General features: G+C 39.7%; 4 protein-coding genes across 4 annotated transcripts; 2 read left to right on the plus strand and 2 right to left on the minus strand.

Moving 5' to 3' along the window:
• The first annotated feature begins 15,113 nt into the window (after positions 1–15,113).
• LOC133764519 (olfactory receptor 52P1-like) lies at positions 15,114–16,058 on the plus strand. The gene has a single exon (XM_062198194.1). It carries the CDS (start codon positions 15,114–15,116, stop codon positions 16,056–16,058), a length of 945 nt encoding a protein of 314 aa, XP_062054178.1.
• Positions 16,059–23,076: 7,018 nt separating this feature from the next.
• On the minus strand, positions 23,077–24,036 carry LOC133764520 (olfactory receptor 51L1-like). Its single transcript, XM_062198195.1, has one exon. The coding sequence runs from the start codon at positions 24,034–24,036 to the stop codon at positions 23,077–23,079; it is 960 nt and encodes a 319-aa protein (XP_062054179.1).
• A 7,896-nt stretch (positions 24,037–31,932) lies between these two features.
• On the plus strand, positions 31,933–35,571 carry LOC133763809 (olfactory receptor 52M1-like). The gene is made up of 3 exons (XM_062197546.1): positions 31,933–32,024; positions 34,076–34,951; positions 35,469–35,571. The coding sequence occupies exons 1-3, from the start codon at positions 31,933–31,935 to the stop codon at positions 35,569–35,571; spliced, it is 1,071 nt and encodes a 356-aa protein (XP_062053530.1).
• A 5,151-nt stretch (positions 35,572–40,722) lies between these two features.
• LOC133763810 (olfactory receptor 52A1-like) lies at positions 40,723–41,712 on the minus strand. The gene has a single exon (XM_062197547.1). It carries the CDS (start codon positions 41,710–41,712, stop codon positions 40,723–40,725), a length of 990 nt encoding a protein of 329 aa, XP_062053531.1.
• Positions 41,713–55,126: the final 13,414 nt, after the last annotated feature.

A 55,126-nucleotide genomic window follows, 5' to 3' on the forward strand; every position in this document is an offset into this window, starting at 1 on the left:
CCACCTGCCACATTATATATTCAGATATTCAGAGCTTGGTTCTCTTTCATAGTGTCTACTGGAGTTCATTTGTGTATACCTACTGTGCAACACATCCAGAGATTTTCTTAGTGAATTGTTAACATTTGTCTCATGGATATAATTGAGTCATATTAGCTTTGGTAATCCTGAATCTTTCTTTTGTTGCCACTAGAACTCACAATTGATTTCCTAAAGACACCATCTTTTAATACGGTCTGGGCTATCTCTGGCTGATGCAGGGAAAGTGTCAGCAATCACAATTCCAGCATTCCTAGTATATTAGAAAAAAGTCACCCCACCTCCCAACTTTTACCTAGAGCCCCATTCTGATTAAATCACTGTGGTGCCATTCTTTTGTTTTTCTTGTTCTTCCTCCTTTGCTTCTTAAGTTTCAGTGTTTTAAGCCCCATTTCACAGTATTGTTGAGATAATTCAACTAAATCATGTAAGGAAATGCATACCCCAATCCAGTCTCAGTTTGAATCTTGAGCATTTTAATTATTATATGTATATATACCCTCTAAATGGTGTATATATATATATATATATATATATATAGAGAGAGAGAGAGAGAGAGAGAGAGAGCGAGAGAGAGAGAGCGAGAGAGAGAGAGCGAGAGAGAGAGAGAGAGAGAGAGAAAGATTGAGTCTTAGAATATTTCAATCCCAGGGCTCTGCTCATGGAGGTGGAGCTTTCCCAATCTACACCTGTTTTGCCAATCGGGTGGCTGCAACCATGTGGTTACCTTGGTAATTCCCTAAAGCTACAGCAGTAAGCTGCCTTCATTTACACTCCCTGATATCACAGAATATTAAAGCAAACAAATGAGTTCCTTCAGTCACTTAACAACATTATTTTTTTCTTAGCTATTGTTTTACTACTACACTTCCCCATTGTCACACAGCCACAAAATTCCGTAGTCTGCAACTAAGTCCCCTAAAATTTAATAACATATGACTTATCTATCAAGACTCAATAATTCTTTCTTGAGAGAAACTAAACTTTTAAAGAATGTCTGTACAGATCCTACTGCCCAATTTTTTAGCTTCATTCATGAATTACAATCATGCTTTAGTATTTGACTATTTTTAGACTTTTAAAAATCATTAATATGTTTATTATTGTTTGAACCATATAATATTTATATGAAATCAATAGAGGTCATATTACTAATGAGTACTCTGAGGTTCAGAAATGTCACTGAACAAACTAAAGAAAAGATATAATAAGTGTCCAAGTTCCTATTGCTAAACCTTGAGCATTTCCAGTGAAACATTCTAATTGCATGCCAAGAAATTGGCCTCTTGTTTGTACTGTAGTGACCCTTGCCCACACACAAGGCTTTATAGTGGTAATGTGATTCCTGGAAGCCCCTCCTTTGTGGGCTACACAGCATTTTGACTGGCTTCCCAGAGTAATATATTTTACTTCTGTAGCCAATTTCTTGAAGCTTTAATTGAACCATGACTGTCTTCTCACTGTCACATTGTATTTCATAAAAAAGGCTAGAGGAAAACAAGGGAGAGGAGAAGGTCTCCCGAAAGAAAAGAGTAAAGAGGAAGTGTTGTAAGAATCTCTTCAGTCAGAATGCTGCTGTAAGCAGTTGTTGGGTCTCAAAAAATATTAGAGGAGAGAAAGAAGAAAACTAATTGCATTTTGTTTATTTATTTTTAAATCATGGGATGGTCTTGTAAGTGTATGGTGGCTATTCAATATATTGCTAGATTCAGATATTCCTGCAAAAAGAAAATGAGCTCCACATTGTGGAAAGGTGGACAGCAGGACGTTTTCAAGCTATATACTTAGATGAATGCCTTAGAAAACAGTGAAACACAAGTGGCACATCCTCTGATGAGAACAGAGAGCCTAGAATTTGGAACTAGGGATCTGGACATATTTCTGGTGATGGGGCCAGAAAGTTGCTGAGTAAGCAATGCCTATTTTCTGCTAAACCACCCTGCATGCACCGTTCTCCTCTGTGCTCAGAAGTCCGGTTAGTACTTCGACAGGACAATGATGCCATCCCTTTATGATTATGGGTCAACTGAGATTATCTAAAACGGTATGAAAAAAGACTCTGAGACCACAAGAGGGTGTGTAATCATCTTTTCCTCACTTTACCTAATCTGTTTTTGTTTTAGATTCATACACAAAACCCAGATGAAACTGAAATAGTTCTAATCAAGCAAATCAATGATCTCTGGTCATCACATCCCCAAGTCTCCTGTATTCATCCTACTAAGACTCATAGCCTCATGTGGCCCTGTTAATGATCTCATTTAAAACGCTTTTCCAAAAATAATTGTGTGTATGTGTGTGTGTGTGTATTGGGGGGAGAATGTTAAGTTTAGGCTTCACTTGACTTTTTCCTCTTACTTGATTAGAAGGTTTTTTAAAAATCTGTATTCAGGCCTCTCTCATACGTTTCTAAATATTGTCACAGGAACCACTGATCTTATTTCTGATTTTATTTTCCTAAGAGATAATATCTAGTAATGTGGCTTTTAAAATTGTCCATGTATTTGTAACTTCTGTCTCCATCTTTGACCTCTATAGAGATCTGTAGCACAATACATTCAGCAGTCTACTAGGCATCCATGGATTTTTTTTTTTTTTTTTTTTTTTTTTTTTGGCCAGGCAGAGTTAGACAGTGAGAGAGAGAGCAACAGAGAGAGTTATTGACAGTGAGAGAGAGACAGAGAGAAAGGTCTTCCTTCCGTTGGTTCACTCCCCTAACGGCCGCTACAGCCGGCTCGGCACCGATCCAAAGCCAGGAGCCGGGTACTTCCTCCCAGTCTCCTATGCGGGTGCAGGGACCCAAGCACTTGTGCCATCCTCCACTGCCCTCCTGGGCCAGAGCAGAGAGCTGGACCGGAAGAGGGGCAACCGGGACTAGTACCTGGCACCCCAACTGGGACTAGAACCTGGGGTGCCAGCGCCGCAGGTGGAGGATTAGCCAAGAGAGCCACAGTGCCAGCCACCCATAGATGGGTTTCTAAAAGGCACAACGAATATCACTTGGCTAGGACAGAATCTTTGATAACTGCTTTAATAGTTCCATCTGGATAGATGCAATACTGGCTTTGAAGTTCAACTGTAAAAACTAGGCATTGTCCTCAGCTATTCAAACCATTGTTCCCTATCTAATCCACACACAAGTTCTCTTTCTTCTCTGTTCAAAACACTTAATTTCATTTATTTCTGCTGTTTACCTCTGTCATGATTTCTTTTCTGCGATATTTTATTAGCCTTCTAAATCATATCATCCTTTCTACTCTTGTGCTACTCTCCCCACATCAATTTTTCCATATAGCAGATACTGAATTCTTAGAAACAAAGATGAGTCAAGTCATTCCTGTGACTGTTCTTAGAATGTATCAATTTTTTCCTGTTGCCCCCAGAACAAAAGGAAAGCTTTAGTCATAGTTGTAAGATCCTGCTTTCTTGTGGCTGGAAACAGGAAATCTGGTATCCCACTACTTGATTTCTTCCCCACCTTCACGTTCCCATGCTCTAATCATCTGGTTTTTAATCCCTGAAAGTTTTTCTATTTCTGATCCTAAAACTGATTTTTGCCACCTTTGTTCACCAAACTACAGAAATTTTCAGTCTTCCTATTTGTACAACAGTACAAATTTCTTTCTCAGCACTCTGTCAAACACTCTCTGTCCACTAAAGCAACCAATAATATCCCACCTCATTACCACATCACCTCACCTGTTTCCACCTCATCCAAATCCTCTATCTCTAGTTGCATAAACCGATTTCTTGGTATCACCTCTCTGTGGTCTTTTTCTTTGCAAATGACTGTTGTGTTACCTTCTAGCTTTTCCCTTGTCCCCTTTATGATTCATTCAGAGGTGCAGGCTACTTTTTTTCTGTTAAATTTAAAATTTTTTATTGATATAAATAGAACAGAGTTCATGTATTTCATATGTATATTTCTAAGAAGACAACCGTACTCCCCTCCTAACCTCCATCAATCTCCCTCCTTCATTTCTTTTTTTTAATTTTTGCAAAAATATAATTCGATTCACTCTATAACCACAGGCTTAGTGCATTGGTAATCATAATATTCAATAAGTAAAAATCAGAAAGACAACAATTCCACAGGAGTTTAAGTAAGGGCTAAAAGCGACAATCAAATCACAGGGTATTTATTACCTATCACTTCATGAGTTTTCACAGCTTTACTTTCTTACTCCTGATAGAAGTGCTCAAAATGGAGACAGTTTTCTAAGGGATCTAGAAAGTTATTAGTTTATATACCTATACTAAAAGAAGCTTCTTATTTCTCTTGGTTATATAGAACCCCTGAAAGCCTAAGGGATCAGAGTCACACTACTTAAAAAAATTAGAAATATGGGAAACTAAGGGTTACAAAATGCTCAGGTTGAGACATGGGGAATTTCCATAGGGAGGAAGAATCCCTAAGGGAGGCCCAGCTTTGGTGTGTATGGTGCTGTGGTTCAAACATCATTGTCCATCCAAACTTCATGTTGAAACTTCACCCTCAATGCAACAATATTAACATGTGGGACAATGAGGAAGTGAAAAGGCCACAAAGACTCCACCCTTACAAACAGGATGAGTGACTTTCAAAAAGGATTTGAAAGGGTGAGCTTGTTCCTTCCATCTTGTGAGAGCACCTCAAGAAGGCACCACCTTTTTAAAAATGTACTTTTGGATTTTGAATTAAGGTCTAATACTTGCATATTTTTAATTGGTAAAATTCAACCTTTTAACATACATACATAGTTTCAATTGACCATACAAGACCACCAGGTTTTGCATTTCCTTATATTTTCTTTACCGAAAACACCATCTTAGAATCGGAGTGATCCCTTTCCAGACACCAAATCTTACAATAAAATGAATGCTCTGCTAGACTCATTGCAGATATTTTTCTGTTTTGCATCCTCCCAGCACAGAGTTGGAGCTGTGTATGCTGTGGTTTGAGTAGGGACTTAAGTAATATAATACTTCGAATGAATAAAAAAATGGAAAAAGACTTCAGAGAATTATCAACCTCTATGGCAGTACATGATTCATGTTCCTGAAGGGATCAGGCTCTGAGCTATATACAGGGCACAATGCAGACACTGTGACCCACAAACACCCATAATCTGGATACTGTTTTCACAAGGGCCAGCAGGAATATTTAGTCCTGTTGACATGTGTTAATTCTGTCTGGATGTCTACAACTTGATGACAAAAATCCCATGACCCAAACCATTGGGCGCCAGAGATGTGGCATGATTGTGGCCTCCAGGGGCTTAGGGATCACTTGGCTGCTGCAGAGTGTCTTGACTGCATCAAGCAGGAATTGGGCCTTTCCACTGTGACGTTTTCTTCTCTTAGTAGCTGTGGCATGGAGAAGTCCCTCTGGGAGCCTGGCCCAGAAAGGGTCCTTCAGCCCCCAAGTATCCAAGGGGTGTTCAGCAATGGGCCAGAAGTCCTAAGGGTTATGAAGGAGTATATATGGTGGAAGACAGCAGCTTGAGGGGCTAGAAGGCTGGCAGGAAGTGGGGCTTTCCTAAGGCAAGTTTCCACCAGTTGCCTGGTGAGGCAGTTGTATGTGAGGTAGTGAACTTGTAGTTTAGAGAACTCAGCAGTAGCTTCCTCAGGGGAATCCTAGGAGCCTAAGAAATATCCGGGAATTCCCCTGGCCCTCATGGGTGGCCCAACTACACTGTGTGCACTCTGTTTAGCATTCAGTGACCACTAGTGGTCATTGCCAGGGATGGTTACAGAGCCTGAACAGACAAGTAGCTGTCCTTCATCTGGACAACAGGGCTAGAAGAAGCAAAAAGCTGGCAGGGGATGGGGTAGGAGGCTTGTTGCTCCCTCTCTTTCCACCAGTGTGGATTTTCTTTATTCCCAGAAGCTTGGTGTATGGGTACCCAGTGTTACTAACCTTCAAATACATGCCTTGCTCTATCCCATTCATGGCACATCCTAGTTCCTCCTTTAACTCAGGAGCCTCCTTCACTTGTCTCCCTGCAGATGCTTTCAACCTGTATTTGCCTTTCCTTCTATATACATTGAGCTGTCCAATTTGCTGCAAATATGATGCAACCTCCAGATCTTGTAACACACTATTTCTCTCTGGGAATTCACAGGCTAGGCATGTGGCCAAGCTGTCCTGGGCTCCCCAAGATGTATCAGACATAGGGTCCAGCAGGGGATGTGAGAGAGACTTAAATATCTACAGAACAGAGTCACCTGTTCACAGGTACCAAGAAAGAACACACAAAACACTGCCTATGTCCCATGCCCCCGTTGCAGTAGCTGTCAGGGGCAGCTTCAGAATGAGGTAGGTTTAATGGGCTCCTGTGGGTTGTGACCTTTGGAAGTGGAGAGGATGCATGTCAGATAGTGGGGGACTCAAGTGACAGGAGCACTCAGGCTAGAGGTAGAGACCCAACTCCTTGGTTCCCAGAACAAACACCATATGTGTCATTGGCTCTGGGTCCTAACCTGCAATATCCCACAGTGCAGCTGGACAGCACTAGTTCATGAACTTCCCTGAAGTCCTCTAGCTTCTCCTACCCTCTCTCCCCATCCCACCTGGATCACAGCTCTGTCCCTAACTCGGTCACTCCTTTGTCTCCTAAAACCTGCCCCTCCAAGGTATCTCTGTCCAGGTGTCCCTGAGCTTGTAAAGATCGGCAAATTGCAAACTGAGCCCAGTACTTTCCCTGGGATTGAATCTTCCTGAGTTCCATCTCAATCAATGAAGTGACCTGTGGCCAAATCTGGGGGCCAGAAGGCACATGCATCCCCCTACTCCACCTCTGATGAGTGCCACTCCAAGATTCCACCCTTGCAGGTTCCCTTCTTCTTGTCCCTTCCCTGTTTAGTCATTAGCTGCACACTCATCTGCCCCTTTGTGTAATGCCCCAGGAGACAGTACCATAACATTTGGGACAGCAGGCTACACAGGCAGAATCTCTGAAAGACTAAAAGTAGTATCTCATAGCAGAGTGCAGACGAGGGCCTGCCTGCTGAGCAGCCAGAACACAGGCTATCGGGGAAGCAGTGAACCACAAAGAGGGTGAGATAGGCCCAGGACCATCATTTCTACCAACTTGGAGAGGAAAATGAGTTAAACAAATTGCTCAGCTCCAAGCAGGTCCCAGGTGCTGAGATGCAGCTCTGAACAAGGAGCTGCCAAGACCCCTGTGAGTAATGTCTTCCGTTTCCTTTATAGAAGATGCATGAGTAGCAGGAAAGGGCTGGGGTTGGGCAATTCCAGGCACAGATTCTCAGATCTGGAAAGAAGCACAGATGGGCAGTGTCTCCAAGGAACTCTGAGTCTCTCCTTGTCTCTTGTCTTTTAATACTGACCCTAATCACTGCCCTTCTCCCACTTCCTCAAGCTCACTATATTCAGGCAGTGTGGTGACCCTATTGTGGCCAAGATTCCTGATCCACACTGGTAGCTACAGCATCCCACAGTGAGCAAGGTCCAGCAGCTGCTCAACACCTACCTACAGTGTCAGTTCATGCAGCCTAGTGTTGCTATGAGGTGGCCTTTGCCAGATCATTTCCAGAAGGAAACAAAGGCTCCAAAGAATTAAAGGACTTGCCCAAGGTTCCTCCGAGGCATTAGAACCCGACTGCTGGCCTGTGAAGCCATCCCAGAGAAGCACAGCATCTCTCCAGGAGATAGGTCCATCCCAGGTCATTCCAATGTGTTCAGGTCATCTAGAGTCAGCTGCAGGGGTCAGGGTGTGGACAGCACAGTGGACAAGCAGGAAGAGCAAAGTCTGCAAGGAGAGGGGGTAGCTGCCAGCCTATAAGGAGAGAAGAGGGTGTTCCTGGTGGAGGACCTTTTACTTTCCATTCCTTGCCCCCTTCTGCCCCACCTCCACTGTGTGAAAGTCTAGAAGTGTGATGTAGCCCAGAACATATGGCTCCATGGAGAGGCAGAAATAGAAGGAGATGACTGTGATGAGACTGGAAGCCCCATACGTCCATTGTGGTGGAATGAGAAGGCCATGCAAAGACGGCTGCTGGCAAGCGAGCGTCAGTTACTCAGGAATGGCTTTGGCTGTAGCCACTTGGGGTGTGAACCAGAGAATGGAAGATTTTTCTCTGTCTCTCCCTCTCTCTTTCTCCCTCTCTGTAACTGTGATTTCAAATAAATAAATAAACAAATATTTCTTTATTTATTATTTAGAGATAATATATTTTGTTATTTGTGTACCAAAAGCTCACCATTTAAAGTGCATAAATCAAGGGTATTTAGTATGTTTATAGAGTTGTTTAAGCATCATTAAAATTTAATTTTAATTTTTTCCAGTTTTTCATTTTTATTTGAAAATAAATTTCATCAGATCTAATATTTTTGTTAGCAGTTTCAAAGCATGATGCACTGTAATTTTTTTTTCTTTTTTTTTACCTAGAAATCTTTTATTTAAGATATACAAACTCCATGCACTTTATTTACACAGATTTAGGAACACAGTGATTCTTCCCAACCCGCCCTCCCTCCTTCCTGCACTTCCACCATTCTTGCTCCTCCCTCTACTATTCCCATTATTATTTTTTAGTAAGATCTATTTTCAATTAACTTTATACATGTAAGAATAACCATACACTAAGTAAAGAGTTCAACAAATAGTATTTTTTAAAAAAACTATTCTTGAACAATTGAGACAAGGGCTGTTCGAAGTCATTGCATCTCAAAACGTCAATTTCACTTCCATAGATTACCTTTTAGGTAACTTAATTTTTAAACATTTTCAACATGCCCCCCAGTGAATCCTTGTCCTAGCCTCTCCTTCCTTCTACCACCTACTGCTCAGCCTTAGGCAAGCACTACTTTTTTCACTAAGATTTTGGATATGCTAACATTTCTTATAAGTGGAATCATAAAATAAGTGGCCTGCAGGGCCTGGCTTCTCTTTAAAACATTGGATGTCTTCTAGGTTTATCTGTAGTGTAGTCTGAATCAGTACCTCACTACTTTTTAGTGCTAAACAGCATCCCATTGTATGAATAGACCACATTCTCTTTTTTCAGTTTTCATCTGATGGACATTGGGCTTACACAGTACACCCAGATTGAAAACAGTCATTTAATACAGCTTGTACATTATGGGACTTAAACTACACTCACCCTTTTTGGAGGAAGGCTCCCATAGTTACGGGGTGCAGAGGATCCACTCAGTTGTATGAGTTTCCTCCATATGCAGACTATTATGATACAATTGTTTCCTCCCTGGAAATAAGGAAATATTTCAGTCTCTTTGAATTTGGTCAGACTTGGGTTATGGCCTAGCATGTGGTCTAGCCTAGAGAAAGTTCCACGCACTGATGACAAGAATGTGTAGTCTTCAACTGTGGGATGAAATGTTCTGTAGACATCAGTTAGGCCTATTTGCTTCATAGTGTAATTAGCTATGATGTTCCTTGTTGATATTCTATGTAGTGGATCCATTACTGAAAGCAGGGTGTTGAAGTCCCCTATTACTATTGTATTGAAGTCTAAGTCTCCCTGGCATTGGGTGCATATACATGTATTATAGTCACATCGTCCTGTTGAGTTGGATCTTAATCATTAGAAAATGCCCTTCTTTGTTTGTTCTAACAGTTTTTGTGTTAAAGGGGAGAGGATATGATAATGGCTGTTGGCATGATCACAGCCTTACCTCCTTTCTTTCAAGGTGATCAATGACTGGGTTTACAGTGGGTACAACTGCCATCAGTGGTAGCACGTGAACCACACAAAGGATCTGTGAAGTCCTCAATGTGCACATAGAACCCTCTGCAATGAGCCACTTCAGGCCATCAGGGAGCTCTGAGACTCTGTTGCCAGGCACAGGAATTACCCAGAGACCCAGCAACACCCCAGGCCCTATCATGTAGTCACAGAATTCCTACAGCCACAATGTACAAGGTTCCCACAGTTACAGGGTGTAGTGGATCCACTCAGTTGTACGAGTTTCCTCCATACACAGAAAGAACAGAGATGTTCCCAGGACCAGCCGCCTGTGGATGCTCCATTTTGGCAGTTTGGACCCCAGAGAGCCTAGAATATGCTGAGAGGCTGGGGGCACCTCATAGCCCTATGTGGATGCCTAACCCACTGTCAACCCTTCCAGCCAAACTTAAAGTCAGTGGTGAACACAGATTTTTCCCTCTGGTAAAAATCCCCTGGTCAAATGCACGCACCAGAGCTGCCCACAATCTCTACTGGTGTCAAAATGTTGCCTTCTCCCCACCGATTGCTGGGTTCCAGTGTGGGGGAATGAGGAGAAAGAAATGTGCCTTTCCTTCGCTGGATTTTGTGGGTACCCTGGCACCCACTGGGGCCCCAGGCCAGACTCAATGTCTGTAATCCTCAATTCTCTCTCTGACAATATCACCAGCGGCACTGGCTGCCGCAGTCTGCTTACCCCAATCACCTCCGACCCCAGTTATGGGAGTCCTGGGTGTGGTGTCCCCATTGGCTGCAGTGCTCCCACGGCCTCCACGCTGCTCCACAGCATCCCTCTTCCTTCTGTAGAGTTGCCACAGCGAACTTCTCCCCAGCTCTCTGCTGGGAACACAACTTTCTCCATTCTTCTTTTGCTATTTTCCCCTGGTCAGAAGCAGCACTTTCAGTTCCCCGTTCAGCCATCTTAGAATCCTAAAAAAAATGTTTCTAAATGACAGATAGCTTTGAGATTGTATTTATGAAAGTTATGGCATTAGGGCAACGATATTTATTACTTTACATTGTCTTATGGCATATATGAATTATGTATTTTCTGTCAAGTAAAAAATTATTAGAAGAAGCCAATAGAATCATAAATTAAAAATAATTTAGTATAAGAGGCACACTTGTGAAGAAACTACACTTTTTTTAAAGATTTATTTATTTATTTGAAAAGCAGAGTTACAGAGAGGCAGAGGCAGAGAGAGAGAGGTCTTCCATCTGCTGGTTCACTCCCCAAATGGCCACAATAGCTGGAGCTAGGGCCAATCTGAAGCCAGGAGCCATCAGCTTCCTCTGGGTTTCCCATGCAGATGCAGGGGCCCAAGGACTTGGGCCATCTTCTACCACTTTCCCAGGTCAGAGCAGAGAGTTGGATCAGAAGCAGAACAGCCGGGACTCGAACCGGGACCCATATGGGATGCTGGCACTGCAGGCGGAGGCTTTTGACCCGTATGCCACAGCGCTGGCCCGAATGAATTACTTTTGACTAGCTAGTATGTTCCCAATGAAAATGGTTCATAGTGAGACAGAATCAGGTGAATATATTATCTGTTTTCTTCCTCCTCCTCTTGAAATTTTGAGGAAAAAAAAGTCGGCCTGTGGCTAACTTTCAAAACTTTGTTCTGTCTCTTGCTCAAGTCTCTCTGGCATATGTCAGGCTCCACAGGGAGTCCGTGCACACCTGGATCACTTTCTTGGCCCTTGGGAGACTAGATTTAAAACTGCTAACGTGGTTGATGTTAGCTGAAGAGGCAGTGTGTATTTTAATAAAGACAGAGCTGGGGCTTCCAGGGACACAAAGACAGGCATAGTCAAATAGAACACATCAATCTCAGTATCTCCCTTCATCATCACAGTCAAGAAAGGAGGTCTGGGGCACATCACCAGGACCAAAGGAGTCTGAAAATGAGTAACACTGGAGGAGTAAAGTGAATGTTATGGAATAGTAGAGGATGAGAAAATTATTAGAGTGATAATCATCCTCTAAAAGGAATTTTATTCAAATTCATACCATATAATATTCATTGTATTTTCCTTATTGTTGTCAATTCAGGGTCTGAATCAACTGTCTTATTTCTTGAGACATTAGCTCTTTTATTTAGAATTTTCTTTCCCTGCAACAGTTTGCACTTTCACATCTGATCATGTCCGTACGAAAGGCAGCTCATCCATTTGAGTTTTTCTAAGGAAAAGTAATGGCAGGAAAACAGGAGAGCTAAAAGTAAAAGCTCTCAAATCCACTTTCAGACACACCCTGGAGCAAAGCATGCATGTCTTTGGAATGCACAAAAACCTAGAGTATTAGCCGGGTTATTTAAGGTAGTCATCAAGGAGCTGAAAGCAAAGAATTCTAGGCTGTGATAAAGAAAGAATTCCAAGGAAGGAGAGGGAGAATGACTGCGTGAGTTATTTCATTTCTAATTCTGCACCCTAAGGAATGCTCTCTGCACCTTTCTTCTCTGAGGTACATACCATTGTTACTGAGGTGAGACTGCTGTTTTCTACCGAAGTAAGAGTTAGCTTCTGTAGTAGCAACAGAACAGGGGAAAGGATTCCAAGCAAGTATTGTGTTCATGTGATTTCCAGGGAAATAGACAAATCCAGTCCAGGGTACCTAACTGACTCACTCTATATCCTATTGCAAAATATTCTATCACCATCTGGTTTTCTTTCCTCTTTTAAAAATTAAAATGTATAGGATGAATAGAGTTTCTATTTGGTATCTGTGTGATTTTTTTTTTTTTTTTTACAAATATTTATTGGGCCAGCGCCATGGTTCACTTGGTTAATCCTCTGCCTGCGGCACTGGCATCCCATACGGGCACCGGGTGCTAGCCCCAGTTGCTCCTCTTCCAGTCCAGCTCTCTGCTCTGGCTCAGGAGGGCAGTGGAGGATGGCCCAAGTGCATGGCCCCTGCACCTGCATGGGGGACCAGGAAGAAGCACCTGGCTCCTAGCTACAGATCAGCGCAGCGCTGGCCATAGCGGCCATTTGGGGAGTGAACCAACGGAAGGAAGACCTTTCTCTCTGTCTCTCTCTCTCTCACTGTCTGTAACTCTACCTGTCAAATAAAAAATATATTTATTTGAGAGGTAGAGAAAGACAGAGAGAGAGAGAGAGAGAGAGACTTCTCCTCCATTGTTTCACTTTCCAAACATCCAGGACTCAGCTGGGACTGGGCCAAAGCCAAAGACAGAGTTAGGAATCAGGAATCAATCCTCAATCCAGGTCTCCCAAAAGACGGGCAGGGATCCAATGACTGGAGCCATCACCACTGTTTTTGTAGTGTCCACATTAGCAGGAAGTTGGCATCAGGATCTTGAGCAGGTTTAACCCCCTAACCAGCGTGTTCACTACCAAGTCCAATGCCTGCCCCTACCATCTGAATTTCTAATTCAGACCTTAGTCACTAAAGCTTTAGAAGAAAGTGAAGACTAAAACTGGGTAAGCCTAAGGGTTAACGAATACGGAAAGGAAATTTCTTTACGAACATCCTCTTGGCAGAAGAGTTTGGGGGCCTAGTGTATAGGACAGCAATTCTCTGACATGGAAAGTAATTTGACTTTCACAAGTAACTACATTGCTTGTGGCTTTGTTTTTCTAAATATATTTAATTTATCTTGGCAATTTTTCTACAACTTGGTAGAATTTTGTCGGGGTGAATCTTTTCCAGTGCACGCTCATTTCTATTATTGTGCTGAATTCCATGTTTTTTTTTTTTCTTTTCTCCTTTTTCTCAAAGAAATTATTGTTATATTCCTTTGAAAGTTCCTAATTAAAAGTTTTCTCCTTTTTTATTAATCATTTATTTATTTGAGAGGTAGGGTTACACACAGAGAGAAGGAGAGTCACAGAGAGAAGAGATGGCTTCTATCCACTGGTTCACTTCCCAGATGGCCACAAAGGTCAACCTGAAGCCAGAAGCCAGGAGCTTCTTCCAGGTCTCCCAAGTGGTTTCAGGGGTCCAAAGACTTGGACCATCCATCTTCCACTGCTTTTCCAGGCTATTAGCTGGGAGCAGGATCGAAAGTGGGGTAGCAGGTACTTGAACCAGTGTCCATATGGAATGCCAGTGTCACAGGTACAGCTATAGCACTAGCCTCTTTATTTTTCTTTCTAATTTTAACATAGAAAAACAAGGTAGCCTATATATTTACTATAGAATTCAGGACTGAAACTATGTCACATGCCTTCCTTGTATGGTTTTGTTCCCTTGAACTTCCTATACTCATTAATGAGAGAGCTGTCCTGAAGAGCAAATTTATTGCATAATCATAGATGTGCTTGACCTATACTTTCCCTACTAACATCTAGTATCTAAAGTTCTATTTATTTGCTGCAGTAAAGCCATTATTTTTTAAAAGGTGAACTGTAGATATTGAGCCTATTTCCCACTTCATTGTCAAATAATTTTGGAATATTAACATATTTTCTGTGTTGCTAAACAAATAAAATTCATCCATGCTCAGTAGTTGACAACTCCATAACTGAATGACATAACTTAGTTATATATTGTTAAATTCTGAACTGTCTACTGGAATCTGCAGAGCATTGAGATGCAAACTTTGTATTGGATAGAAAGGGTGGGGAAAAGAGCTTTTTACAGGAGTAAAGGGTATCAAATGAGAGGGAATGCTTATCACCTGGTACAAAAATAGCTCTCTGATATAAATAAATTCCTGATTTTATGATAAGTTCAAGGAGAAAATTGCTGAGAATTTTTTTTTTTTTAGTTAGAAACTTTTGCTATTACTTTCATTGCTCTCATTTCCTTGGAAAATTAGACTATGCAGAATTAAAATCATGTGTCAATACATGTTAATTCCATTCAAATGAACAAAATGCTGCACATTATATTATATATACATATACATACATAGTTTTATTTAACACTTATGAAAATTTTTAAAAGTAGATTTAAAAACAACTACTTTAACTGCAACCTGCCTAGAAATGCAAAGCAATTATTTAATATTCTCAGTGGTGCCTTTGATATCTTCTGGTTGTGATATTTCTTAATTTATACTTTTCTCTTTATTTTAAAGGTCCAGAATCCTTCAGACCCAAGATTAAGCATCTTATCCATGAATCCTTTGACCCTTACAAGTGGAATAAGTTCTCCTTCTGTTGTATTATATGCGGTGCTTGCTCACGTAATTTTCACTGCAATAATCGCATGAGAACTTAATCATCAATTTGTACGATTTTCTCTCCTATTACATTGTTAAAAATCTGAATTTAGAGGTTCGGTTCTATCAACTATTTGTCTCTACAATAAAAAAAATTACATTTTTTATTATGCAAGTAAGTGAAGGTGCCAGTGGACAGACAACCATGAAAGCATCTACACCACTACACAGCTGAACACAGCCTCAGTGTTTATCATGTCACTGCCAAATAATACCAATTTCTACCCCAGTACCTTTATTCTCCTTGGCATTCCAGGTATGGAAGCCATCCACATCTGGCTATCAATACCTTTCTGTCTCGTTTACTTGAGTGCCCTCCTAGGAAATTTCTCTATTCTCTTTATTATCAGAATGGATTCCAAACTTCATGAGCCCATGTACTTCTTCCTCTGTATGCTCTCTGTGGTTGATCTGATCATCGCCACTACTGCGACACCTAAAATCCTCAGTATTTTTCTGTCTCGTAACAGGAATATCCATTTTGAAGCCTACCTTGTACAAGTATTTCTCATCCATTCACTGTGTAGCATGGCCTCGGGGTTTATCTTGGCCATGGCCTTTGACCACTATGTGGCGATTCGCAAGCCTCTGAGACATTCCACTGTTTTGACACACAGAGTCATCAAGAGCGTGGGACTAGCCATTGTTTTACGAGGGGATTTGCTTTTCAGCCCTCAGCCATTCATGCTTCAGTGGCTTCCGTACTGCAGAAGTAATATCATCCCTCACACTTACTGTGAATTCATGGCTCTCATCGAGCTTGCTTGTGCAGAGACGAGGATCTGCAGAATATACAGCCTAAGTGCTGCCTTCTTGACAGGCGGTTTGGATTTCATATTAATCATATGGTCCTATGTTGTCATCCTTTACACTGTCTTCCATCTCCCATCCAAGGCTGCTCGGCTCAAGACCTCAGGCATTTGTGCATCTCACGTGTGCTTGATCCTCGTGGCCTATACTCCTGCCTTTTTCTCCTTCCTGACTCACAGATTTGGACACAGTGTGGCTCCTCATATTCACATCTTCGTGGCTAACATCTATCTCCTTGTTCCACCCATGGTGAACCCAATGATCTATGGCATAAGAACCAAGAGAATCAGAGAGCGATTTCTACAAGTTTTGACTTCTCACAAATCCTAAAATAATCAACAAGTTACATGATTTATGAAATCACCACAAAACATTAACAACAGAACACCTACAAAATAAGCCTATTTTGTAGAAGCCTGAATCCCTACATTTTCTATGTGCAATATTTGAAGAATTAAGTAGCAACGATGAGGTTTTGTTTTCCTCAGGAAACTTGGTTAGAGTCTCTAACTTAAGTGATTTTTTTCTTGATATATTTGCCTTATTAAAAAAATATTTCCACTGTTATGTGATCTTCTTTGCTGAAATGTGTTCATGTGAAGCTGTCCATGGTTCATTCTTACCAGCTTTATCAGAAGTATTGTTATTGACTCATGATCTCCATCTTTCACTATGATGCTATGCTTTTGCAGTTTTCATTTAGCAGGGCTATCTCCTATATGTAGGACTGTAAGATTTTAAGACTCATAACCTTGGAAATTGGGATGTGCTGATAAATATCTGCTGAACGGGCAGATGAAAAAAATCCGCATGATATAACCCCAGAAGCCTTCCTAAATGTTTTATGTTTACATATTTTATGTTTACATATTCTTATTTTGAACCATCGTGCTAAAGTTATTTTAAAGTCTCTGAATAGCATATAGCATCATAAAAAGTTCATAGAAGACTTAATGATACTCTCTGTAACTCTGGCTTTCAAATAAATCTTTAAAAAAAGACTTAATGATAATCAAAATTGTCCATAATTCTTCGTTTTTCTGTTTCCTCCATGTGTTTGAAGTTAATCTTTGAAAATATTTATGGCATACACTCTCAATTCTTTTATGATCTTGCATACTCTGATTTTATTTACTATCAATCTATGTTACAAAATAAAGATCTTCTTTTTGCTATTTCTTTATAATTCATTGTTATAGTTGTTCTCTACAGTTAAATTGCCACATTTCTTCCCTTTTTGAAACTCAACAACCCACATTTATATGGAATTTTGTAGAATAAGTCATTGTTAGTATTAACAACAATTTTAACTTCTATAATGTATACATTATTTTTAATGATAATCAAAATAGTTTTGTCAAGAGGTCATAGTAGCATGTTTTCCAATATTTTCTCAAACTAGAGTGATTCTCTCAATCTGTAGTTAGTCACAAACTGTCATGTCACTGTTTTCCCTAGAAAATTTCTTTTTTTCTGTCTATGGCTCCTGACTGGTTTGGCCCATCCTTGGCAATTGGTGGCCATTTGGAGAGTGAACCAGGGAATGGAAGATCTTTCTCTGTCTCTCCCTCTCTCTGTGTAACTCTTCCCTTCAAATAAATACATATCTTAAAAAAAAAAAAAAGAATTGTCTTGATTACCCTACCCTAACCTAAGGTAGGCAGTGAGAAATAAGACCTCATTCAGAAATAGGGCAGGAAAGTGAGCAAAGGACTCTGTCTTGAAACTCGGTTGTGGATATGTGAAATCTAATGCTATACAGGTTCTAATAGATTCCGTCCCCAAGCCAGAATCTTGCAGAGGATTGCCCAGAGCAGGGCAGAATCTTAGGGCCTAAACTACAGGTCAACTGATGACTCTGGACAGGTTGATTTGACCTATCTTGTCTCAAAGGTAGAGGATTGCAGAGCTGAATCACCTTTTTAGACACCTTCCCCCAACTTATTCTCTATAACATAATAGGAGCAGTTTCAGAGCATAGCTGGGTCACTAGCTCCCTCTAGTGTTGAAGAAGTGGCAAGCCACAAACAGTGGACTCATGAAACCTGGTAATGGGGTGTTACCTAGTGTTAAAATAGCAAAAGTGCCCACAGCTCGGAGAAAATTGGAGTGCATAGAATTTCTGAAAGAATAGTCACAGAGAAAGCCACATTATGAATACTTAAACATAACACTTCAATACACACATAACATAATAGACTAAATGCATCAAAAACATTAAAGGAAGCAAGACCTAGTTTAATGAACAAGATAACAACTGGTATCTGCAAACTCTCAGGGACTTCAAAACAGCTGCTTTAAGTAAACTCAACAAAACCTCAAGAAAATACAGGGAAATGGTTCAATTCCCATACAGAGAAATGTAATAGAGCTATTCAAATAATTGCTAAAAAGTTAAAACAAAAAAGCTTTTTACATAAGCTCAACATATACTAGGAGAAAGTAGAAAATAGAAAACACCAATAGAATGTACCGATAACAGAATAGTTCAAGCAGGAATATGTAATTAGTAAGCTGAATATAGCCTATTTGAAAATATATATTTGGAATAAGAAAATGAAAAAAAATAAAGAGGGATGAACAAAGCTTACAGGAACTTTTCGACAACATTAAAATAGCAATTGTGAGTTACTGGCATTCACGATGTATTCAAGATTGTAGAAAAAGAAAATTTAATTCAAAGGGACAATGAAAAAAATTTCACAAACTTAGAGAAAGGTTGAATTTTCCACGTAGATTAACATCAAAAGTTTTCAATCTGGTTAAACTCAACCCAGTCTTCCCCAAGACATATTAGAATCAAGCTCTTCAAGGTTAGAACTATAGAAATGATTTTCAAGGACTTGTAAGATCTTACTTGTCTTTAATTATTTTAATTGTAATGAAATAAATTCTATAATTGAAAGACATAAAGTAATTGAAGGAATTAAGAACAACAACATATCCCAACTATATGGTGATCAAAATAAACCGATTTTGTCTAAGGACCCATAACTGAAATATCAAAGGATTTAATAAGAAATTTTGTGCAAATTGATCCAAGTGTAAAGAGGCTTTTTGTACTTCTATCATAGAAAACAAACTTTAAACCAAAAATAGTAAAAAAAAAAAAAAAGACCTGGGAGACCATTATATAATGATACACAGGACAATTCAGCAAGATGAAACAAGTAGTGTAAATATATATGCACCCAAAACATATAAACAAAAATTAAATAGACCTAAAATGAGATATAGACTTTGGTACCATAACAGTAAGGAAAAACCTACATTTATCAATGGGCAGATTATCCAGGTACATAATAACAAAGAAACAGCAGGGTTAAACTGTGCTCCAAACTAATTGGACTTAAAAGACATCTATGGAACATTCTATCTTCTCAAAAATACACAAAATGTTTTGTAGGATAAATCAAGTGATAGATTAGAAAGAAAGTCTAACACATTTTTAAAAATTGAAATGCCAAATATAAATGCTGACAATAAATAAATAAATCGAGAAATCAATAAAAAGAAAAACATTGGAGACTAAAAATTTATGAAAATGAAGTAATGTAATTTTGATTAACCAACAGAGCAAAGAAGAAGATGAGAAGGGAATTTTTAATGCTCTGGAAATAAATGAAAATATGAACACAGCATACCAAAACCTGTGTTGTAGAATATAAGCAGTATTGGATTGGAAGTTTATAGCAAATTACATATCTGACAGGGGTTAATAACCAGAATATATAATAAAGCAAAACAACTCAATAGCATAAAGCTCAAATACCCCAATTAAAAAGTGGGCAATACATCTAAGAAGACATATTTCAAAGGGAAGCAAGGAGCTTTGCTCCACAGGTGACTGTTTAATTCTGACTGATTCTACCCTTGTTATTGATTCTTATCACCAATGGTTATTGTTTCAAAATAACTTAAGTAATCATTCTCACTTTGCCTTTAAAAATGTACCCTTGCTTGCTTCAAACTCTTGGACTATGTTCATGGTATAAACACCATTCATATTCTACACTGCAATACTTCCTGCTTATTCCTCTCTCTCTCTCTCTCACTATCACACACACACACACAATTTAATTTTCACTTAGTTTTTTGTTTTTTGTTTTTTTTTTTTTTTTTTTTTTATCTGCAGAGGAGAGAGAGAGAGTTCTAGCTACCTCCTATCCTCTGTCTCACTCCCCAAATGTCAAACTTCCGTAACAACTGGAGTTGATCAGGACAAAGCCAGGAGTCACGAACTCAATCCTGATTTCCCATAGGTGTGGCAGGGACCTACCTACTTGAGCCATCATCACTGCCCTGCAGGGTGTAAATTTGCAGGAGAGTACAACAAGAGCAGAGCCAGGACTCATATCCAGGCACTCTGATATGTGTGTGGGCTTCCTAAGTGGTGGCTTTGCTGCTATACCAAATGCTCCCTCCTTTTTCTGTTATATTTAGGTTGGCAATATCAAACAATCATGCTTAATATACAATAAAATAAGTGGTATGTCTACAAAATATTTTCATGATTGCAATGAAATAAACAGTTTAGAAGACAAACGGGGGCCAGCACCATGACTCACTTGGTTAATCCTCCACCTGTGGCACCAGCATTCCATATGGATGCCGAGTTCTAGTCCCAGTTGCTCCTCTTCCAGTGCAGCTCTCTGTTCTGGCCTGGGAAGGCAGTGGAGAATGGCCCAAGTGCTTGGGTCCCCCTGCACCTGCATGGGAGACCAGGAAGAAGCACCTGGCTCCTGGCTTTGGATCAGCATAGCGCCGGCCTTAGCGGCCGTTAGGGGAGTGAACCAATGGCAGGAAAACCTTTCTCTCTGTCTCTCTCTCCCTGTCTATAACTCTACCTGTTAAATAATAAAAAAAAAAAAAAAGACAAATGGATTAATGCAGTGGACATTTTAGGATGTTATAAAATTAACTGAGACAACATGATAACAGCTTGATCCAGTCTGGCAGCAGCAGTGAAAACAATTTTGAGTATTTTGAGTGAGACATGGTTCGGTGAAAACTTTGATATGCTCGCAGGATACATGAGTGCTACTCATCCTCGGCAGTATTTCTCTTCCCCTAGAGCCCAGAGTGAATGATGGATGAAAATCTGTGTGTGTGTGTATGTTTGCATGCACATGCATGCACAAGAAATAGAGAGTTTACAAACAGTACTTTATACTTTGCATGTCTGTGTGGGTGCTAACTGTTGAAATCTTTATTTAGTATATACTAAATTGATCTTCTGTATACAAAGATAATTGAAAATGAATCTTGATATAGAAAGGGATGGAAGAAGGAGTGGGAGATGGAATGGTTGCTGGTAGGACGGATGTTATGGGGAGAAAAAGCCACTATCATCCAAAAGATATACTTTGGAAATTTATTAAATAAATATAAATATTTATTAAATAAAAGTTTAAAAAAAGAAAGAAAGAGAGAGTTTATTCATAAAAAATATTTGAAGGCCTACAATTTGAAAGTCAAAGGGGGGAATAAAAGTAAACAACAATTATCATCTTCAGGATGTTTGCATTTCACCACTTTCTCTAACAAAAAATTCTCAATGTTTTCTCCTTGTTTCATACGTACTTACAAGTTCAGCTTCTTTCTACTGTCAAAAGTCTTTCTGAATCCTTCTCCCAAACCTTGTAGTGCACAATAATCTTTCTCTAGAGCCCCTTTCTTGCTCTTATTATCATTCCTTCTGTTTCTTTTTTATTTCTCTTATTCGATTAATGATGATCTTAATTTGTCAATTAATATTTTACTCCATGCATAAAATTTTCCATCATTCTGTGACTTCTAATACCTAAAGAATTGACTTAGAAGGAAGCTTTTTATAGCTACAAAACTTAAAAACAGTACTTTCCAAACAAGTTATACTTTATTCAATGATAGCTTTGATTCTTTATCATATACATATTCATTAATTGTTTAGTGCCTTTTTAAAACTGATCATCGTGCTAATTCCTTTAGTTCCTGCTCAATACTAGTTATAATAAGATATATGAAAACACATTACCCACTGCTAAGGCCTACATAAACATTGGGAGCTATAGAAGCATCTTTATCCTCTAAGTTAATCTTTTTCTTTAATAAGTATAGATATGGCAACTAAGACACTTACATTAAAATTTGCCAAGTGTTACACAACTCTGTGTGCATTCATATACTTCATAAATTAGAAAATGTAAACATTGTATACATTGAAAAGAGTTTAAGATAAATAAAAGTTAAAAGATTATATTAATGCTACTACAAACATGTAATTACAAATAAACAAGCCATATTTTTTAAAATGTAAATAATTTAAAACAATGGAATAATTACCCACTTTTACCCACTTCATATGAAAATATCTAGAGTTTTTAAAAAATTATTTCAAAAACTTTATACAACAAAATATTTATTAAAATTAACTAAAATAAAAAGTTATAGAGATTGCCATTTTCTACTGCTGAGGAAATTAAACAGTCTCAAATAGGGAAAAGAGCCTGCATATAAATGCTTAAAAAGTGATACTGATACACCATGAATATTACGTTCTGCTTTGAGCTATAGTAAATTTTTTTAAAAGATTTATTTATTTGAAAGTCAGAGTTACAGAGAGAAGGCAGAGAGAGAGGGAGAAGTCTTCCATCCACTGGTTCAATCCCCAGATGACCATAATGGTTGGAGCTGTGCCGATCCGAAGCCAAGAACCAGGAGCCTCCTCCGGGTCTCCCACATGAGTTCAAGGGCTCAAGGACTTGAGCCACCTTCTACTGATTTCCTAGGCCATAGCAGAGAGCTAGATGACAAGTGCAGGAGCCAGATCTTGAGCCAGCGCCCATATGAAATGCTGGCACTGCAGGTAGCAGCTTCACCTGCTAAGCCATAGTGTCAGCCCCTACAGAAAACTTTTATACCAAAAATAATTTTGCAACCTTTATAAAAGGATGAGCTTATTCACAAATACAACAAAATATAACATAAAAAGTAGTATAAGATTTCATGGAAATATTATAGAATATCAATAAGCAAAGAAATATGGGTTGGTATATTCAGCTAAACCTAATTGCAAATAAAACTGAAATTACAAATGGGAGAAAATAGAAATTATTTCTAACACACTCTTTTCTGACATGTTCACAGTTAATGGGGTTTTACAAAGCAAATATTAAGTCAGGCTGTACAAGTCCTTAGTCACAAATTCCTTCCTTTATAGTTTCATCATGATGTTCTGGTGGCTCTATTTCTGCTCTTCAAACAGTCCTTTGTTAAAAATTCCAGTTTAACATAGCTGGAGCAAGAAAATTACCATGTATTTACATTATTGGTTCCAATACCATCATTATCATTGTTGAGGACATTCCTACATCACTGTTGAACAAATTTTGGGAAAGAGAAGCAGGTGGAGGACCCCTTGGCGAATCTGCTTGGTCTTCACACTATAGATGATTGGATTGAGCACTGGTGGAACCAACAAGTAGATATGTGCCATGAAAATGTGTATGAGGGGTGAGGAATGTTTGGCAAAACGATGGACAAGAGATACTCCTATCATAGGCACATATAAAATGAGAACAGCACAGATGTGGCATGCACACGTGTTGAGGGCCTTGAGCCTCCCCTCACGGGATGCAATTCTTAACACTGAGTGAAGGATAAAAACATAAGACACAAAAATACCCAAAGAGTCCAAACCCCACAACATAATGATCACAACCAACCCGTATATAACATTAAACTTAATGTCAGCACAGGCAAGGTGGATAATGTCCTGGTGCAGACAGTAGGAATGGGAAAGGACATGAGAGTGACAAAATGGAAAGAAGGTCAAGCGGGCTAGAAGAGGAATTATTGGAATAGCACTCCTGAGCAGGGCTGCAATCCCAATCTTGATGATGAGTTTTGGAGTGAGAATGGTAGCATAGCGCAGAGGGTGACAGATAGCCACATACCGGTCAAGAGCCATGGCCAAGAGCACAGATGATTCCGTAAAGGAAAACGTGTGAATTACAAACATTTGAAACACACAGACACTGAACTGGATCTCCCTAGAAATGGACCACAGCACCCGGAAGAGTGATACCATTGTGGGCAGGGACATGCCCATGTCAGTGAGAGAAAGCATGGCCAGGAAATAGTACATGGGCTCATGGAGCCTGGGATCTGTCCGGATAACATGCAGGATGGTGCAGTTGCCCACTATCCCAACAAGGTAGAGGAGGCAGAATGGGATGGAAATCCAGTGGTGAAATTCCTCATAGCCAGGAACACCTGTGAGATAAAATGTGGAGGACAGGATATTGCTGGAGTTTGGGGTTGCCATAATGCTGACTGTTAAAATGCAATCCAATTCCACAGTCACATTCCAGAGCAGAAATTACAAGACCAGGATCTGTGTCAGGTGAAGAAAAAGCAAAACAAGCTTCAGTGTTTACCTTTAATCACTCCTTAACCCATCCCCACTTCTCTGCTTTGTCCACTCCATTTCATTGCTAGGTATTATCAGTAAAGTAAAATATTTAGTTTATAACCAACAGCACATTCCTTGCTGCCTCTGAGATGCAAAACCCCATTTGTGCCTCACTTGTCAAACACCTACATCCAACAGTATGATGGTAAGAACAATTACAATTCTTAGAAAGCCTACTTTCTATCCTAGTTAAATAGTGGCATTGTCCTGTCCTGCTGTCTACTCTGGACCTTTGAGAGACTAAATTCCTTTCCAGACTCTTTTTAGTCTCATGGATATAAGCTTTGATCGGGGTAGGGAACATCCAGCCTGTGGACCCTAGTTTTCAGTACAATCATGCCAAATGTTTATTTTCTTTGGTGACAGAGAAGGTGACTTTTTTGGGGAGGCATAAAAATGATTTTTTCAAAATTGAAAAGCAAGCCAATTGTGGAAAAAGAATATTGCCTAGGTTGCAGAATCAGAGAAATGAAATATTACCAAGGGAGGTGGTGGAGAGATTTCTGCTTAAACCTTCAAAGAAGAAGTTTTTGAGAAATGTTTCAGACTGGCCTCAGAACCAGATATCTTCCAGCTTTCCATTAAACTTTATGTTTATCTGAAAAATGCTTAGATCTGAATAAACAGTGAGACTAAATGGAAGGCAGATTTCCAAGTTCTCATTATGGCTAAGAAAATGGGAAGGGCTGTAGAACAAAAACTGACAAGAACAGAAGATCTTGGCATTGAAAATGATAATTGGCCAGAAGCATGAGATAGGCAAGTCCAATGTCAAAGAAGAGTGGGTGATTCGGGGGGTAGTTATGAGGGAGACAGTATGGGGAAATTAGCGAAGATTTAAGCATACAATTGCAAAATATGTGAGTATAATTTAATTGTGATAGAAGCAATAAGACAGACTGAATTTACTCTTGAATTTACTTGCTCGATTTCTTGCTTTTGAATCTTCTGTGTCTTAGAAAATTGCTGTTATCAAACATACAAAGAAAATACCTGTGCAGGGTTGGAGAACTTTTTTTCTGACAGGGACTATTTGGATATTTATAGTATCATTCACTGACCATAAAAACCATCAGTGAAAATCAGCCTCCTATGGATTTATTGAATTTAGAGTCCTGCCTGCAACTACCTTGGACAGGACCAAAAACAGTGACATAATAGTGACAATAATTCTTTTATATATATTGGTAGAGCAAAAAAAAAAAAAAAAGAAGAAATTCTGTGTTATCCTCTCAAAGAACCATCAGGAATGGTCATTTCAAAAAGAGATTCTGTTAGGTGCTGCATTGGAAATTTATGTCAGTTTCTTTTCCATTTCATGAGGTGAAGACTCTGCAAGACCAAAGATACAGATTGTTTTTTTTATCTTTTTCTGTCCTCTGAAACTCCTCTGATAACTATGAAAATCCTATCTGTGGATTATTCATTCTTTTCACCACTAATCTTGAAAAAGGAAAATAGTGCATGTTTGAATGGGAAGTTTGACCATGAAAAGGAATGAAACTGTTAGAATTTTAGAGAATTACAATTCTGAGTAGATGTATTAATATTCTGAACATATATATTCACTGTATTCCATACATTCACTAGTATTTGGTCATCCTATTATTCTACAATCCCTTAAGTTGTAGCACTGCTTCATTTTGACAGCCCAAGTTCTACTGTACCCAGCCCTACAATTTCATGTCCATCATTTGCCCCTGTGATGTTTTCCTTCCCGGAGGTGGAGGAGGAAGACACAGTTCAATTAAAAAACTTGGAGGTCTAAAGTACTTAAACATGGAGTTGAGGAAGATCTCTGATACACAGTTAAAATCATTCTAAAAATCACTGATATTTGGGATTGGAAGAAACCTTGATGGATATCTGATTAAATTCCAATTTTATTCTGAATTTCCTTCTTTGCTATGTTTAAAAATACACTTCCACCCTGTGTAACAACACATCCATGGATAATGTCTGCTGCTGTGACAGTCTAAGGCATCCTTAAAAAAGCCCTGTCTATCTGAAAAGGCTGAGTCTAACTTTTATGTTATAAGAATGAACATGAACAATAAATATATCTTGGTGACATTATATCCTGAATAAGGCTGCAAATCTCTCCTTCTTGAACCAAACTGTGTGTCCTCCTTCTCACCCTTTCAATGTTCTTCTTCTCTCTTTTGTTTCTGAAAGTTCCTTATGCATTTCTCTGTTACTTCTCACCTTTATTTTTGTCCAGGTCTCACATACATGGTAGAGTAGTTTCTCTTGCTGTGTATGATTGGACTCATTTTCAGAACAAGAATGAATTAATAAGCCTTCTGTCAGTCCCGGGAGATATGAGACTCTATGACAAGTGCAGGACAGTGGTTGTAACATTTTCAGTGCCAGCACTTCAGTTTATATCTCTTCCCCAAGTTCTCTTTTAGCACTTTCATATTGCAACAGAATATTGCAGCTTAGGAGTATGGAGAAAAGAATCCTGTGGAGATTCTTAAATATTCATTGCCTCAGTTCCTGGAACAAATAATGTAATGTGGGTTGAGATGAGATTTTGGTTTACATTTAAAGTTTGGTAAAACACCAAAGAATTTTAGACACAATGTAGTCAGTGAGAGGGACTTTTTATTTTTTTTATTTATTTTTTTTTTAGACAGGCAGAGTGGACAGTGAGAGAGAGAGAGAGACAGAGAGAAAGGTCTTCCTTTGCCATTGGTTCACCCTCCAATGGCCGCCGCGGTAGGCGCGCTGCGGCCAGCGCACCACGCTGATCCGATGGCAGGAGCCAGGTGCTTCTCCTGGTCTCCCATGGGGTGCAGGGCCCAAGTACTTGGGCCATCCTCCTCTGCACTCCCTGGCCACAGCAGAGAGCTGGCCTGGAAGAGGGGCAACCGGGACAGAATCCGGAGCCCCGACCGGGACTAGAACCCGGTGTGCCGGCGCCACAAGGCGGAGGATTAGCCTGTTGAGCCAAGGCGCCGGCGAGAGGGACTTTTTAAAGATTTAACTGTGGAGGGTCATTGAGCCCATGACCACATTGTTACCACTCAAATCTCTTTTGCTGTGCCATAGAGTTCTTTCAAATGAAACATATTAAGAAATTTTATCTGACTTATAGATAAGTTTTCAATCAATGAACAAAACCCCTATATATTTGTTAATAATATTGAATCCGATATGCCTGTTTTTTTTATTGAGCCATATAGCAGGGTTGTAATGTTAACTAATGATTGATTTTTTTTTAAATCTCTATTCAGTGATAAAAATAATAATTGTAATTTCAATTTCATTTAGTAGAGAAGTTAGTTTTTTAAAATAAAGTGTGTAAGATTGCTAGTCTTCAGACATCATTACTTTTTTTTTTTTTTTGACAGGCAGAGTGGACAGTGAGAGAGAGAGAGAGACAGAGAGAAAGCTCTTCCTTTTTGCCGTTGGTTCACCCTCCAATGGTAGCTGCGGCCAGTGCGCTGCGGCCGGCATACTGCACTGATCCGAAGCCAGGAGTCAGGTACTTCTCCTGGTCTCCCATGCGGGTGCAGGGCCCAAGAACCTGGGCCATCCTCCACTGCCCTCCCGGGCCACAGCAGAGAGCTGGCCTGGAAGAGGGGCAACCGGGACAGAATCCAGTGTGCTGGCACCACAGGTGGAGGATTAGCCTATTGAGCCACGGCGCCAGCCTCAGGCATCATTACTTTTTTTTTTTTTTTGACAGGCAGAGTGGATAGTGAGAGAGAGACAGAGAGAAAGGTCTTCCTTTTTGCCGTTGGTTCACCCTCCAATGGCCGCTGTGGCCGGCGCATTGTGCTGATCCAAAGCCAGGAGCCAGGCGCTTCTCCCGGTCTCCCATGCGGGTGCAGGGCCCAAGCACTTGGGCCATCCTCCACTGCCTTTCCGGGCCATAGCAGAGAGCTGGCCTGGAAGAGGGGCAACCGGGATAGAATCCAGCGCCCCAACGGGACTAGAATCCAGTGTGCCGGCGCCGCAAGGCGGAGGATCAGCCTGTTAAGCCATGGTGCCGGCCCAGGCATCATTACTTTTAATACATTCAATCAATAGCTGGATTTTTCAGGAACTGATAACTTCAATAAGAGGAATAGTTCTCATAATAAGATTTGGTTTATTACTAAGTAAACGTACCACACCATCTAGTCTAAGACAGTGAGAGTCTATGTATACCATATCACAAGGAAAACCCTTCCCTCTTCATTATTTTACCTCCCCTTATGAAACTAACTACCAGAAAAATGATTTGTCCTTTTTGCCTTCATTGGCACTGGATGTCTTCAGGATTCACCTTGTACCTCATTTCTTTAAAATTATTTTATTTTTATTTTAAGGGAAGAGACGGAGAGAGAGAAAACACACACACACACACACACGTACACACTCACACAGTATGAATACTCTGACCCACTGGTTTACTCCCTAAATGCCCTCAGTGGTTAGTACGAGGTTGGGACTGAAACCAGGAGCTAAGAGTTCAATTGACATGTTCCACAGAGGTGGCAAGAACCCAATTAGTGGATCCACAGAGCTACCTTCTAGGATCTTCTTTAGCAGGAAGCTGAAATCAAAAAGCTGGAGCTGAGCATTTCACACAGGTACTCTGACACAAGATTCGGAAATCTTAACTGTTGGCTCAATTTCCTACCCCAATACCAATTTAAATTAACTTGACATCATCTACATTTATACAATCAAGAATCCAAAACTTACATATTCATCAGTCAATGAAAATATATGCCACAGGGCCGGCGCTGTGGTGCAGTGGGTTAATCCTCCGCCCGTGGCGCCAACATCCCATATGGAAGCCAGATCTAGCCCCAGCGGCTCCTCTTCACTCCAGCTCTCTGTTATGGCCTGGGAAATCAGTAGAGGATGGCTCAAGTCCTTGGGCCCCTGCACATGTGTAGGGGACCAGAGGAAGCTCCTGGCTCCTGGCTTCAGATCGGTACAGCTCCCGCTGTTGCGGCCATTTGGGGGAGTGAACCAGCAGGTGGAGGACATTTCTCTCTGTCTCTCCCTCTCACTGTCTGTAACTCTAACTCTCAAATAAATAAATAAATTCTTTTTTAAAAAAAAGGAAAATATATGCCATACATTTATTTATTTCTGAGAAATAAAATTACATCCCCTACTACTAAATTCTTGGTTTTATTTGAGAAACAGAGCACCCCCTCCCCCACTAATTTTTAACAACTTTAGATTAGAAGCTCAATCCTGAATGATAAAATAAATAGGGAGAATGTGATGGGCCAATATCCCCCTTTATGGCTGTAGGTAGAGAATTACCTAGATCAATAAGTATGAGAGTGAGCATAAGGTAGTATCTGGAGAAAGTGCATGCTTAGTATACTTTCCAGACCTAATCTTTTCAGTATATGACTAAATTAGACTGCTTGACTAGGTTAAAGATGAGAACCAAAAGGAAACAGAAATACAGATGAATCATGGTTGGGGTATTTTATCCTATTGACTCCACATCCAATTCTCTACTTTGTCTTCCTCATGGTGGTATCATCTCTCTACACAAAAGGAAAGTATACACCAGTTTCGCTTTCTGAGTTATAGAGGTCTCTGTATTTTTCCTTCAAGAAATTTCACTTCATGACTAGGGACAGCAGCAAGTTCCTAGCTGCAATATCCCTTCTTGAATTTCCTAATTCTCAATTTTGTCTTTCCAGTGATTCCTTAATCAAGTTCTTTAAATTCTCTGGTTTAAGCATGGCATTTATTTTCTGACAGAACCTTAATTGCTACAAATGGGAAATGCCTGTCTTATAGGAGTATACCTACAGACATCTCTCTGTCGCATTCTACTTTCTGTCTGTTTATCAATACAACCATCTACAAGTTTATCAAGATTGAATTTTTTAAAGACTTATTTATTTATTTGAAAGCCAGAGTTACACACATAGAGAAGCAGAGGCGGAGAGAAAGATAAAGAAGTCTTCCAGCCGCTGGTTCACTCCCCAGTTGGCAGCAATGGCCAGAGCTATGCTGATTCGAAGCCAGGAGACAGAAGCTTCCTCCAGGCTCATATGCGGGTGCGAGGGCCCAAGGACGTGGGCCATCTTCTACTGCTTTCCCAGGCCATAGTAGAGAGCTGGTTCAGAAGTGGAGCAGCCAGGATTAAAACTGGCACCTGGGCTGGTGCCATGGCTCACTTGGTTAATCCTCTGCCTGCAGCACTGGCATCCCATATGGGTGCCGGTTCTAGTCCCGGTTGCTTCTCTTCCAGTCCAGCTCTCTGCTGTGGCCCAGGAGGGCAGTGGAAGATGGCCCAAGTGTTTGGGTCTCTGCACCCACATGGGAGACCAGGAAGAAGCACCTGGCTCCTGGCTTCGGATAGGTGCAGTGCCGGTTGTAGCAGCCATTGGGGAGTGAACCAACGGAAGGAAGACCTTTCTCTCCATCTCTCTCTCTCTCTCTCTCTCTCTCTCACGGTCTATGACTCTACCTGTCAAATAAATAAATAAATAAAAAGAACTGGCACCCATATGAGATGCTGGCACTGCGGGTGGTGGCTTTACCCCCTACGTCATAGCGCCGCTGGCCCCAAGGTTGAAATTTTGAGCTACATTTTTCTTTGTTGTTTTCTTTTTTGTTTCATTTTGTTTTTAAGGGTGTTTGGGCAACTGGAAAACCAAATTATTATTCTGGTCTTTCCTGCCTATTGTCATTGATATCATTAATCACACTTTATTGTTTATTTATTTGTTAGATATTTATTTACTTATTTATTTGAAAGGAAGAGTCACAGAGAGCAAGAAGGAGACAGAAAGAGAAAGAGATATCCTCCAGCCTTGGTTCACTCCCCAAATGGCCACAATGGCTGGACTGGGCCAGACTCAAACCAGGAGCCAGGAGGTTCTTTGGGGTCTCCCACATGGTTAGCAGTGTCCCAAACACTTGGGTCATCCTCTGCCATTTTCCCAGGCACATTAGCAGGGCGCTGGATCAGAAGTGAAGCAGCAGGACTCAAACCAGTCCCCACATGGGACACAGGCGTGGCAGGCCACAGCAGGTGCTCCCCATTATTTTCTTACAAAAACCTAAAGTCTTGCTTTTTTGTAATTTTTGCTCTTTTTTTTTTTAACTCCCAAAGCCAGGTGGATGACTTCAAAACAGAACAACAAAAAAGGGCAATCGCACAACTCTAAGAAAGTTTCAGATACTCATAAATCTTCACCTATTTAGTTCTTCTATACACAACAATGAGAAAAAGGCAGGACTAGAAAAAGGATGAGTGATGACAGAGATTAAACTAGCCTAAAGAGCAAGAAGATAAGAGGCCTCTCTGAAAGATGAAGGGAAAATAAATTCCTTAAGTGGCATTGTGCACCGAATGGAGTGGATGGGAATCAGCTAGCTTTTGCCCTAGAAAGTGGTCACCATTTGTGGAAAATACAATTATCAAATCAGAAATGCAGAAAGAACACCTTTGTCACATGTAACCCTACACTATTTGAAAAAGGAGGAGAGTTCATCAACCAGAAACTATGTTCCTTTAAATCTTATGATAGCAAGCTTTCTTTTTCTATTTGTGAAATTCTAAACCTAATTCCAAAATGTATCTTTTGTCCTAGAAGGAAAGATAGGCTTATTAGGGTAGATAGTACACTTAATACTCATAAAGAAAACAGGGAAGTAGAGCTGATAGTCATAAGTAACACATGGCTAAAAGTTTTCGAGTATTTTTAAATTTTTCATTTTTTAAATTTTCAATTAGAGAAAGTTTTTCAACATGCTACTTCATTCACCAAAATGCCCACAACAGTTGTAGCTGAGTCAGACAAAAACAGGAGCCCAGATCCCAAGACCCCAATTTGTCTCTTATATGGGTATCAGGAACACAAGTACTTGAGTCATCACCTGCTGTCTTCTGGTGCACATTATCAAGAAACTCTCTCAAAAGAGGAGGCAAGGGTCCGGCGCTGTGGCACAACGGGTTAACGCCCTGGCCTGGAGTGCCAGCATCCCAGTTGGATGCCAGTCTGTAGACCCGGCTGCTCCACTTTTTTTTTTTTTTTTTTTGACAGGCAGAGTGGACAGTCAGAGAGAGACAGACAGACAGAAAGGTCTTCCTTTACCGTTGGTTCACCCTCCAATGGCCACTGCGACTGGTGCACCACACTGATACGAAGCCAGGAGCCAGGTACTTCTCCTGGTCTCCCATGGGGTACAGGGCCCAAGCACTTGGGCCATCCTCCGCTGCACTCCCAGGCCACAGCAGAGCCGGCTGCTCCACTTTTGATCCAGCTCTCGGCTATGTCCTGGGAAAGCAGTAGAGGATGGCCCAAGTCCTTAGGCCCCTGCACCTGCGTGGGAGACCCGGAGGAAGCTCCTGTCTCCTGGTTCGGATCAGCATATCTCTGGCCGTTGCTACCAATGGGGGAGTGAACCATTGGATGGAAGACCTCTCTCTCTCTCTCTCTCTCTCTCTCTCTCTCTCCCTCTCCTCTCTCTGTGTAACTCTGACTTTCAAATAAAAATGATAAATAAATCTTAAAAAAAAAAAAAGAAGTAGAGGCGAGACTCAAACCAAGCACTCTGATATGGGTTGTAGATTATCAAGCATGATCCTAACTGCTTTGCTAAACATTTATCCTTAACTTAAAACACAGATAGATAAATAGATTGATAGATATAAAATACACCCATGGAAGTAAAAGCAAACAAAGCAGAGGTAGATATGTTTGTATTATAAAATGAGGAAAGAAGAGTATATTATTATGTATGAGGTGCATTTATTCAAAATTATCTTGAGACATCTAACTCAAAATATTATGCAAAATATTGGTTGGTATATAATGACTATATATTGCACATCTGTGTCAGTAGAATTAAGTTTTGCATAATGAGAACAGTATAAACTTTATGGTCATAAAATTTTGTTAGAATTCTTATGCTTCCATCACTATTTCTGTAATGCTATTGCGTTATCTCTAAACATCTAGGATTTTATTCCCCAATTAGTAACATTGGGCAAATGATATTGACCTTACATTGCTTTTCCAACTAAAACATAACATATTCAAAGACTCTAGGGTGATGTATTTTTTCATGTTAGGAACAACAAATTATCAGTTTTCTTCCTTGCTTCATATAAAAAGTGGTGGGAGCTGAGATGACACTAATAGCATATAAAATGAAGTAGCAGGTACATTTATCTCTATTGTGACTAATATATTTAGATGAAAATAATAGAAGTCATGAAGCACCGGGTACAATAAGGAACCTATAGCAGAGCTGAAGTAGAGAATTAAGATTTTTGAAAATTAGGTTTAAGGTAATTTGATTGGAAAATTCAAAATATTTCTCTTGAAACAGAAGTTGGTATAAACATGTCTGTCATCCTCACATTTTTGGAAGACACAATCAGTCTGTAACCTCCAGATGCAAAAGCCAACCCAGCCTAAAGTCTCCTGGAAATAGATTCTGTGTGAGTACAAGGAAAAACAATCATTTTATGATCTGTTGACAAAATGAGTACGTATCTGGAATTGCTCAGATGTTAGCTGGAAAACTATTTCAAGATACTATTAAGAAGGGAAGTCTGATGTATACATCAAAAGCTAATTTTGCCTCTTCATAATAAAAATAAACTGTGAATTCAAAAAGCAGTATTGAATTTTTATTGTACCTAGATGGTTAACAAAGTTTTTTGTTTGTTTGTTTTTTTGTTTTCAAAACCAATGTGCAAGAGTCATGATTTCATTTACAAAGTTAGCATTTTGTGTCCGGTTGTGTACTTTTTGCCTAGTGCCCTAAGATTTTTTTTTTCAATCTAAAGGACAATGTTGACAGCTTTTTTTTTTAATGTGATGTGTTGGGTTCTTCTAGATTCATTAATTTGTGTCCAGATTTGGTTGTGATGACCTTGGAAGAAATATTTTTCCCCAAAAAGGAGGATTCCACAAAAGACAGAGGACAGTGGAACCACGGGACCAGACAATACATCTCAAATATTTCCAAACTCCTTCTTGATGATGGGCATCCCAGGACTAGAGCACCTGCATGTCTGGATTGGGATTCCCTTCTGCTCCATGTATGTGGTGGCAGTGGTTGGGAATGTGACCATCCTGGCTGTGGTGAGGGCAGAGCGAAGTCTCCATGAGCCTATGTTCCTCTTTCTGTGCATGCTGTCCATCACTGACCTGGTCCTCTCCACATCTACATTGCCTCGCATGCTCTGTCTCTTCTGGCTCGGAGCCCATGGCATTGCTTTTGATGTTTGCCTGGCCCAGATGTTCTTCATTCACAGCTTTACTGCCATGGAGTCAGGCTTTTTCCTGGCCATGGCCATTGATTGTTACATGACCATCTGTGACACTCTACACCATGCCTTAATCCTCACCCATGGTCACATTGCCAAAATGGGAGCTGCTGTGATCCTCCAGGGAGTGGGCTTCTTTTCTCCACATCCCATCCTGCTCAAGCACCTCCCCTACTGCAGGACTCGAATCATTGCCCACACCTACTGTGAATTTATAGCAGTGGTGAAGCTGGCATGTGTGGACACGGGAGCCACCAAGCACTACAGCCTCAGCGTAGACTCTGTCATTGGTTCTTGTGATGGATTTTTCATTGCTTTCTCTTATGTTCTGATCCTCCGTACTGTCTTCCATCTTCTATCTCAGAAAGCTAGTCATAAAGCTCTAGACACATGTGGGTCCCATGTCTGTGTCATCGTTGTTTTCTACTCCACAGCTGTCTTTACCTTCCTGACCCATCCTTTTGGCCACAATGTGGCCCCCCACATACATGTATTCATTGCCAATATGTACCTTCTGGTAATGAAGGACCCCAAATCTGGCAATCCAACGCGCTCGGGTGGTCGCCCAAAGACCCAAAACTCCAGCCCAGTAGATGCAAAAGCAAGAGGATATTTACTAATATGTTTGCCCAAACGGGCTCCCCAGCACCTCAGGCAGTCCAGAGAGCGAGAGAGCCCCGAGCAGGAGCAGGGGTTACAGCAGTTTTTAAAGACAATAGCCACCTGATTAACATATGTATGTGGGGCGTTTGGTGATTGGCTATTTTGAAGGGCAAACTCTTGTTGCGATTTTAGTGAGGGAAGGGGTAAGTTTATACAATGGTCACAGAACCTTATTGCAACTCTTTTCTGGACTCCTGCAAGTGTTATCACGTGAGACAGTTGCACAAAGCAGTTTCACAAGGCAGTTTCCCAAGGTTATTCTGTAGACAGGTGGAGACACAGTTATCTTAAGGAATGGCTACTGTCAGCAGCCAAACTTTTTAACCCTTGCTAAAATTATTTTAATATTTACTTTTAGCAGGGGTCTTACAGTACCACCTTTTCTAAACCCCATTGTCTATGGTGGTAGGACAAGGAAAATTCGAGACCAAGTCCTTAGTTTTCTAAGGATGAAAGTTGCCTGATGGTGTTAAATTTTTGGCTGGGATGATATCAGAATGTGAAGTGAAGAGGGCAAATAATTAATTCCTTTCTAATAGTTGACATTCAATTTTCTCTGACAGAAATGATATTTTATCAGATTTTAATGGGAAACAATGACCACATATATAAAAGTTCTGCACTCTTAATTAAATTAATAAGTGTAATATATTGTTGTGCACCTGAGCCTCATGCTGTTTACTCAGACCTTGATAAATGCAATGGGAATCTTTTGCTGTTCCCTGCTGTTCCAACTCATTATGTAACTGGGAGTAATACTTTACTTTCAATTAACATGTGATCCAAAAAAGGAAGAAACCTATAAATCCTCAAAAATTTACATAAAGAATCTGCAAAAAATAAATAAATGATTACTGTTAATATTCTATAGAAAAAGAAATATAACTGGTTTAGTATTCTTTGAATATATCAAGTAATCTTGCTTATATTTACAATGATTGACACACAGGACATGATTTCAAACATTAAGTATGGAATGCTTCAACATTTCAGTATCAAGTCAACACCATATTGCTGATAGAATATTCTCTCCATTATAAGTAGCATGGTTGTTTCTCCCTCTCTCTGTAACTCTGAATTTCAAATAAATAAATAAATTTCTAAGAAACAAAAAAGAGTAACATGCCTTGTTATTGGTTTGTTACCTAAACAAACACAGGGCCTCTTTAAACCTTAGTCACAGGGTCTCCTGAGGGTAAGAATAACTTCATGCTTCATATTGCAGACTTCAGAATTTGCAGAGTGCTCATTCAGGCCCAGTGAGCTTGATTCATAAGAGATGTCTTTAGGTAATATATGTATCACTTTTTATTAAAGGAGAAAGTATATGATCATAAATAACTCAGTTTATATCAGATCAGGGTAATTATGCCACTGGAATTGTTCAAAAAGAAATTCTTGAAAAGAAAATAAATATTTTAGGGTTCAGCATTGTGGCACAGCAGGTTAAGCTGCCACCTGTGAGGCAGGTATCCCGTATGGGTACTGGTTCAAATCCCAGTTGCTCTACTTCTCATCCAGGTCACTGTTAATGTGCTTGAGAAAGCAAGTACTTGGGCCCCTGCCACCCATGTGGGAGAACCAGATGAAGTTCCAGGCTCCTGGCTTTGGCCTGGTCCAGACCCAGTAATCATGGTCATTTGTGGAGTGAACTGGTGAATGGAACATTGATCTCTCTCTCTCTCTCTCTCTCTCTCTCTCTCTCTGCCTTCAAATAAATAAATAAATCTGTAAAAATATATTTTTACTAGAAACATTAAAATTTTTACTTCTTAAAAAATGTATTTCCTGGGGTCACAGCAAGTACAGCCACTGCTTGCAATGCTGGCATCCCATATGGATGTCGGTTAGAGTCCCAGCTGCTCCACTTCCAATCCAGCTCTCTGTTATGTCCTGAGAAAGTAGTAGAAGATGGCCCAGGTCCTTGGGCTCCTGCACCCAGGTGGGGGACCCAGAAGAAACTCCTGGTTCCTGGCTTTGCGTCAGCTCAACTCTGGCTGTTGTGGCCATTTGGGGAGTGAACCAGCATGTCAAGACCCCTCTCTCTCTCTCTCTCTGCCTCTGCCTTTCAAATAAAATAAATTAATCTTAAAAAAATATGGCTCCTTCCTTAACTCCCTGTTTACCACAAGATGTGAATTACTACAGAGACAGTAAATATGTGCTGCATTCCAGTGACGGCCTCTTTCTGGTGGTTTATCTCCTTTCTTTGTACCCTACTTTCTTTTTTTTTTTTTAAAGCATATTCCTGGCTTTTAAAAGTTATTTATGGCATACAAATTTTATGTATTTCATATACGGATTCAGGAACATAGTGATACTTCCCACCCTAACCTCCACCTTGCCCACCCAGCCGTCCTTTTTCCTCCTCTATCTCCTAATCTCATTCTTAATTTTTTAAAGAACTATTTTCAGTTTACTTTATATTAATAAGACTAACCCTATGATAAGGAAAAAAGTTCAACAAATCGTAAGAAGAACAAAATTCTGTTCCTCCACCATAGAGACAAGGGCTGTAAATAATCATAGGATCGCAAAATGTTAATTTCATTCCTATACATTAACTTTTAGGTACTCTGTTAGTTACCACAGTTCAGGGAAAACATACAGTACCAGTCTTTTGGGGACTGTCTTATTTTACTAAGTATAATGGTTTGCAGCTGCATCCATTTTGTTGCAAAAGATAGGATTTCATTTTTTTTTAACTTTTATTTAATGAATAGAAATTTCCAGTGTACAGCTTATGGATTACAATGGCTTCCCCCTCCCATAACTTCCCTCCCACCCACAACCCTCCCCTCTCCCGCTCCCTCTCCCCTTCCATTTGCATCAAGATTCATTCTCAATTCTCTTTATATACAGAAGATCAATTTAGTATAAAGATTTCAACAGCTTGCACCCACATAGAAACACAAAGTGAAACATACTGTTTGAGTACTAGTTATAGCAATAAATCAAAATGTAAAGCACATTAAGGACAGAGATCCCACATGAGGAGCAAGTGCACAGTGGCTCCTGTTGTTGACCCAACAAATTGACACTCTAGCTTATGGCGCCAGTAACCACCCTAGGCTGTCGTCATGAGTTGCCAAGGCTGTGGAAGCCTTCCAAGTTTGCCGACTCTGATCATATTTAGACAAGGTCATAAAAGACAGAGTGAGGATAGTAACCAATGATCCTAAGAGTGACATTTACCAGGTTTGAACAATTATACAGCATTAAGTGGGGAAGAGGACCATCAGTACACACAGCGTGGGAGTAGAGCCATTGGTGGTAGAGTAGAGGTTATGATTACAAAGGAATGAGGCCCAAGTACGCTAGACAGGGTCTAGAACAAAGGACAGAGTCATTATTAGAGGAGCTAAGAAAGGTGCTGTCTAAGCTATAATTAAGTTTTCTGATTGAGAGGCAAATAGAACCTGATAGAAGGGGCTTGATAATAATCTGGTGGGCTTTAGGCCTTGTAAGTTAAGAGGCCCAGATCTATCTATCTCTTCACATGGGGTATATCCTAAGGGAGGTGTGAACCTCCTAGGGGAAGGCACTCTGTTGACTTTCATTACTTGGTTGGCCTGGGAGGAGAGCTGGCCAGGTAAAGGCAGGGGGCATCTCTAACAAGAAATTTACAGTTCTGCCTGCAATGTTGCTGACCCTACTTGACCATCCCCTCAGCTGCAGTGGTCACTTTGGAAGTTGGGCTGAGTGAAGGGCTTTTCAGCTTAGAGCCAATAAGATCTGTGGCTCTGACCTGGGCATCCTTCGACTCCAGGGCAGGTCCATTTCCAGTGATCCAACTCTTGGTATTCCATAGTGTATATATATATACCATAATGTCTTTTTAAAAAGATTTTATTTATTTTATTTGAGAGGTAGAGTTACAGACAGTGAGAGGGAGAGACAGAGAGAAAGGTCTTCCTTCCTTTGGTTCACTCCCTAAATGGCCGCAACGGCCAGAGCTGCACTGATCCGAAGCCAGGAGCCAGAAGCTTCTTTCTGGTCCCCCACACAGATACAGGGGCCCAAGGATTTGGGCCATCCTCTACTGCTCTCCCAGACCATAGCAGAGAGCTGGATTGGAAGTGGAGCAACTGGGACTAGAACCGGCACGCATATGGGATGCCAGCACTACAGGCGGAGGATTAACCTACTGTGTCACAGTGCCAGCCCCACCATAATGTTTTTATTCTGTAGTATAGAATATTATAGATATTCCATAATACCTCAATTGATGGACATCTGGGTAGATTCCAAATGACCACAAAGGCCAGGGCTTTGGCAGGCCTAAGCCAGGAACCAGGAGCTTCTTATGGATATCTCATATGAGTACAGAGGGCCAAATATTTGGAACATCCTCTTCTGCTTTCCCAGGCACATTATCAGGGAGTTGGATCAGAAATAGAGCAGCTGAGAGTCGAACCAACACCCATATAGGATGCCAGGTCACAAGCGACAGCTTTACACATAATACCTGCCCCAGCATCTTATATGATTGTTGGCTTGTGCCTTGGCTGTTCCACTTACAATTCAGCTCCCTGCTAATGACCTGGAAAAAGCAGTGGAAGATGTCCCAAGTATATACAAAGAAAGGAGAAAAGCAAAGGAATAAACAAGAACGGAAAGTACAAAAGGAAAAGTTGAAGAGCTAAAGAAAGGGGCTGATAATAGGAATTTATTAGATACACAATACTTCTCAACCAAGTTTGTCTCATACTCTGCTCATGTTTTGGGAATATAAATTCTTTGTGGGAGAGCAACAGCTAAGTTTTTATTTTAAACAAATAAGTATGTTTTTAAAATTTTATCTATTTTTAGTTATTTTATTTATTTTAAAGACAGAGAAACAGGCAGGGAGGGTGGAGGAGGATAGAGAGAGGGAGAGAGAGAGAGAGATATTGATTGATTGATTGATTCTATTAACTGGTTCACTCCACAGATGCCTCCTCCAGCTAGGCCTGGGCAAGGCTGAATCCATGAGCTTCAAACTCAATTCTGATCTCCCAGGTGGGTTGCAGAAACTCGAGTACTTAAATCTTCACCTACTGCCTATCAGGGTACATGTCGGCGGCCACTCGACAAACTAAGCGAAGACACAGTACTCGGTCCGTTCATCAGCGTTTAATGCCTTGAAGCCTTCAAGCCAAGGTAGGGAGCTTGGAGACAAGGGACCGGAGGCCGCCTTCTTGAGAGGCTCTTCAACCACCGGCCCCGAGCACAGCAAGAAATGAGTATATATACCCACAGCCCCACAAGCTCAAAGATGGTTACACAGAGTCAGTATAGCGTAACAAACAAAAGGTTACATAAAATTCAAACAACCGATAACATCAATAACATCCTGTTATGCAGCTAGAGGTCTAGAACACCTGCATATCTCAGGCAAGTCTTGGCGTAAACAGGTCGCCTTAACCCGAGGTTAGGGCTAGGTATGGAAAATTCCATATGACAGTGCTATATGTGGGGGTATTTCCCCACAGGTACACATTAACAGGATGATTGATTGTAAGTAGAACAAAAACACAAGCCCAGGTAATCCAATAAGGGATGACAGGTGTCCCAAGCAGTAGATTAACCACTGTGCCAAACACCCAGCAAGAAATGTGTTTACATCTGATATATTATTTGTTATATCGTTGCTGAGAGTCAAACTTAATTATACAAATCTGAGTAACTCGCCTGCGTATCTCCTTGGTCTTCACACCATACACAATAGGGTTTAGGGCAGGGGGAACAAGTAGATAAATGGTAGACAAGAGAATGTGCACATAGGGGGACACATGACCAAAACGGTGACTGAAGAAGGAAAAGAAGGCAAGGATATAAAATTCCAGGAAGACAACAATATGAGCTGTACAAGTATTGAATGCTTTGAGTCTTGCTTCCTTCTGGGGAAGACGGAAAACAGCTTGAAAAATCAGAATGTAGGAGATGAAGACAAAGATCATGTCAAAACCTAAAATTGCAAAAGCCACAAAGAGCCCATAGGACTTGTTAATATGTACATCTTCTGCAGCCAGCTTGACTACAGCCATGTGCTCACAATAAGAGTGGACAATAACCACAGAGTGGAAATTTTTCAGCCTTTTGAGTAGAATGGGTAAAATGCCAACAAGCACCATTGCTCGGATTGCTACCAACAGTGTCACCCAGACAAGAAAGAAAGGTGTGAGGATAGAGGTATGCCTTAAAGGATCACAGATGGCAACATAGCGGTCATAGGCCATGGCTAACAGAATTCCAGACTCCATGCCCTGCAAAGCATGGATGAAGAAAAGCTGGGTGAGGCAAACATCAAAAGCCATGGAGAAAGAGTCAAACCAGAAGATGGCTAGCATCTTAGGAGCAATGGCTACACAGAGTCCTAGGTCAGTGGCTGCCAGCACTGCCAGGAAGATGTACATGGGTTGGTGTAGATTTCTCTCTGTCGGGATAATGATAAGCAAGTAGATGTTCCCCAGGAGTGCCACAAGGCAAATGCCAAAAAAGGGAAACCCAATCCAAAATTGCACGTGTTCTAGTCCAGGAATCCCAACCAAGACCACTGTACTTGGGTTCAGATATGACACGTTGGTAGATCCCAGAAGGCTGCTATATCCTTTACTCACCATTGTGTGTGATAGCTCTTCAGAGAAAAATGATGGATGTAAAGGAAGAAGGGCACTATTAATCTATTTCTCAAAAAACACAAGAAAAGGCAAGGGGGATGGAAATATGACCAAGTGGCATTAATTGTCTAGACATTAATATAGATCAGTATCAGAATAGAACTTTTGGATATTCCACATTTGCAGGCACATACTATGATCCAGTGTTCATCACCTAGAAATCATGGAAATAGAAGGAAGCTGATCTAACAGCGTTGTTTCTTCTTGTCTTCAAAAATTCTCAGATGGTGTCACAGAGGACCATCTTAACTTTTCTGTCCATATCCATCTCCAAATTCCAGATATATTTCAGATTAGGTGACTTGCTCTGTAACACTTAAAGCTGTAGTATGGATCCTCAGCATTATAGCTCTGTCAAATTAGCCCAAAGCTCAGTAATTTCAGATGGCAACAGCCTCTCTCAGTCTTCCCATTTTCTGTGGTTTAGGCAGTAAACTACTTCCTTCACATATTAATGATTGACTTTCGTAGCAGAGAATGAGGAGATTTGGTCTTTCAACAAATATCGTTGAATTAGCTATGTGCAGACCAATTATCCAGGTTTGTGGAGATGATATGTAGGAGGTACTCTTTCATCAGTAGTGGTTGAGAAGTTTTGACTTACCAAATTAATTCTTGCCGATGACTCTTCAAAGTGGATGGATTACCATGATTGGGTTTAAAGCAATGTAAGCACTCACTGATCTTAGAGGGGACAGAACATAATAAGTGTATAAATTAGGGTCCAAAAATAGGATGGGATTCAGGCCACAAAACCTAACCTGTTGGATAATCTCTATAGCTTAAATGACAGCACTCTGGTATTTATAATGGAGTTCAACCTAAGCTTGTGTTACACGCATCTTTTCATTTCTTGTCACAGATAACAGGTAATATAATTTCTGACACCTTTGAATACAACTACCTCAAATTTCTGATTTTTTAAATACATTTTCTACTTTTCTCTTGGCATACTATGGAGGTTTAAAGCAGCCTTATATATTTTATCATCTTTTTTTATTTTCCATTAATCATACAACAGTCTTAAAATCATGTTAAAGTGTTTTGCATCTTCAGTATGATTGTGCCAAAGCCAAATACATTGACTAAATGGGGAGTATCACTCTGAATAGGGTTTTATGTATTTTTCTTTGAAAGGAGAAACCTGATGGGTTACTTCTATATAACCAGAAGAGTAATCGGAATGGTTTATACAGAGTAGGAAAATATATGTGTGGTCTATATAGAAAGTCCACACAGTATTACAATATGTAACACTTTAGTAATTGATGGACAGTAGATCTTCTTACATGAATTTCTGCAGCCACACACATCTATAGGCTCAGGCCAAGATAATAAACAGATAAAGATTAAAACAACTAGAAAGTTTGTAAACCTAAATTCCTTTTGATGATAATATGGAATGAAGTGAAGCCAAGGAAATGATATGGATGTCCGAAAATGACTGCTGATAAATTTAAAAGATCCTTGTGAAGGTGGCACAAGCTTTTAAACACAGAGCCTAAAGAAACTGCAAAACACTGTACTTATAGATAATAACCCATTTTTAAGTTTTCAGATAATCTAATCATAAAATGAAAGTTGTTAGCCCCAGCCCTTCCAATATAAGTAATAAGGTATTAATTATATTAATTTCATTCCATATAGTGTGGTCTGTAAAATCATGGGATAAGAATTAAGAAATATAAAATATCATATAGTACAGGCTCTGCTATTTGCTTCATTATGAGCAAGGGGATAATATCACTTAGCTCAATAAATTATTGAGAAATATAAATAAGATTATATATGAAATTGTTGGCACAGGTATGGAAAAGAGTAAGCACTCAAAATTGGATAGCTAATGCATGTCTGAGCCTGTGGAGAACTGTGAAGACAGACACACATACTGCCTTCTTGAGGAAATGTAAAACATAATGCAAAAGGAGGAAATTGATCAAACACTCCATCAGAACACAGATCTTCTGGAGCTCAGTGAAATCTGGTAGCCTAGATATTTCTGTAGTTAGAACAAATGGTCATTCTTAACAGTAACAAAATTATGTCTCCATGCTGTGCAGACCTTAATAGAGTCAGTAAATTCTGTTAATTTGAGTAATTTGGCAACTTTTGAGAAACAATCCTCATTTACGTAGATGGACAGGGAAAGCTTGAACAGGAACACTTTTTTAAAAGAGGTTATATTAACAATTGATTTAAAATTGCTAGGGCAGGCATTTTGTGCAACTTACTTTTCTATGATAATAAGAACAGAAAATGTTCATTACTGGTCTCTGAATGGAAGAGAGGAATAGAATAGGAGGGTTTCTTAAATAGTGATATTGAAAAGTATAAGAAACAAGAAACAAAAATACAAATTATTAATGTGCTTGATCCAGGGCAGATTGAATTTAGGGGGCTGAGGTATAAGCTGTTGTTACTGAATCCATAATAGGGTGATCCTATTTTTGACCTTTTTCCAAATCATTCACATCATTCAATTCATCTGGCTCAAACTAACTCACTCTCTTCTCTCTCTCTCTCTCTCTCCCAAACTACAGACTAGCTCTTTTAAAATTTTAATAAACCAAAAAATACTAGATTTCCTTTTAGTAATTACTGCAAGGTATCCATTAGGAATTTTCCCCATAAAATTGAAAAATAGTACTAAATTACCTCTCTCTTCTATATTTAAGTGGCATGATTCTAATGAAGTGCTGATATTACTGAACAAAAACAAAATGAAACATTTGGGTGTGGAGAAAGAAGATAGCCATGAAAAAAGAAATATTATTACTGAGAGAATCAGGACTAAGGTATCTGACCTGCTATCCCTTTCACTTCTTCCTATTATATGTATAATTAATTATAAGGCCTGATCATATTCATGTTTCCAAACACGGAGAAGAAACTCACCCGTCTATACAGGTAGCCAGCTGACATGCAAGGGCAATGGATGGAATGGCTCTTTGATGCCAGATTTTGGATTTGGAATGGTATTAATAGCCAAGTTTCTCTCATCATCAGTCATTAGCAGTTTTTTTTCTTAGCCATTCTAGGGATCTAAGCTAATCCCAGGGCAATACTATAGATGTCTCTGGAGAAGTCATTATACTTCTGAGACTCATTCATGCTTTGCAGGAGGAAGATGCTCATTGCTTGAAGGCACATATCCAGACAGCCTGCAGTTATTTCTGAGAAAATATTTCCAAGGCCAGAGAACCAGGAAATAGCAAATCAAATCATGGGTCACTTTCAGAGAATGATAAATCTGAAATCATTTACAGAATGGAAAAGAAAATCTGATTAATAGAGAATTTGCAAATCGGAAAGACAAAAATGTTCATTTTGTCAGCTTTCAGACCTTTGTCCAGGCTTGTAGATTAAGGGAAAAAAAGAGGTGTCATTTATATAAATGTAATATTACTTACTACAGCCTCAGGGTACATAGCTACCACAACTACAAGTATTTCTGCCACCATAACTTTTACTAAAATTCTTAGAATCTATTATCATAATTCATTGTTTCAAAAAAATTGGAACATTTTTATATCCTTAGTTAGAAGATACTGCACTTTTCCTTACTTAAGCCAAATTGGGAACATATCATTTCCTTCTTTTTTCCACGTTCACACCACATTGTACCCCTTACCAACCATATTTGTCCAATTTTGTAGCGGTTCTTTGTGCTACTATGCTATCGGAGTAATTTACAGGCTATCTCAATATGATGCGTTTCATAGAATCTTAGAGATTATTTCGAATATTATATTGTTAACAAAGTTATCATAATATACTTATTTGCCATCGGGTGCCTTTAAATATATCCAGTGTTGGATTAGTTGCCTTTTATTCTTTACTACAGGATGCAGGATTTAGTGTATTGGTTCTTTTTTTTTTTTTTTTTTTTTTTTTTGACAGGCAGAGTGGACAGTGAGAGAGAGACATAGACAAAGGTCTTCCTTTTGCCATTGGTTCACCCTCCAATGGCCGCCGCGGTAGGCACGCTGCAGCAGGCGCACCACGCTGATCCAATGGCAGGAGCCAGGTGCTTATCCTGGTCTCCCATGGGTGCAGGGCCCAAGCACTTGGGCCATCCTCCACTGCACTCCCTGGCCACAGCAGAGAGCTGGCCTGGAAGAGGGGCAACCGGGACAGGATCAGTGCCCCGACCGGGACTAGAACCCGGTGTGCCAGCGCCGCAAGGCAGAGGATTAGCCTAGTGAACCGCGGCACCGGCAGTGTATTGGTTCTTAAAATACATTATATAATGTGAAATTCATTACATTTAGTGGTTTAATTGGACGAGAACTAATCCCCTAACTCCAACTATCAAGTGATCACTCTTTTAAAAATGTATTTATATATAAGAAAGGAAAGAGGAAGAAAGAGAGAAAAATCTCCCATCCTCTAGTTCACTCTCCCAGTGTTTGCAATGTTGTGATTGAGCTAGGAGCGAAGACCTGTCCAGCCAAGTCTTCCACATATTTGCCACCCAGGGTGTACAAAAGCAAGAAAATGGAATTAGAAGCAGAACTAAGGCTTGAACCTAAGCACTGCATTATGAGATGTTGGTTTCCCAATCAGCATGTTAACTGTTGTGCCAAATGGCTGCCCAGGATGATATTTCAAAAATTTCTTGGTTCTGTGACTAGGCTTCTAGGACTATGTAAAAATTTATGAATTGATATCTGAAAAATGTCTATCTGATGCTTCAATATTCACTGGCATCAACAGAGATAAGTATCTACATATCTATCACTTCCTGATTTTTCATTGTCTCCTTCTATTAGATCTATGGTTGCACAATTTTTTCACAAATCAACTCTAAAATTTGTCACATTTGTTTTCTTTTTCACCTACATTTTAAAACCTGTTCTGCAAATATCCAATCTTTATTTTGTCCCATTCTTTGTTGTTCTCTGTCAATAACTTCATGAACAATTCCTGAGATACTGTACTGTATCCTATATATCCACATATTTCTTCTCTATCTTTTCCTTTCCTAAACAAATGAGATGTCCACTGTCACATTCACATACTGATGGAATTTACTGAAATTAAAAGAATTCCAGAGAACTATCTCAATATTTGTGTTGAAGCAGTGGTTAGGAAGTAGACTGTTCTTAATTTCTCATTGAGTCATTTCTGATTATTCATCTTTGTATCTGAACATTATATTATTTCATTTGTTTCTGTAAAATCCTTTTTTCCTCACCTGGTTGAGGACACTCATATTTAAAATTAGCAATCTAAGTGAGTAACTCCTTTTTACAGGGAAATTATTCTTTCTCTCTCTCAATATAAATATAGATATAGAGATTATTGATAAACATAATGGTATAAATTAATATGAATACATATTATAGACACTTATATGGGTATATACACATACAAGTTTTTACATACATATGCATGTGTAGTGTATGTTTGTATGTATATATTTTAAATATATTACCTTCTGTTAAAAAGACAAATAAATTGAAGAGCAGATACATTACAATAGTGTGTTCCAAGGTAGGTGATGAGTCTTATATTTTGGATACATGGATAAACGTGTTGCAACAATTTTAAAGATGATAAGATTCAATATGCAATGGATATTTGGGTCGCTATAAAAAAGCTTGGTTAATTGGAAAGTAATAAAGGAATTTAATTTTAAATGAAGAATGCTGAGCAATCAAAGGAGTAGACAAAGGCATGTGCCCTTTAGTAATTATTGAGAACTAGGGTCTTATTTAAATAAAAATGAGAATTACAAGAATGTCATGGTTTGAAATATATTTTAAAAGATAAGTCTGGTGGGGCCAGCACCATGGCTCACTTGGTTAATCCTCTGCCTGTGGCGCCAGCATCCCATATGGGCACCAGGTTCTAGTCCTGGCTGCCCCTCTTCCAGTCCAGCTCTCTGCTGTGGCCAGGCAGTGGAGGATGGCCCAAGTACTTGGGCCTATGCACCCACATGGGAGACCAGGAGGAAGCACTTGGCTACTGGCTTCAGATCGGCTCAGTGTGCCGGCTGTAGCGACCATTTGGAGAGTGAACCAATGGAAGGAAGACCTTTCTTTCTGTCTCTCTCTTTCACTGTTAACTCTGCCTGTCTAATAAAAAAAAGAGATAAGTCTGGTTATTATTTTTGTACTTGGCGTGGAAATAAGTTGAGACAGGGGCCCATTTGTGATCTGTATCATTCAATATGGTCCAAATGATGCAGCTAAAACTTGAGAGATTTTTATAAATAAAAACGTGTTTCCTGTTGATGTTTCCCTTTTTGCAATATTGACCTGGGACTTGCAAGGAATGTATAGCCCCTATGTGAACTACTGCTGTTGCATCACTGGGAAAAGGACAACTGTGAACGTATATGAATTTTAGTTTACAAATGACACAAGTCAACTCTATTTATAGGTCATCAGCCAAAGAAAGTCACATGATACACACTCATGTCACTAATATGGGGTGGGTGCTCACACAGTGAGGGGCCTGACCTGTGACTCTGTTAGATAGTTTTAGTAACAGCTTGCACCTCATAATAAAATTGATAGCATTTTTACATGAAATATCTAGGGAGAACGAATGGCGTAAAGCAGGAATCCACCAGAAGATGTGGCAAGAGGTACTTGTTCTGGATATTTCAATGGGAAAGTAAGATTTGCTGACTGTTTGGGTGGAGTAAGCAAGAGAAAGAACAGCAGAGTTAGATTTCATGATATCTGGCCAATCAAATGCACAGAGAGAGCTGCTACTAAAGAGAATGAGAAAACTGGGAGTAGAGCAGGTGCAGAAGAGACTTGAAATCCAGCTTGGGAGTGCTAATTTAAAATGAAAATATATAACACTTATAACCACTAGGCAGTTTAAATGTGAATCTGAAGTTAAAAGTGTCTGAATTTAGGTCAGAATTGCCTGTACACAGTAAGACAATTAAATGTGAATCTGCGAGTACAATCCTTGGTTAGAAAGATCATTGGTTGAGGTGACAGTGACACTGGAGGAAATTATGGCAGGAGGAGAGCAGCAGGATACCAAAGAGGAAATGGGGGAATATCATGAGTCAAGGCATATTAAGTACCTAAATTAAACTTTAATGAACTAAATTACAAATAATTGAAATTTCTGAGTTGAGGAAGATCAAAACAAATTAGGAGAATATTTTGGTGATTCTGAATAGAGGTAAGAATAGTTTAGATAAGGTTGGTAGAAATGAGCTTATGAACTCATTGAATTATAGGTAAATATTGACACAGAGCTGATCGTCTGTAAATAGATATTATGTGAAATATTATGGAATTTCAGAATCAAGAGTAATAGTTAAACAAAAGAAAACACAGATGTGGATGCTGTTTATCTTTTCCAGTATAGAATCAGGTACATAATAGGCATTTAACAAATACTTGTTGAATACAAATTTCTTATAATCAGACACTTATATGTATACATCTGTATTTTTGTAATATATAATGTTAACATGTTTCCTATAAGTGTATAATTCATATCAATATATGTATGTATATGGCTATACTTACATATATATGTATGAATGCTTGTACATATATGTGTAGGTATAGGAAGCATATAGATGAATGCAAATATGAGGATATTAAACTGTATTGTATAGAGAGAGAAAGAGGGAACATATTGTGATATAAATAGATATATTTTGTTTAAGAATTGATAGGACTATATTTTGTTGTTTCATTGAGTGCTGTATGGGCATTAATGTGTATATATGTAATATTCTAACACTAGTAGTATAATACTTAAAGGGTAATAGGGATGCAATTATCTAGTTCTCTACGTTGTTTTTATGTTGTCCTCACAGCTAAGCCCCTGATTGGAATACATCCTTAATTGTAACTGCACTTGTGTGAGAGTCAGAGCCATGTGATTAGGGGAATAAACTGCTTCGTTAAGCATTCCTTCAGAGGAAGGAATTCGGTGTAGCAGTTAAGATATTGTTGGCACCAACCCCATCCCATATCAGACTTCCTGGGTTCAAGTACTGGCTCTGCTCCTGATTCCAGCTTCCTGCTACTGCATACCCTGGGAGGCAGTAAGTGATGGCTCAAGTATTTGGAAGAAGTAATGGCTCAAGTACTTGGGTCCCTGTCACTGACACGGGAGACATAAACTGATTTCTAGATTCCTGGCTTCTGTCTGATCCAGCTCAGGCTCTTGAATAAGTTTGGGGAGGAAACAGCAGATGACAGAAACTCTCTCTCTCTCTCTCTCTCTCTCTCTCTCTCTCTTTCTGCCATTCAAAAGTAAAAAATACATTAAAAGTAAAACCAGGGCCAGTGCTATGGTGTAGCTGATAGAAGTAGCTGCCTGCAGTGCTGGCATCCCATATAGGCACCAGTTTCAGTGCCAGCTGTTCCACTTCCAATCTAGCTCTCTACTATGGCCTGGAAAAGCAGTTGAAGATGGCCCAGCTCCTTGGGCCCTTGCCCCCATGGGGGAGACCCAAAAGAAGCTCCTGCATCTTGACTTCGGATCAGCGCAGCTACGGCTATTGTTGCCATTTGGGGAGTGAACCAATGGATGGAGAACTTTCTCTCTCTCTCTCTCTCTCTCTCTCTCTCTCTCTGCCTCTGCCTCTCTACAATGCTGCCTTTAAAGTAAGTAAATAAAGCTAAAAAAATAAAAAATCTAAAAAAAAGAAATAAATCAAAAGTTTCTTTGGTCTTCATAATATTTTTGTTACCAACTGTCAGCATGTGATGGAAAGAGATAAACATTTCCTTAGAAATTCTTATATCTCCTAAAGATGAAGAAATCACTGTTGTAGGGTTCTAGCCCTTGAGACTGCCCCAAGGATCCTGTAGAACCTGTGCTTCTGTTTTCCATTCAGGGATTGACTCCAGTATCTGGGTTCCTGGCTTTTATTCAGCACACTATGATCAGTCGGTGGAAGAGGAATGACAGATCCTCTGTGTTTGCTGAGGCCTAGGATGCAAGAGACCATACAAGATGAATGAGGAGAAGCTTCTCCTAGTTGTGAGGAGCAAATATTCAGAATTACTGTGGATTCCCAGGGCTCAGCCAAGATGGAAGTACATTAACAACTTACAGCAAAGGTCAGCAACCTGGTCTCACTGAAAAGAAGTTGGACACGTCTTGGGGCTGTTTCACCACTCAACAGTAAATCAGTGCAGACCCAGCACAAGCGACAAGCCAGTTCCAAGGTTAGGTCAGTATGTCTGTGTGATGCCCTTTATAATTTGAAGTCTTTTGGTCAACTGGTACAGACTCCAAAAAGAAAATATGTGTAGGTTTGCACTCTGGGATAAATGACTTTTAAAAAATTACATTAATCACAGGTTTCATGATGAGTATATTGGAATCAATTTACATGCTGAAACTGAAGGAGTTTAGGATTATTTGATGTATTTACTATATACCATGCTATTAATCTACAAAGTCTCAGTATAACAAAGTTAAAAAAAAGAGTGTATTCTTATATTTTTAGAAAATCAGTTATGATAAGACTGTGAAATCACTGACATAAATTTAGTTTATTTGGGTTCTAATATATTTGTAGTGGAACAGAGAGAAGGTTAGGATTGAAGCAGGATTTTCTTTTTTTGGAACATGCTGATTATGAATCTTTGGCTGATGCTTAGCCTATTTATAAGATTATTTTCTATATTACTCAACACAATAAAGGCAATTTATGACAAACCCACAGCCAGTCTTTTATTGAACAGGGAAAAGTTGGAAGTATTCCCACTAAGGCCCAGAACCAGGCAAGTTTGCCTACTTTCACCATTACTATTCAATATGATCCTGGAAGTTTTAGTCAGAACACTTGGGAGAGAAGAGAAGAGAAGAGAAGAGAAGAGAAGAGAAGAGAAGAGAAGAGAAGAGAAGAGAAGAGAAGAGAAGAGAAGAGAAGAGAAATCAAAAGGATACAAATTTGGAAGGAGGAAATCAAACTATCTTTATTTGCAGAGGGAATGAGGGCATGATTCTATATATAGGGGATCCAAAAGACCCCACTAAGAGACTATTGAAATTCATAAAACAGTTTGGTAATATGTCAGGATCTAAAATACACACAAAAATCAATAGCCTTTGCATACACAAACAATGCCATGGCTGAGAAAGAACTTCTAACATTAATCTCATTCACAATAGTCACAAAAAAGTATTTATCTTGTAATAAATTTAACCAAGGACATCAAATATTTCTTTGATAAAAATTATAAAACATTAAAGAAATAAATAAGACACAAAAAATGGAAAAGTCTTCTCCCATACTACCAAAAGCAATTTACAGATTCAATTAGATCCAATACAAATACTAATAACATTCTTCTCAGATCTAGAAAAAACAATGCTGAAATTCATATGGAAATGCATGAGACCCCAAATACCTAAGGAATCTTATAAAAAAATCTGGAGATATCTCAATACCAGATTTCAAGACATAATAGAGGGCAGTTTCAATCAAAAGAGTCTGGTACTGGCACAAAAACAGATGGAAAGACCAATGAAACAAAATAGAAATTCCAGAAATCCACACATTTACAACCAACTTATCTTTGACAAAGGAGCTAAAATCAATTCCTGGAGAAAGGACAATCTCTTCAACAAATTGTGCTAGGAAAACTGGATCTCCACATGCAGAAATATGAAGCAAAACTTCTATCTTATACCTTACACAAAACTAACCACTCAAAATGGATAAAAGACGTAAATCTATGACCCAATACCATCAAATTACCAGAGAACATCCAGAAACCCCTGCAACACATTGACATAGATAAAGACTTCTTTGAAAAGACCCCAGAAACACTCAGCAAAGTGGAGAGGTAACTGACAGAAAGGCAGAACATATCTGCAAACTATGCAACTGATAAAGTATTAATATCCAGAATATATGAAGACATCAAGACACTCAACAACAACAAAACAAACAATCCAGTTAAGAAATGCACATAAAACTTGAACAAACATTTTTCAAAAGGGGAAATCCAAATAGCCAACAGACACATGAAAAAATATTCAAGATCACTAGCCATCAGGAAAATGTAACACAAAAACACAATGAACTTTTACCTCACCCCAGTTAGAATGGCTTTCATAACAAATTAACAAACAACAAATGCTGGCAAGGATGCATGGAGAAAAGGTACCCTAATCCAGTGTTAGGCGGAATGTAATCTGGTACAGTCACTATGGGAGACAGTATGGAGATACCTCAGAAACCTGAATATAGGCCTACCATATGACCCAGCCATCCCACTCCTGGGAATTTAGCCAAAAGCATTGAAATCAGTCTGGCACTGCGGCTCACTAGGCTAATCCTCTGCCTGCAGTGCTGATACTCTGGTTTCTAGTCCCAGTTGGGGCGTTGGTCTGTCCCGGTTGCTCCTCTTCCAGTCCAGCTCTCTGCTGTGGCCCGGGAAGGCAGTTGGGGATGGCCCAAGTGCTTGGGCCCTGCACGTGCATGGGAGACCAGGAGGAAGCACCTGGTTCCTGGCTTCGGATCAGCGCAGCGTGCCGGCAGTAGCAGCCATTTGTGGGGTGAGCCAAAGGAAGGAAGACCTTCCTCTCTGTCTCTCTCTCTCACTACTCTGCCTGTCAAAAAAAAAAGAAAAAAAAAAGAAAGAAAGAAATGAAATCAGTATATGAAAGGGTCATCTGTACTCCATGTATATTACAGATCAATTCATAATATCTAAGATATGGAATCTACCCAAATATCCATCAACTGAAGACTGGATAAAGAAATTATGGAATAATAAAGAAACCATGGAATGCTACACAGTGGTGAAAAAAAATGAAATCCTGTCATTCACAAAGAAATGGATGTAACTTGAAAACATTATACTTAGTGAAATAAGCCAGTCCCAAAAAGGCAAATACCATATGGTCTCCCTGATCTGTGGTGATTAATAGAGTACCTAAAAGTAATCTATGGAGTTGAAATTGACACTTTACAATGTGATAACTTTGAATAGCCTCTGTCTTAATTGTTGAGGAATACTTTTTAATTTTTATGCTATTTGTTGAATTCTTTACTTATAAACCATATGTGTATAAAGTTAGTAAAAAACAAAAATGGGAATGGGAGAGGGAAGAGGATGAAAGGTGAGTGTGGGTGGGAGATAAGGCAGGTTGAGAAGAATCACCACGTTCCTTAATTTGTATGTACGAAATGCATGAAGTTTAGGCCCGTGCCGCGGCTTACTAGGCTAATCCTCCGCCTTGTGGCGCTGGCACACCGGGTTCTAGTCCCGGTTGGGGCACCAGATTCTGTCCCGGTTGCCCCCCTTCCAGGCCAGCTCTCTGCTGTGGCCAAGGAGTGCAGTGGAGGATGGCCCAAGTACTTGGGCCCTGCACCCATGGGAGACCAGGATAAGCACCTGGTTCCTGCCATCGGATCAGCACGGTGCGCTGGCCTCAGCGCGCCAACCGCGGTGGCCATTGGAGGGTGAACCAACGGCAAAAGAAAGACCTTTCTCTCTGTCTCTCTCTCTCTCACTGTCCACTCTGCCTGTCAAAAAATAAAAAATAAAAAAAATGCATGAAGTTTATATATCTTATATAAAAACTTTCTAAGTACAAAAATAATATTCTGTTTCCTAACACAAAACATACCAAAATCTGTGGCATTCTTTAAAAATAGGTGGAAAAAACACCTCAAAGATTTGGGTTATAGTTAGACTCACAGAATTTTTAAATATCAACCATCTTTAGGAACCCTAATAATCATATTGAGTACACTTTTGAATAAATGATAATACCCTAGTGTTTGATTTGGGAGACTTAGATTATTAAACATATTAAGAAAATAAGGAGAATAATAACCACAGAGAATATAATTTATATATAATTCTTTGATGGAAATTATTGTTTACTAGATTAGGAATAGTAAGCACTGTGGAATCTGCACTTAGAGACAAAAGTATTGATCAACAGTTTAACAATAATTTAGAAGTTCTTAATACTGCAAACATTCTTTTTCATTTTTTTTTTTTTTTTTTACAGACGGAGTTAGATAGTGAGAGAAACAGAGAGAAAGGTCTTCCTTCCTTTGGTTCACTCCCCAAATGGCTGCTACAGCCGATGCACTGCGCCGATCTGAAGCCAGGAGCCAGGTGCTTCCTCCTGGTCTCCCAGGCGGGTGCAGGGCCCAAGCACTTGGGTCATCCTCCACTGCCCTCCCGGGCCAGAGCAGAGAGCTGGACTGGAAGAGGAGCAACCGGGACTAGAACCTGGTGCCCATATGGGATGCCGGCACCGCAGGGAGAGGATTAACCTAGTGAGCCACGGTGCCAGCCCCAATACTGCAAACAGTCTTAAGATTCTATGTTTAAGCCACTGCTGCCTAGGAAAATTGTAACAAAATAATTGATAAAGATACACTGAA

This window comes from Lepus europaeus, chromosome 7, assembly GCF_033115175.1.
Source record: "Lepus europaeus isolate LE1 chromosome 7, mLepTim1.pri, whole genome shotgun sequence".
NCBI classification, from domain to species: domain Eukaryota; kingdom Metazoa; phylum Chordata; class Mammalia; order Lagomorpha; family Leporidae; genus Lepus; species Lepus europaeus.

Coding starts and splice junctions, on each gene's coding strand:
- LOC133764519 (XM_062198194.1), top strand. CDS start 15,114: ATGTCACTGCCAAATAATACCAATTTCTACCCCAGTACCTTTATTCTC.
- LOC133764520 (XM_062198195.1), bottom strand. CDS start 24,036: ATGGCAACCCCAAACTCCAGCAATATCCTGTCCTCCACATTTTATCTC.
- LOC133763809 (XM_062197546.1), top strand. CDS start 31,933: ATGCCCACAACAGTTGTAGCTGAGTCAGACAAAAACAGGAGCCCAGAT. Junction 32,025..34,075: donor TATGGGTATCAGGAACACAA/GTACTTGAGTCA, acceptor TTCCCCAAAAAG/GAGGATTCCACAAAAGACAG. Junction 34,952..35,468: donor CATGTATTCATTGCCAATAT/GTACCTTCTGGT, acceptor TACTTTTAGCAG/GGGTCTTACAGTACCACCTT.
- LOC133763810 (XM_062197547.1), bottom strand. CDS start 41,712: ATGGTGAGTAAAGGATATAGCAGCCTTCTGGGATCTACCAACGTGTCA.